Source organism: Chiloscyllium plagiosum, unplaced genomic scaffold (assembly GCF_037043375.1).
Source record: "Chiloscyllium plagiosum isolate Xiang-an unplaced genomic scaffold, Cpla_swu_hap1 HiC_scaffold_27, whole genome shotgun sequence".
Taxonomy (NCBI): Eukaryota; Metazoa; Chordata; class Chondrichthyes; order Orectolobiformes; family Hemiscylliidae; genus Chiloscyllium; species Chiloscyllium plagiosum.
In genome coordinates this window covers 12,973,453-13,037,575 of record NW_028270165.1, presented here as the reverse complement: position 1 = coordinate 13,037,575, position 64,123 = coordinate 12,973,453, and the positions used below count along the sequence as shown (strand labels likewise).

The 64,123-nt window shown below is 45.1% G+C and overlaps 2 protein-coding genes and 1 long non-coding RNA gene across 5 annotated transcripts; 1 reads left to right on the top strand and 2 right to left on the bottom strand.

The window, feature by feature from the left end:
• The first annotated feature begins 5,486 nt into the window (after positions 1 to 5,486).
• LOC148143153 (uncharacterized) lies at positions 5,487 to 52,204 on the top strand. The gene is given in 5 exon segments (XM_087974055.1): positions 5,487 to 5,794; positions 8,303 to 9,782; positions 45,166 to 45,170; positions 51,363 to 51,628; positions 51,630 to 52,204. Coding segments are annotated over 4 exon segments (1,722 nt in total). The 5' UTR covers positions 5,487 to 5,794; positions 8,303 to 8,677; the 3' UTR covers positions 51,976 to 52,204.
• On the bottom strand, positions 20,151 to 22,607 carry LOC148143155 (uncharacterized). Its single transcript, XM_087974064.1, has one exon. The coding sequence runs from the start codon at positions 22,605 to 22,607 to the stop codon at positions 21,432 to 21,434; it is 1,176 nt and encodes a 391-aa protein (XP_087830190.1). The 3' UTR covers positions 20,151 to 21,431.
• Positions 22,722 to 32,693, bottom strand: LOC148143154 (uncharacterized). 3 transcript variants are annotated; one of them, XR_015751132.1, is made up of 4 exons: positions 32,480 to 32,693; positions 30,497 to 30,690; positions 26,255 to 26,317; positions 22,722 to 22,990 (listed from the first exon to the last, which is right to left on the bottom strand). It is a non-coding gene; the product is annotated as an uncharacterized LOC148143154 (long non-coding RNA). The 3 variants fall into 3 exon arrangements; XR_015751131.1 differs by lacking the exon at positions 30,497 to 30,690; XR_015751130.1 differs by lacking the exon at positions 32,480 to 32,693 and having other exon boundaries at positions 30,497 to 32,027.
• Positions 52,205 to 64,123: the final 11,919 nt, after the last annotated feature.

The following is a 64,123-nucleotide window of genomic DNA, read 5'->3' as shown; positions in this document are numbered from 1 at the left end:
GCGGTAAATCATAGAAGCCCTACAGTGTGGAAGCTGGCTATTCAGCCCATCAAGTCCATTCTGACCCCTCCGAAGAGCATCCTGCTCATACACCCCTCGCGCCCCCACCCCTTAGGGAATCAAGAGTTTGAGATAACACAAGTAAGAAGAGCTGAGATGATGGATAGATCAGCCACGATCTTAATAAATGGTGAAGCAGGCTCAACAGGCCAAACGGCCTACTCCTACTTCTATTACTATGAAACAATAACCCTGCATTTCCCATTGGCTAACCCACCTAACCTGTACATCCCTGGGCACTATGGGCAATTTAGCATGGCCAATCCAAATCAAGGTTGGTAAGCAATGTAGTGATGTGGAAAATGGACGTCAGAGAAAAATAGAAAGGAACAAGGAGAATAAAAGTACCAGCAATTAATACTGGATTCAAAAGATTACAAACAATAAAACTAAAAGCTCAGTATCTGAATTTGTGCTTGTTATGAAAGGGTAGAGGTACTGTACCTTGAAGGGGTAGAGGTACTGTACCTTGAAGGGGTAGAGGTACTGTACCTTGAAGGGGTAGAGGTACTGTACCTTGAAGGGAGTTAAAAAGCTGAGCAGAACAAAGTGTTCGAAACAAGATGAGAATGTAATATTTGGTCAACACAAATAGAGCAACTGGGTTGCCATGAGGCACAAACAAATTCAAATTTGGCCAATCAGTTTAAATTTTGCCCCAAAGTCCAATCAAGTTTGAATTAAGTATTTTGATAATATTGATACCAATAAAATGATCCGATGTTTTGGACTATAAAACCCGGCATTTTTGTGAGTTTTAATACTCTGTGTTGGACATAAAGAGTAAAGTTGTTAATTCTTACTTTAAATATTTACCTCTGGGATAGTACTTTGCCTCTCACACTTTTACATATTACTGCGTGGGGTGAATCATTTCTGTGTTTCTGGTTTAATTTAGCAGAGGGGGTTACTCTGTGTCGTAATAGCGCTGCAATGTAACAAAAGTGAATGAATTGACTGCACACATTGAAGAGAATAATTATGATCTGGGACTCCTTACAGAGACATAGCTTCAGGATGACAAGGATTGGATCCTAAATATTGAGGGGAGATGTGGCATTCAAGTCGAATGAGAAGCTAGGTAAAGGTAGAGGGTTGACACTGCTAATCAAAGCACTGATCACAAGGTAGTCTGGTGTCAGCTCGGATTTCAGGTCCTGGTTTCTTTGTCCTCTATTGATCTCCCTGTTCCCACACAGTTGTTGTCCGTTCTCAGCTCTGCTTCATTTCTGCTGAAGCTTTAACCTCCTTTGACACCTTCCGGAACAATAAAAGTCAATCAAAGTCCAGCCCACAATCTCCCAGCCTGTCAACCATCCAGACACAGAGTATCATACCAGAAAATATAACAAAAAAGGCGAAAAGTTAGAATTAAATAGGTGCTTGTGTCTGTTCATTGGCAAGTAACCTCGAAATAGGGGTCTGCCAGGATTCTTATAGTGCCCTAATTGAAAAATTGTCTCTCCCTTACATCTAAGTATTAGTACCCAGCTACGACTTATAACAATATTTACATCAACAGAAATAAAGCATCTGTTATGCAATAGACATAGAGATATACAGTATGGAACTAGACTTTTACTCTCCCTCGTGCACACACCGAGGTCTATGGGGTGAATTTGTATTTGCAGATACCATCTATTTTACTCAAAAAATGCACAATCTGCAGGCAGATAATACATGGAATATTTTATAAATTCCACTTTGGAAACAGAACTAGTCTGACTCAAAAACTGGGATGCAGACAGACTCTGGCCTCACACGTTTAATGCATTGTCTGAGCTAAGTTGTAATCTTTTCTTATAAAACCTTGTTATCTTGAGTAGGTGTCTTATAAGAAGTTCTGGGGTTTACATATTAATGACACCAGCAACTCATTCTAAAGATGAAAGACTTTACAATCCAGGCTTCTTCAATATATCATCTCAGTGGCATGACTCTGTAATGTTTTGCTGTAGACTCAGTGTCTTATGATCTTAGACTCCACAACCACCTGATGAAGGAGCAGTGCTCTGAAAGCTAGTGCTTCCAAATAAACCTGTTGGACTGGCGTCATGTGATTTTTAGCTTTGCCCAGGTTAGGGTGGATTGGCTCTGCTAAATTACCCATGGTGCTCAGGGTTTTGCAGGTATGGGAGAATTGTTAGAAGCGATTTGATTCCATCTTCTCGTGACTGTCTGTGTGAACTTTGGTATGTTCTCCCCCTTCTGTCTGCGCAGGTTACCTCTGGGTGCTCCGGTTTCCTTCCACAGTCCAAGGATCTGCAGTTTTGGATGGATCGGCTGTGCTAAAGTGTCCAGGGATGTGCAGGTTAGAGTGGGTTAGCCATGGGGAACTGCAGGGCTGTAGGGTAAGTGAATGAGTCTGGGTGGGATGCTGTGTGGAAGGTCGGTGTGAATTTGATAGGTGAAATGGCGTGCAGGGATTACATAATTCTTCTCCTTTAGCCATATATGGATTGAGAAATGACCTGCTGTGGGAGGAGTAGGCTCCAGTTCATGGGACACTGCCCCAGTCCTGGGGAAGGTGGGAATTGTGCTGTCTCTCTCCCCACCCACTGCCCCCATCCATTCTCTCTCACCCCGCAACTCTCTGCCCCCCATTTTCTCTCTTTCCCCCTCATTCTCTTCCTCCACCCTTTGACCCCCGAGTCTTTCCTTTCCGCCCCCACCACCCTCTGTTCCCCCCAGTCTCTCAATGGCCCCCACACTCTGTCACCCTGTCCATTCTGTCTCTCTTCCAACTCCCACTGAACTTTCTCATGCCTCAAGCTCTCTTTGATCGCTGTATCAAGCTCTTAGAAGAGAGAGAGAGAGAGAGAGAATGGTTGATGATGAAACTGCCTGGGAGATGGGGGTGCACGAGAAATGGCTGATCTTTCAAATTGAGAATAGCTAAAATAATATATTCAGAAATAGCAGTAAAGTTTGAACGCATGTTCAATTTTATATTAAGACAAAGCTGCAGCCATCTTTCTCAAACTTGCTTTGAACTATGTGCAGTTGAGGACAGGCTGTTCGGGGTGAATGAGGCTTTTGCTCGAAATGTCAATTTTCCCGAAATGTCAATTTTCCTGCTCCTCGGATGTTGCCTGACCTGCTGTGCTTTTCCAGCACCACATTCTTGATCTAATCTCCAGCATCTGCAGTACTCACTTTCTCCTGTTAGGGGTGAATGGCCGAACCCTAGTCTTGAAAAATTGGTTCTATTAGAAGGTGTAGAGGTGTATTCTACCTTCAAGAGAGTTGAAAAGCGAGCAGAACCACCTGACGTAGCACCAAGCGTTCTGAACAAGGTAACAATTTAACATTTGGTCGAACAGCTCAGTAGCTGGGTTGCCTGGAGACAAAAACATACTCAATTTTGGCCAATCGATTTAAATCTTGCCCCAAAATACTGAATTCCAATCAAGTTTGAATTTAGTATTTTGAGAATATTGGTTAGCACTGCTGCCTCACACCACCAGGGTCGATTCCAGCCTTGGGTGACTGACTGTGTGGAGTTTGCACATTCTCCCCGTGTCTGCGTGGGTTTGCTCTGGGTGCTCCAGTTTCCTCCCACAGTCCAAAGATGTGCAGGTCAGGTGAAGTGACTATGCTATATTGCCCGTAGTGTTAGGTGCATTCGTCAGAGGGAAATGGATCTGGGTGGGTTACTGTTTGGAGTGTCAGTGTGGACTGGTTGGACCGAAGGGCCTGGTTCCGCACTGTAGGGAATTTAATCCAATCTAATATTAACACCAATGAAACGATTTGATGCTTTGGAGTACAAAATCAAAACAAAAAGTTGAACAGTTACAGGAGAACTGCCAAAAGACCAACAAATGTAGGCTGCTAGTGAGAACTCTAAGAGTACCTGTCCAGAGGAGTCTGCACAGAGAAAAAACATCGACACCGACCTGGAGAGCAAATCTACAGAGGAAGGTACAAAGAGAAGATTTAACAGCTGGCTGGTTTTGAAGTTTGAATCTTTCGGTAAATCTTAATCAGGGGTTTTTATTGGACTGGTATCGTATAGGGGAAGGTAGAAGATAGGTTAGAGACAGGAGTTGTAAATAGTTGTTAATTAATTATTCTCTGTTAGACTTTAATAAATAAAGTTGTTAATTTTTACTTTAAATACTGACCTTTGGGAATAGTTTCTTGGTTCTTGAATTTTCACAGATTACTGCATGGGTTAAACCTTCTCTATGTTGCTGGTTTAAATTAGGTGGGGGAGGTTGCACACAATGTTTTAAAATTTGAGGGCTTTCGTCCGAGATTTGAACTGGTTTAGACAGATTTGAATAGATTTGGCGGTACGAAAAATCCCAGCAGATTTAAACACTTGCAAGTTAGTGTCCTAGATCATTAAATAAAACTTGAAATAGTGACTTTTAGAAACAGTTCCTTCCCTCTTGAATTTTCACATTACCACATGGGGTAAATCTTTTTTGGGTTTAAATTAGTTGGCGGGGGGGGGGGGGGGTGCAGTCCGTGTCATAACAATTCTGACTATATAGAAACAGTAGTGGAGTGTGGAAACAAACTGTTTGTTCCGTGCCAATCGGATATCCTAAATTAATCTAGGCCCATTTGCCAGCTCCTGGCCCATATCCCTCCAAACCTTCCTGTTCATATACCCATCCAGATGCCATTTGAATATTGTAATTGTACCAGCCTCCACCACTTCCTCTGGGAGCTCATTCAATCCATGCACCACCCGCTGTGTAAAATAGTTGCCCTTTAGGTCCCTTTTAGTCCTTTCCCCCCTCACCCTCATATAAATCAATTGCTGCTTTTTCTGAACAGGCTCAGTGGCTGGCATTGCTGCCTTATAGCGCTGGGGACCCAGGTTTGATCCCAGTCTCGGGCAACTGTCTGAGTGGAGTTTGCACCTTCTCCCCATGTCTGCGTAGGATTCCTTTGGTGCTCCGGTTTCTCCCCACAATCCAAAGATGTGCAGGTTTGGAGAGGGCACTTGTGGGGAATTAACTTTCACACTTTTTTTCTACTCCTTAGGTCCCTTTTAAATCTTTCCCCTCTCACCCTCAACCTATGCCCTCCAGTTTGGGAGTCCCCTACCCTGAGGAAAAGATGAGTCGTCAAATAAAATGTGGAGCTGCAGGATAAATATAAAATGTCGCTCCAGCCTTTCTTGTCTCTGAGTGTCATTTGGGCACAAAACCTGTCGGTAACACCAGCAACGTCACAGAGCATCTTGCGCATGCTCCTCGGTGACAACACACTACGCATGTTCGCCGGTGTCAGCAAAACCTGCGCATGCTCCTGGTTGTCCGCGGAAATTGCGCGTGATCTTCTTTTGTTGGGCCAATAGGAAGCCCTGGAGGACCGGAAGGAGCGTGGTCCTCCTAATCAGAGACACCCCTATTGTGTGTGTCTCTCAATCTCAATTTATGGAGGGGAGAGATTCTGGAAAAGTTGGGCCAGGTCTGTGTCTCAGTTGGCAAACTCATGGAAAATGCAGTACCACGATGTGAAGTGATAGCATTCCCTGTGGGCGGGGAAGCAGAAAGGAGATGCATTGTTTAAATGGTGATATATTGGGATGTGGAGAAAGTGAGGACCGCAAATGTTGGAGATCAGAGTCAAAAAGTGTGGTGCTCGAAAAGCACAGCAGATGAGGCAGCATCCGAGGAGCAGGAGAGTCAGCGTTACAGGCACGATCTCTTCATCAGGAATGTGTATAAAGGGGCCTCAGCGTCCTTCCATACCAGTTAATGCCTGTTGTGAGGTAGGTGCAGCAAGCAATGAGCAAAGCAGGTGTTATCTTAGCAAGAGGAATTGAGATCAGAAGTGGGGATGTCTTCCTGCAGTTATGGGATCATTGAATATATTCAAGGCTGAGTTCATCTGATTTTGGAACAACAAAGAAGTGGATGTTTATGGGGGAAGGCAAGGAAATGGTTTTCAGACCATTGCAGAACAATTACCGAGTCAAACAGCACAGAAACAGTCCCTTCAGTCCAACTACTCCATGCTATGTTCTCAAACTAATCTAATCCCATCTGCCAGTGTTTGGCCTATATCCCTCAGTCACAAAGCTGGTCCTTTTTACTAATAGCTGGTCCTTTTACTAAAAGCTGGTCATTCTTCTCAAGGATGCTGTGTCCTTGGTTTTTTTTTTCAGAGGGGTGGTAAAATAACCTGGGCTCCGAAGTGACTGGTTTAGTACAGAGATGAAAAACAGTATTGGGAGGCATTTTTGGTTATATGTGAACAGATGAGACTTGAGGCCAAAGCTTTTATGTTTTAGAAGTGACCTGTACAATGAAAGGGGAGTGGTCAGTCCTGAAAGCTGAAGTCTCGTTTGGGTGAGTTAAGCAGTGGACTATGTGGAGAAAGGCTGCTAATACTGTCTCCTTCTGCCCTTCTAACTTCAACTGTAAGCCTCTGTTTCAGTTTTACTTTGTTTAAGCGGTTTGTTTTTTTTTTGGTACTGTTGTGTTCAAGCATTGCGAAGAGTGTTAAGAGTTTCTCCACAGCTTGTACTGTACTTAATAAAGTTTGGTTGTTCACAGAATTTGGCGTATTGCAGTGTAAGAAGCTCAAGCAAAAGAACTTAACAAAGGAACCTAAGGGATAAGTCTTTCATGCAGAAAGTGGCATGTTTAAGGAAAGAGCTGTCAGAGGAAGTGGTGGGTGCTGGTACAATTATGACATTAAAAGGCATCTGGATGGGTATACGATTAGGAAGGGTTTAGACGATATGGGCCAAATGCTGGCAAATTGGCCGAGATTATGTTAGGTTATCTCGTTGGCACGCATGAATTAGACCGAAGGGTCTGTTTCTGTGCTACATATCTCTATCAGTCTGGCTTGCCACTAACATTTGCCACATCTATATGTACAGTTTCTGTCTGGTGTCAGTGTCAATGCCTTGATATCTCATTCTTAACTGGACTGGCAGTGCTTGGAATATAATGCGGCAAAATGAGGGCAATTCACATAAAACATCCCCCTATGCACCGATAGTGGGAGAATGGGGATTCCAACCGGGGTTTACAGATGCCACTTTTAAACTCTGGAGATCCAGGGGTATCTCATGTTGAGGGGATCTATTTAAAGATGGGGTCCTGATGTCTTTTGAACAGCTGCGTCAGAAATTCGGATTACCTAATGGAGACCTCTTTCGATACTTCCAAATTCGAGATTATATACAGAAGAAGACCACGTTATCAGATAGTCTTTATAAATCAGATAGAGAATGTAGTGTCCTACGACCAGTGGGGGTATATTCCATCAGTACTATTTATCATTTACTACATGATAAAGTATCGGGAGATATGGATAATCTGCTTAAAACATGGGATCAGGATTTGGGACTAGAAATCTATAGAAACGTGGAATGATATTTGGGAAAATGCTAGAAGAATTACTATCTGTAACAGAACCCAGGCTATCCAGCTGAAGATACTTCATAGGGCCCATATAGCACCGGTTCGATTGGCAAAATTTAAGGCAGGAGCATCTCCAATATGTCCTAAATGCAAAATAGAAGTGGGCACTCATGTACATTGCCTATAGACCTGTCATAAGATCCGTAGATATTGGACTAAAGTAGCAAGTACCCTGACAGAAATTTTAGGAACGGAAATTAAAGTGGACCCTGTATCTCTCCTCTTGGGCTTTTCAAACCTTCCCTCCCTGGACACGTACGGGAAGAGACTATTTTCTATTCTTTCTTTCGTGCAAGGAAAAATATTTTGGTGAACTGGGCGGCTGAGGGCCACCCTGAACTTTCAAATTGGCACAGATTAATTATGGAATGTATTCCCCTTGACTTCCTTACAAATATGGTGCACCGAAAGACCGAATTATTTTATAAAATATGGCAGCCCTTCTTGAATTACATAAATACAGATATTTCGGCTATCCTAACAAAGGCTTTTATTGAATTGAGATTACAAACCTGGCTGGTCCGGGGCCCCTCGGGGGACGAATCCCGCACGAATACGGGTTTTATTATATCCCGAGCATGTAAGAGACTTAAATATACACTCTGGTTAGTTGTAGGTTAGATTAGTAGATAGTTGAGTTTTGTTTGATTTTTTTCTTTTTCGTTTTTTTCTGTTTTTTGTTAAATTTTGGCTATTGTATATTTGAGTTAATTGTATATCAATGTTTATATCTGAGAGTTTTGTTTATTTTTGTAAACTTGTTAAAATGTTAAATTTCTAATAAAAATATCTATAAAAAAAACTGGATTGGCAGTGATGACTTTTGTAATCTTTTCTTACAGACTATCTGAAGACAGAAATTTCAAGTTAACAGATAAAGGGCTTATGTCCAAAATGTTGATTCTCCTGCTTCTCTGATGCTGCTTGCTGTGCTGCGCTTTTCCAGCGATGCAGTTTTTGACTCTGACTCTCCAGCGTCTCCAGTCCTCACTTTCACATCAATGTCTGATAGTTACTCAATCCATCAGGACCGCAACAATTTTCAACTATGATTCTGTGAGAAGGAGCAAAGCGTTCTTTTTGGTTCCAGTTTGAGTACGGTTGAAAGACCCTACTGTTGCAGCACACTGAGTGTGGAGCCTGAAACAACTCTACTGCCTGGAAAGAAGAATTCATGGCAGGGTTGTACACGTGTGTGTGCAGCTGAAGCTTCGGCCATGGAGAAACCTGAGGAAACACGCCCTGTTGAGAAACCATGGAATTGTGGCGACTGCGGGAAGGGCTTCCATGTCCCACCTGTCCTGGCGGCTCATCAGTGCAATCACACTGGGAAGAGGCCGTTCTCCTGCCCCGAGCGGGCAAAGGGCTTTACTTGCTCCTGTGTCCTGCTGCCCCACCAGCATATACACACTGGTGAGAGGAAGTTTTACTGCTCCATGTGCGGGAAAGGATTCACTTGGGTGGACAACCTCCAGACCCACCAGCGAATCCATGCAGGGGAGAGGCTCTTCAGTTGCCACGAGTGCGGGAAAGCCTTCAGCAATTCCTCCAACCTGCTGACGCACCGGCGGGTCCACACGGGGGAGAAGCCATACAGCTGCCCCGAATGCGGGAAGGCCTTCAGCGATTCCTCCAACCTGCTGAGACACCGGCGGGTCCACACGGGGGTGAGGCCCTTCAGCTGCCCAGAGTGCGGGAAGGCCTTCAGTAATTCCTCCTCCCTGCTGGTCCATCAGCGGGTCCACACGGGGGAGAGGCCCTTCAGCTGCTCAGAATGCGGGAAGGCCTTCAGTCAATCCTCCAACCTGCTGGCCCATCAGCGGGTCCACAGGGGGGAGAGGCCCTTCAGCTGCCCAGAGTGTGGGAAGGCCTTCAGTAAGTCCTCCAACCTGCTGGCCCATCAGCAGGTCCACACAGGGGAGAGGCCCTTCAGCTGCCCAGAGTGTGGGAAGGGCTTCAGTAAATCCTCGGACCTGCTGAGACACCGGCAAATCCACACGGGAGAGAGGCCCTTTGCCTGCTCTGAGTGTGGTAAGGCCTTCAACAATTCCTCTGACCTGTTGTCCCACCAGCGGGTCCACACCAGGGAAAAGCCATTCAGCTGCCCTGAGTGTGGGAAGGGGTTTACCCGCTCCTCCAAACTGCTGTCCCACCAGCGGGTCCACACCAGGGAAAGACCATTCAGCTGCCCCGAGTGCGGGAAGGGGTTCACCCACTCCTCCAAACTGCTGGCCCATCAATGGGTCCACACCGGGGGGAGGCCGTTTGCCTGCCCCGACTGCGGGCGGAGGTTCACATTGTCCTGCAACTTGCAGAGGCACAGTGCATCCAACAATCAGATTCCACCAGTGACACTGCAGTGGGTCACCCCCAGGGGTGGCATGGTGACTCTGTGGTTAGTACCACTGCCTCACGATGCTGACCTGGGTTCAATTCCACCCTTGGGGAGACAGTCTGTGTGTAGCTTTCACATTGCACGCCCCACATCTGTATGGGTTACCTCTGAGTGCTCTGGTTTCCTTCCCCTGGTCTAAAGGTGTGCAGGTTAGGATGAATTGGCCCATCTAAATTGTCCCATAGTGTTCAGGGATGTGTAGGTGTGGTGCATTAGTTGGGGTAAATGTAGAGGAATAGGGATAGGGGAATGGCTGGGTTACTCTGCGGAGGGTCAGTGTGGACTTGTTGGGCGAAAGGACCTGTTTCCATACTGTAGGGAATCTAATCTTTAATAAAAAAATTCCTCCAAGCAATCTTGATAAAATATGCCGAGTTGGACAAAGTATCCCATCAAGTTTGAGACAAACCCAGAGTTGAAGAAGTCAGAAGTGACACGACACCATGTTACAGTGCAACAAGTTTATTTGAAATCACAAGCTTTAGGAGCATTGCTCTTTCATGAGTGCTGCTCCTTCATCACTTCATCTGGTGCCGTGTGACTTCTGACCTTGTCACCCCAATTCAACACCAGCACCTCCGCATCAGAGTTGACGAATGAGATTGGATTTTATTCGGCCTGATTGTGAGATGTTCCATTTGGAAACTCAAAACTGTCTGACCAACAAAGAGATGCAAATCATAGAGTCCGACAGCAGGAGACAGGCCCTTCGGCCCAACATGGTCCACACCGACCAAACTGTCCATCAACACTAAGCCCATTTCCCTGCAGTTGGCCCATTTCCTACCATACCTTTCCTATCCACGTATTTGCCCAAATGCCTTTTAAATGTTGTTAATGTACCCACCTCAACCACTTCCGCTGGCATCTCATTCCATATGTGTACCACCGTCTGCGTGAAAAGAAACGTTGCCCCTCACATTCCCTTTTATTCTTTTTCCTCTAACCTTAAACTGACGCCCTCTAGCCCTCACTTCCCCAACCCCGTGCATTCATCCTCTCACGATCTCTTCACTTCTCTCAGGGCCTCTCTCAGACTCTTAATGCTCCAAATAAAAATATCTTGGCTTGTCCAACCTCTCCCTTTTACACAGACCCTTGAATCCTGGTAACATCCTTGTATATGTCTTCAGCACGCTTCCAAGTTGAATAACATATTTGTTATAGACACTGCCCTGTCTACCTATTTTGTTGGAAATATAGGACCTAATCCAAACTGGATAATCTGGTTGATGGGGCAGGAAACCACTTCCTTTCTTGAGAGACAAGTCTCCTGGAGAGAACTGGCTGGCTGACTGATCTACTGACCCTCAGTGTCCCACTGCCCTCAGTTATCTGGAGGGGTGTCCACACATTTGCCTAAGGTGGTGCTTGAAACCTTTATCATCTTTGGGATGGATCCCCATTCATTCCGTGCTATGGAGTCATGCAGCCTGGAAACAGACCCTTCAGACCAACCAGTCCATGATCCCCAACTAAACTAGTGCCACCCATCTGCTCCTGGCCTGTATCCAGTATGTTAATACTTTTGTTCATTTGTTCACCGTGAGAGTTGGATAAATAAATTGCTGATTGTTGATTTTAGTGTTGGGGATTTATTCTTATCACTAGAGCAGGTTACACCACTTTTCATGCTAATTTTACAGATTATTGGGTGACACGCTCCTCTGGGTGTTTCTGTTTGAGATAGGTGTGGCTGTCAGCCTTTGCTTTATAAAAGTATTGACGTAATGTAGTGCTGAATGCAATGGAGTCAACATGAATCCCAGCCTCTCATAGTGGTTGTGGGTGAATCGTCTTAATTTGGCTCTTAACTCAGAAACTGCACACAATTAACTGCTGAAACAATGATTAACACTTTATTGTATGTAGCAACCAAAAATAAAACTCCTCAAGTTTTCATTGGAGAAAAGAAGATTTAGGGGTGACTTGATAGAGGTGTACAAGATGATTAGAGGTTTAGATAGGGTTGACCATGAGAACCTTTTTCCACGTATGGAGTCAGCTATTACAAGGGGGCATAGCTTTAAATTAAGGGGTGATCGGTGTAGGACAGATGTTAGGGGTAGATTCTTTACTCAGTGAATAGTGAGTTCATGAAATGCCCTGCCAGTAGCAGTGGTGGACTCTCCCTCTTTATGGGCATTTAAGCAGGCATTGGATAGGCATATGGAGGATAGTGGGTTAGTGTAGGTTAGGTGGGCTTGGATCGGCGCAACATCGAGGGCTAAAGGGCCTGTACTGCACTGTATTCTTCTATGTAACCAAGTTCAATCTCACTCACAACTTGGCTATCACCCAATTGATGACAGAATTTAACTGAGTTTCCCCCAACAGTATCTGTCTCTGGAAGTGTCCAGGGATTCAGTGTAACATTCTTCTTCCAAGTACTGCTGCTACATCATTCTGGAGTTGAATTCTGGTGGAGATTCCTCGCTTTCAAATCTGTGATGTGATGCTTCTTTAGATTCTAACACCACCTCCCCACACTTCTGGAGATCTCCGGTCTGTAGCTTACCTTCTTATCCTCGAGGTTTAGTGGTTAGTTTGATACAGCGTTTCCTGCAAAAAACTCCTTTACGTCAGGGCCTTCCTTCCACAGACAAACTTAATTGTCCATTTATCATGAGCTTATTAAACACTTCGCTCATCTGTCCCAGGAAACAGCTTGTTGTTTTGCGTCCTTCTTCCCAGGGATGGTTAACTCCCAGAAATTAGGCCATTCAGCCTATTGAGTCTGCTCTACTATTCAATCGTGGCTGATACGTTTCTCAACCCAATTCTCCCTGTAACCCTTGATACTTAAGAATGATTGAGTCTGCTCCAACATTCAATGGGCTGAATGGCCTAATTTCTGCCTCTGATGTAGCAGTTTCTCAGTGGCCCTTTTGTTTCTTGGTCCAGAAAGAGTTCCTGCTAACTCGGGGAGTTGGAAAGTTCTGCAGTTTACAGGACCACACCACATTCCCCTCTGCCTCCTCCTGAGATACTGGCAATTCCCAAGATCCCTTGGTATCCCTGAAAACAATCGAGGTGTCTGGAAATCTCTGCTGCTACTCTGGAACAGAAGGATTATGGGGAGAAAATTCAGAAGTCTGATGTGCAAAGGGACTATGGAGTTCTACTCCAGGATTCTCTCAAGGTAAACTTACAGGTTGAGTCAGTAGTTGGAGAGGCAAATGCAATGATGGCATTTATTTTGATCAGACTTGAATATAAATGCAGGGATGTACTTCTGAGGCTCTGTAAGGCTCCGGTCAGCCCACAATTAGAGTACTGTATGTAGATTTGGGCCCCATATCTCAGGAAGGATGTACTGGCCCTGGAACATGTTCAGAGGTGGTTCACAAGAATGGTCCAGGAATGAAAAATTTAACATATGAAGAACATTAGAGGACTCTAGGTTTATACTTCATGGAGTTCAGAAGGATGAGAGGGGATCTAATTGAAACCTACAAAATAATGAACGGTGTGGATGTTGAGAAGGTGTTTCCATTGGTAGGAGAGACTAGAACCTGAGGGCTCAGCCTTCGCGTCAAGGGAAGACCCTTTAGAACAGAGGGAAGAGAGGCTCCTTCAGCCAGAGTGTGGTGAGTCTATGGAATTCACTGCCACAAGGCTGTGGAGGCCAGGTTACTGAATATATTTAAGACGGGGATAGATAGGTTCGTGAGGATCAAGGGTTAAGGGAGAGAATGGGGTTGAGAAACTTATCAGCCATAATTGAATGGCGAAGCAGACTCAATAGGCTGAATGGCCTAATTTCTGCTGCTATGGTCTTATGATATGCTGATGAGTGGAGGGATGACAAGGAGAGAAAGACAGTTAAGGTGAAGCTCGATAGAGATGAAGGAAATATAAGAATTGTATGATAAATGGCAGAACACATAGGAGCACTGGCATACAGAGAGATCTTGGCATATAGATCCGTGGAAGTGGTAATGCAGGTGGGCACGGTGGTCAAAAAAGCACACAGCACACTTCCTTGAGTGTAAGAGTTACGTTACAGCTGTTTATTATGGCCACATTCAGAATATAGTGTGCAGTTCTGGTCACTGTGCTACTGGAAGGATGTGGGTGGTCTGGCAGAGGGTACAGACAAGGTTCACCAGGACATTGTCTAGTCTGGAGGGCTCTCGTTATGAGCAGAAGAGGCATAAACCTAGATTGTTTTCTTTGGAAAAACAGAGGCTGAGAGGAGACCTTGACAAAATGCTGAGATACACAGATTGGCTGGACAGGGGTGGCAGGGTAGCTCAGTGGTTCGCACTGATGCCTCACAGTGCCAGGGACCTGCGTTCGATTTTAGTCTCAGGCAACTATCTGTGTGGAGTTGGCACATTGTCCCTGCACCCCACCTCCCATATCTGTGTGGGTTTGCTCCAGGTGCTCCGGCTTCCTCCTACAATCCAAACGTGTATAGGTTAGGGTGGATTACTGAAGCTAAATTACCCATAGTGTCCAAGGAGAGGCAGGTTCAGTTGGATTGTCTGTATGTAAATTGCCCCAATTTTCTGGGATGTGTAAGTTCGGTGCATTAGTCAAGAGTAAATGTAGATCACAGGGGTAAGGGAACGGGTCTCTATATGTTAATCTTTGGAGGGCCGGTGTTGACTTGTTGGGCTGAATTGTCTGTTTCCACGCTGGAGGGATTCTATGATAGTCAGAGGCGTTTTTTCCCTCCAAAGTGGAAAGGTCAACTAAAAGAGGGCACAGGTTCAAGGTGAGAGGGGGACTGTTTGGGGGACAAGTGGTGGGGGTGGGGAATTTATACAGAGGGGTGGTGGGGTTCTGGAACGCACTGCCAGTGGAGGTAGTGGAAGCAGGCACCTTAACAATGTTTAAGGTGTATCTTGATAGACACATGAAGGGGAGGTGAACAGAGGAACAGAAACCACACATGGGCAATAAATTGCAGGTCTAAGTAAGGACTAAGAATTAGTACAGGCTTGAGGGGGTGTGTGTGCCTAAACCAAGTGAGAAGGGCCTGTGACTGTGCTGTATTGTATTGATACAGCTTTCCCCCACTATTTGAAAGTAGAGTGTTCCTTTCATAAGCCGAAATGGCCTAAAGCGAAGAAGCAGTTACCATGAATTAATTTATATTATGCCTTTCTTTGTAAAAGCGACAATCCTCTTCGGATTTCTTTCGGTTTGTGAGAACAGGTATTAATGTAGGTCTTTTGTAAAAGTGAAGTAGTGTAAAGTGAACTTTCGAAAAGTGGGGGATATCTTTATGCTGATGGAGGGGAGATGGGGGAGCAATGAAGAGGGGTAGATGGAGGCTCAGATGGAGAATAAACACTGAGACATCAATTGAGCAGCCCAGACTGGCTCTGTGCTGGAGACTCAATGGGACAGAGACAAATGTATCTATTTCAGGTATACCTGCAGTATGCTCCATCCAGGATAAAAAAAAAAATGTCCTTCATCTGCTTCAGCACACAGGGCAGATGAGCAGTTTCTCCCCAATGTGGACCAGGAGGTGATGTGACTGAATGAAGCCTTTCCTGTGCTGAATGTAGGTGAATGGCCGCTGTCCTGTGTATAAATGCTGATGAATATCGGGCAGGTGGGGAAGGAAAACCGTTCCTACACTCCCTGCATTTTCATGATTTCTCCATGGTGCAGGTGTCCTCTTATTTCTCCAGGTTCAACAATCAGTTGAAACTCGCTCACACTTACAGCATAGGTGTGGTGTTACTGGTGGACTGGTAATTGGAGGACTCTCATTCAGTCTGTAAAGCATGTTCCAGTCACTACTCTGGTGTGTGGGTATGTGAGACTCTGAGTTTCCAGTCACACTGACGTTTAAAACCTAAGCAGACAGACCTTCTCCCCTTTGTTTTCAAGGCTATCAATATCCAAGTCCTGGTGAATCAACCGACTGTCAGACTTCGATGTGATGTTTGGTCTGAGATTTCTGCCTCCAAATTCTTCTCTTGTAATATTCCTGTGGAAATAGAGTGCAAAGGTCATTGCTGTCAGTCCACAATAGAAAATCAGAACACACAATTCTAGTTTCTGTGGGATATTCTTTCCTCTCTTAATACCCAAGATCTTTGTGCTGATCTTTATGTAAATGTATACAGCAGGGTAATGTGGTGGATTGCATACTCCATGAAGAGTTCACTCAAGTTGCTGAATGGACATCTATCATGCGGTATTGACGTTCTTACTGAAGATATACAATATGCTTCAGTGCAATATTATGAGCCCAGAAACACTGAAAATCAGGCTTTGAGAGCCATAAACATTCCATCAAATATGTACCATATACCCCAGACTTATCTGTCTTATATTAACGCACGGTTGTCTTAGATTCCCAGAAGACTCGGATTTACGTGTGAGTTTCTGTAAAAGAAGCCGTCGTTTTGGACTCCTTCCATGCCATACTGACTATTACTGGAAATACAGCCATACCACACCAGGATTCATTGATCAATGACGTGAGGTTTATCTTTACCCTCTTATAATTTTCTGTTGCATAAATGTTTCGACGAATGTCAATGCTTTTCACCAGTCATACAGTCAGAGACATAAAGCACAGAAACAGATCCTTCAATCTAACTTGTCCATGCCGACCGGATATCCAAAATTAGTCTAGTTCCATTTGCCATCACTTGGTCCATATCCATCTAAACCCTTCCTTTTCATATACCCATCCAGATGCCTCCACCACTTCCTCTGGCAGCTCATTCCATACACGCATCACCCTCTGCAAAAAAAGGTTGACTGCAAGGTCCTTTCAAATTTTTCCCCCCTCGCCCTAAACCTATGCCCTCTAGTTCTGCACTCCCCATATCCCAGGGAAAAGACCTTGTCTATTCACCCCATCCACACTCCTCAATTTTCATAAGCCTCTTTAAAAAACATAAACTCAGCCTGCGATGCTCTCAGGAAAACAGCCCCAGCTTATTCAGCCTCTCCTTGTGGTTCAAACCCTCCTACCCTGGCAACAGCCTTGTGACTCTTCCTTGAATCCTTTCAAGTTTCACAACACCCTGCCTATAGAAGGGAGACCAGAATTGCACACGATATTCCAGAAGAAGCCGACTGAAACTGACTTTTGCAGAGTTTGCTCCCTGCTTGGATTCATACTCTCTGCCTCCCGTTGCTGCAAGTGAACAGTGCTTCCCCCCTTCTCTTTCCCTCCCAGGATAAGGAATGGAAAGGGGGAGACATTGCTTCATTCCCAGAAGAGCCCCCCTGTTGTCTGAATGCGCAAGTTGGACCATGAGCTTCTGAAGCTACTGCTGCTCCTCTCTTTCTCTGAATGAAGATTGAGCTTCACCCCAGACTGCAACTCCCTTTCTCTGTCCAAACATCTGTGAGCACAGCACATTTTTATTGAAATAAGGCATCTTTCCTGAATGTGACAATTGAAGGGGGTGTCTTCCCCCTGATATTCAAAGGGATGGTAAGTCAGAGAAGGACCACGCCTTGTGTTGTGTGGCATGTGTGACAGTTGCAACAGGATGTCCCAACTTCAATGCTCAATTCAAAGTTTGTGAGAAGATTTTTAGCTCGGGTGCTCATTGTTGTGGTTCTGTTCGCCGAGCTGGGAATTTTTGTTGCAGACGTTTCATTCCCTGTCGAGGTGACATCCTCAGTGCTAGGGATCCTCTTGTGAAGCGCTTCTGTGATGTTTCCTCCAGCATTCATAGTGGTTTGTCTCTGCCACTGCCGGTTGTCAGTTCCAACTGTCTGCTGCAGTGGCCGGTATATTGGGTCCAGGTCAATGTGTTTGTTGAGAGAATCTGTGGATGAGTGCCATGCCAGAGAACAGCCAGGGAATTCCTAGAGGCATGGCCTCTAGGCATTTTTCCAGCGCCACATTTTTCAACTCTGGATCTGGAACAAGGTGTGTGGTATGGGGGGGGGGGGGGGGGGGGGGAAATAAAGAAACTGGTGAAATTTACATTGATCCCATGTAGTTAGTGGGTCCCAAGGCAGAAGACGAGGTGTTCTTCCTACAAGTGTCAGGTAGCTAGAGCTTGAAGGGGGAGGCAGCAGAGTACTTGCGTGTCTTTGACAGATTGGGAGGGGAAGTTAAAGCGCTCAGAAACAAGGCAGTGGGGTCGTTTAGTTTAGGTGTCCCAAGGCTGTTCCCTGAAATGTTCTGCAAGTTGGTGTCCAGTCTCCCAATATGGCAGAGACCACATCGAGAGCAAGGGACGTATAAATAAATCTTATAAACAAATTGTACAAATCTTAGCCTGCCAGGGTTATTTTCTTCAATTAAGTCAAAGAAAATTTTAATTAAATTGGGTGACTACATGAAATGGTTTGTTGGTCAGACTCAAATGAGATAATGCCATTAATATCAGTGAACTGCTTTTTTTGTCAGAACCACAAGTTCTTGATTTATTTTCACAACTGACTGATATTCACATCTGCACATTCAATGTCAAACTCTGACATCAGAAATGACATGACACCATTAATTTTTTCTTACAATAATCCAACAAACAAATTAATAACACACAGTGAATACCAAGTCTCATTAATATGAAATTAAATTTGACCAAATAAAATGTAAAATCAAATGGGAGATAACAAATGGGGGAAGGGCAGAAGGCAAGAAATGCAGCATCATAGAAGGTGCTCCTCCAGGGAGTGTATTTTACCAACTACAACTGCTCAATATAAACAAACACTCTGACATGATCCTCCGGTTTTAATGTAAACCATAGCCCCATACAGTAGGTACCATTTAAATAAGTTAATAGATACAAGCCTTGAGCAAATCCAGCCTCCAGCCGGGCCCCCCGCTTCTTGGAGCTCGGACCTTCCTCCAGCTCCGGGGGGTTGTTGAGCTCCTGGGCTCCGGCCGCCGCCGAAGAAGCCGCGGGCGCCGGCTCTCTCTCCTCCACCGCCGACATTTTTAATTTGTTTTCTCGTTCACCCGGTAACCGTCACCTCCCCCTTCCCGGGCCCCGGGAATTATACACAAATAAACAATAAACCCCACCGGGGACTGTCTCCTTTTTTTCACAACTTTTGTTTGAAAAGGTCCGACTTTAATTTGAAATGTATTTTAAAGGTATTTTCTGAGGTAAACGATGCCTGTCTGCCCCTTCCCTCCGTCAGAAACCGCCCGCTGAGTCGATGAGAAAACCGCAGCCTCGCGCCGCCATCTTTGTTTTTCTTCTTCTTACCGTCTCCTCCTTCAGTGACGCTCGTCATCCGCGTCCCCTCCAATCAGAGCGCACCTTACTCCACCTGACCAATGGCAGCTGGCATTCCGTGTCGTGTTGGTCCAACCTTCTGTAATCTCTCTCTCCGATTACTCGGTAACGACCACAAGCTTTGGGATTGGTTGGGAATTTCACAACCACATCAGTGTATCCGCCCTTTTCATTCCCGTTCATTCATTCAACAGCAGATGACCCAATTTACTGCAACGGGCTCTGCGGCTATAGCGGTAGTGTCACATATTCAGGGGGAAGATGTGATTTTTAACGTTATCAACCAATTCAACTCTGGCACCTCCGCATCCATTCATTCAACCGAAGAGGGCTCAATTTAGTGTAATGGGCTCTGAGGGTATAATATTTGTATCCCATGTTGAGAAGGAACCACTGCCCATTCATTCAATAGAAGAAGGCCTATTTGCTGCAGAGGTTTTTTTTTATGGCGCAGTGGTAGTATCCCTATCTTCGAGCCCTGAAATCCCACAGCTATGAGGATGCGTAATAAATTTTTTAGTCATAAGTCACATGACACCAGGTTATAGTCCAGCAGGTTTGTTTGGAGGGGATCTTACAGAAATATATTAAATTATGAAAGAAATAAAAGTAGGATGTTGCATTGGTAGGTGAGACTAGGATAAAAGCGCATGGCCTCAAGATTAGAGGAAGCAGGTTTAAAACTGAACTGAGAAGAAACTTCTTCACCCAGTGGGTTGTTAATCTATGGAATTCCTTGCCCAGGGAAGTATTTGACATTACTTCAGCAATCACTAGAATCAGTAGATACGTTTTTGAAAATTAAAAGAATTAAGGATATGGTGAAAACGCAGATAAGTGCAGCATAGTCCACGAAAAGATTAGTCATGATCTTATTGAGTGGTGGAGCAGACGCGAAGGGCCGGAAGGCCGACTCTTGCTCCTAGTTCTTATGCTCTTATGTTGAAATCACAAGCTTTTGGAGTGTAGTCACTTCAGCAGATGAAGTCATGAAAAAACAAGCGTAGGAAAGAGAATTTAGATAAATGAAAGACAGAGCATCTCAACGGTCAATTACTTACTCCCATTCCTATTTCTGATTATCTTACTACACAGCAAGTTGTGTTTTCCAAACATTAATTTTATTTCCATTGTTTAAAATCAAATATTTAAGATGAACAGTTTGTTTTTCGTCACTTGGACACACTGTGAATATCATAAACCCTCTCATGAGATATCATAGGAACAATTCATAAACTAGATTTGTCACTGAGTCACTCAAGGAGATATAGAAAGGAGAAAAAATCCCAACATGTGCAGGATGCTAACGAAAAGTTAGCAACCTGAAATGGTAACAGGAGCAAGTGAACAGCCCCAATCAGGAAACTCATATTAGATTAGATTACTTACAGTGTGGAAACAGGCCCTTCGGCCCAACAAGTCCACACCGCCCCGCCGAAGCGCAACCCACCCGTATCCCTACATCTACCCCTTACCTAACACTACGGGCAATTTAGTATGGCCAATTCACCTGACCTGCACATCTTTGGACTGTGGGAGGAAACCGGAGCACCCGGAGGAAACCCATGCAGACACGGGGAGAACGTGCAAACTCCACACAGTCAGTCGCCTGAGGCGGGAATTGAACCCGGATCTCCACTGTGCCACCGTGCCAACCACTGTGCCACCGTGCCGCCCACTACAGTACCTTGTACTATTCTTCACTGAACACTGCAATTGCTTTCCTTTTCAGTTTAATGATCCATAATTGAATCTGACTCCAACACACTCTCTGGCAGACAGTTCCAGAGGTCAAAGTAATTTCAATCATTAACGAAGTTAGTTTTGGATCCATCCCAAAGACAATTCCGGTGGACGTTTGCTTCCAAACATTTACAGTAAGTTCTTGGTATGGACACATTTCCAACTTAGTAGGTTTATTCCAGTTTTATAACATATTGGGGTGGCACACTGCTTAACATTGCTACCTCACAGCATAAGGGACCCAGGTTCAATTCCAGCCTCAGGTAACTGTGTGGAGTTTGCATGTTTTCCCTGTCTGCACAGGTTTCCTTCCACTGTCTAAAGAGGGGCTTCGGTACATCCGTGTGGACCTCCTCCAATTAACTGAGGGCAATGGGGCACTGTGAGGATCAACAGATCAGACAGTCAGTCAGCAACTTCTCTCCGGGAGACTTGTCTCAAGAAAGGCAGCGGTTTCTTATCTCATCCATTCTCCTACCCTCCACAAACTCCACACAGACAGTCGCCCCAAGGGTGGAATTGATCCTTGGTTCCTGGTGCCATGAGGCAGTGCTAATCACTGAGTCACAGCCGTGAGGTTGCAGTCCAATGGAAAACAAATACAGTGCACCAACTCTCCCACTGCACCCACTGTCAGGAGAATCAGTCCTGGGGGGGACTCATGGCAATGTCAGCGGTGGAATCTGATTGTTGTGAGCGCTGGTGCCCCTGCTGGTGCTTCCGCAAGTTGCGGGAAAATGTAAACCTCTTCCCGCACTCAGGGCAGCTGAAGGGCCTCTCCCCGGTGTGGACTCGCTGGTGCTTCAGCAGGGCAGAGGAATCACTGAAGGCCTTCCTGCACTCGGGGCAGCTGAATGGCCTCTCCCCCGTGTGGACCCGCCGGTGGGTCAGCAGTGTGGAGGAGCGGGTAAAGCTCTTCCCGCACTCGGGGCAGGAGAACGGCTTCTCTCCAGTGTGGACGCGCTGGTGCCGAAGCAGGGCAGAGGAATTGCTGAAGGCCTTCCCGCACTCGGGACAACTGAATGGCCTCTCCCCTGTGTGGACCCGCCGGTGGGCCATGAGGTGAGAGGAAACAGCAAAACCCTTCCCGCACTCGGGGCAGGAGAACGGTCTCTCGCAGGTGTGGATCCGCTGGTGGGTCAGCAGGTTGGAGGGCTGGGTAAAGCACTTTCTGCACTGGAGGCAGGAGAAGGGCCTCTCCCCAGTGTGGACCCGCTGGTGCCTCAGCAGGTGGGAAGACCTGCTGAAGGCCATCCTGCACTCTGGGCAGCTAAATGGCTTCTCACCCGTGTGGACCCGCAGATGGGTCAGCAGAGCAGAAGAGCGGGTGAAGCCCTTCCTGCACTCAGGGCATGAGTACGGTCTTTTCCCCGTGTGGACCCACTGGTGCCTCAGCAGGGTAGAGGAATCACTGAAGGCCTTCCCGCACTCAGGGCAGCTGAATGGCCTCTCCCCTCTGTGGACCCGTTGGTGCTTCAGCAGGTCCGAGGATTTGCTGAAGGCCTTCCCACATTCAGAGCAAGGGAAGGGCCTCTCCCCAGCGTGGACGCGCTGGTGGGTCAGCAGGTGGGAGGAGTAGGTGAAGCCCTTCCCACACTCAGGGCAGGAGAATGGCTTCTCCCCAGTGTGGACTCGGCGGTGGTCCAGCAGGTGGGAGGAGCAAGTAAAGCCTTTCCCGCACTCGGGGCAGGAGAATGGCCTTTCCCCAGTGTGACTTCGCCGATGAATCTCCAGGACAGATGGGGCATGGAAGCCTCTCCCGCAGTCGCAACACTTCCATGGTTTCTCCACGGTGTGGGATTCCTCTGGTTTCACCATGGCCGCAACTACAGCCCCTGCCCACAGTAAATTCCTTTTTCCTGGCTGGATAACTGTTTCAGGCTTTACACACAGTGCGCTGTAACAGTAGAGACTCTCATCCAGTCCCACTAATGCTGAAAATGGACTGAAACAGGAACCAAAATGTTTTGCTCCTTCTCACAGAATCATAGTTCAAAATCGTTGAGGTCCCGATGGATTGAGTGACTGTCAGACATTGATGTGAAAGTGGGGACTGAAGACGCTGGAGAGGAGTTGAAAACTGCGGTGCTGGAACAGCACAGCAGGTCAGGCAGCATCCAAACAGCAGGAGAATCGACGATTCAGGCATAGGCCCTTCATCTGTTGATTTTTAAACTTCAGTCTTCACATCTTCAAATACTCTGGAAAAAGAGATTACAACAGTCATCACGGTCAGTCCAGGGTAGAAATTCAGAACAAGCTACTCCACTTTCTGCAGAACATTTTTTTCTTTTGCTGTTCCACAAAATTGAAAGCATCCCACTCTCTCTCTCTTCCTCTATTCTCACTCCCTCAAATTAATTCTCCTGAAGTTGCTGATTCAGGATCTTACAGGGACAGAAAAAGCAAAAACGTCAGGACTGACACCTTCGAATTTTGGATAACACCACGTGAAAATTAATATCTTTCAGGATATTGGGATATTGCTGAGAGTGAGCAAGTCTGATTTTGGGAAGCAAAACAAGTGTAAATTCAGGTTGAACCTGCAATACAGCTTCTTGATAAAAAAAAAAGACATGAATTGGTTATCGTCCCTGTGGTGGTGGTGGTATGTGGTGGGTGGAATGTGACATTAAGGCATTGACACAGACAACCCGAGAGAAACTAAACATACAGACATGGCAAATGTTAGTGGCAAGCCAGAGTCAGATCTACAGCACAGAAACAGCCCCTTCGGGCCAACCAGATATCCTAGCCTAATCTAGTCCCATTTACCAGCACTTGGCCCATATCCCTCTAAATCTTTCCTATTCATATACCTATCCAGATGCCTTTTAAATGTCATAGCTGTATCAACATCCACCACTTCCTCTGGCAGCTCATTCCTTACACACACCACCCTCTGCATGAAAAGGTTACTCCTTAGGACCCTTTTCAATCTTGCCCTCCTCCACCCTAAACCTTTTACCCTCTAGTTTTGGACTCTCTCACCCAGGGAAATGTCCTTGTCTATTTACCCTATCCATGCCTCTCATGATTTTATTGATGACTCTCAGTCACCCCTCAGCCTCTGATGCACGAGGAAAAACAGCCCAGCCCATTCAGCTCAAACCCTGGCAACATCCTTTTAAATGTGTTCTGAACCCTTTCAAGTTTCACAACATCATTCTGATAGGAGCGAGACCAGAATTGCACACAATATTCCAAAAGTGGAATATTGTACAGCCACAACACAACTTCCCAACTCTTATCCTCAGTCAGAGGATTGGGAAAGTTTTCAAAACCCACAAAAGACAGCCAGGAAAGAATGCAGGGACAAACCAAATTTGAGGGTTAGCTTGGAAGCATCAATGAGAAATCGGCGGACTGGGTTTATTGGGTATCCGTTCTTGAGTACGTATACATATTTCTCTTCTGCTCTTCGCAGTTCCTCTGTGCTGCAATGTGTGGTGGCTCGTTGAAATAATCTCCTGATGCAGCTTCGTTTGTGGGCGTTGGGATGATTGCTTCTGTAGTTAGGTATTTGGTCCGTGTGTATTGTTTCTTGTAGACGCTAGTGTGAAGTTCCCCATTGACTGTTCGCTCTACTGTGACATCCAGGAAATGGCACTTTGTTGTTGTTCTCCTCCTCTTCAAACTAGGAGCCCCCCGCCCGCCTCAGGCCCATAGTCTCACTACCCGGAACACCACCAATATACAGACTAGTCAAAGACCTCCAGTGAAGACTAAAACACCAAGTCGAAGATTCATGCCACTCCATTCACTCTACCCAAGAATTCCTGAACACCAAAGACACCAAGATAGAACAGGATGAAATTATGCTGTCCTTTGACATAACAGCCCCGTTCACATCCATTAACATCAACGTGGCCAAAGAAACACTGACTACACTACAAGAACCACCAAAGACACAAACACCAAACAGCACCAACTTCATCAGCAAAGATAACATTGTCAAGCTTGTGGACCCGTATCTTATTACCCACTTCACATTCAATAACAAGACCTCCAAACAAATCAACAGAACACCCATGAGACCACCAATATCAAGGTTCCTAGCAGAAGCAATCATGCAGAGACTCGAACAAACAGCCCTCCCAGTGCTCCAACCCAAATTTTGGGTCCGCCACAGTGATGACACCTTTGTCATCAGAAAATGAAACAAATTAGAAGAAACCTACAACACCATCAACAATATCCTTACTGGCATAAAATTCACAAAAGAGGAGAACAACAACAAAGTGCCATTCCTAGATGTCAGTAGAGCGAACAGTCAATAGGGAACTTCAGACTAACGTCTACAGGAAAACAACATACACAGACTCAAGTACCTAATGCAGAAGCAAATCATCCCAAACAAATCTGCATCAGGACACTATTTCAACGAGCCATACACACTGCACCACCCAGGAACTACGAAGAGCAGAAGATAAATACTTATACAGCATATTCAAGAAGAACGGTACCCAATAAACCCTGTCCGCTGATTTCTCAACAACAAACTCAAACAAGCAGACACATGCGCAGAAATCCTAGCCACATTACCTTACATCAAAGACATCTGTGAAATGATGTCCAGACAACTCAAACCTCTCCGCATCATGGTAGCCCACAAACCTACCAACACACTTAAGCAGCAGCTAATGAACCTGAAAAAACAAATGTTATTTACAAATTACCATGCAAGGAAGTATAGACATGGACTCTGCCCCCATAGTTCTCGGTGGCAAGAAATGCTGGGATGAGATAAGGAAGATTTTTTTCAGTCAGAAAGAGCTGACTCTGTGGAACTCATTGCCACTGAAATGAGGAAAGTAACTGAGTGCTTTTAAAACAGATAAAGGTCGGCTCTTGATTAGTAAGGAAATCAAGGAGGATGCAGGAGAATGGGGTTGAGAAACATTGGCCATGATCGAATGGTGGAGCAGACTCAACAAGTCGAATGGACTGATTCTGCTTCTGTATCTTATGGATCTGTAACCACAAACATCTGACTTAATTTTCACTACTTTTACTGTGTTCCTGTCGTATTTATGGCAAGCATGTGGCAATACGTTGTAGATTTCTCAAGCTAGATCTTCTAATTTCATATCAAATATTGATAATTGGAGCTAATATTAGAGAGAGTAAAGGTGCTTATTTCTTGGATAAATAAACCTGTCATGCATTTTAAGCTTAAACCTTGCATACTTGCGAAATTAGAGTTGCCATTTTGCCCGCTGTCATCAAATCTCCAATAATACTTCCCTTTTACTTGATAACCCATTTTGGGAAATAATGAACATAACTGAGGTTGTGTTTTATGCAAGCGCTTTAAGCTTTTGATATAATGATTTTAAGCCATCTACACAGAGTGTGATTGAATTTCTAAACTTAAGTAACAGCCTTAAAGTATTGTTATTTGTGTCACTCACATAACTGTAATTAATGTAAATATGGAATTAAACTTATTGAAAAGAACATACTTGCTGAATTAGAGTCAGCACTGTTTTCATTGCTTTGTCCATTATTCCCTTTCACCTCATTACCTATTTTAGAGAAAGAAAAATATTGCATATGTTGAACATTTACTTTTTTTGGCAATATTTTAAAATGAAGAAAGCAGTTCAGTCAACTTCAATCTTCATCCGGTCACTTTTTAGAAAAGGTTTTGAGCACAGTTATAAAATAATAATGCAAGGTTACCTAATTTGCAGCATTGCTGGAGACAGATTTAATAGTACAAGAAGTTATGATCTCCATTCAGTAATGTCTCGATTTGAACATAGTTTAAGTTAAGCTAAGGGTGTTGCAGGAATTGAAGTCATTGTGAAAATGTTACCAGGGAAAACATTGGATAAAAAAAAATTCTGGTTTGAGTTTCTTCTTTGGGTATAAACAGATACTGGATCCAAATGTCCTCCCAATCTTCTTAAAATATCCCACAAAATAAACACATAGCAACCTAAATAAATCAGGCCCAAAAGAAATTCAGAACCCACACTAATATATGGCAAGGAGGAAAGTTTTAGACTACAGGGCAATAAAGATGGGTTAGTCAGATGGGCAGAACAATGACAGATGGAGTTCAATCCTGAAAAGATTGAGATGGTACATTTCAGGAGGATCAACAGGCAAGGGAGTACATGATGAATCACAAGAACTTAGAATGTACTGAAGATCAGAAAAAGGCATATGTGTTCATAGATTCTTGAAGGCAACAGGACATGTGGATGAAATGGTTAAGGCGGCAGATGAAATACTTGCCCTCAATAGTTAAGGCATTGAACATGAGAGCCAGGAGATCATGATGGAACTGTACAAGACATTCGTTGGGCCACAGCTGGAGTACTGGATTCTGGTCGTCACATTATTAGAAGGATGTGATGGCACTAGAAAGGGTGCAGAAAGGAATACTAACCCAGGGTGGTGCATGTTGGTGGGTTTCAGCTATGGGAGTGATTAGATCAGCTGAGGGTATTTTCCTTAGAGCAGAGAAGGATGGGTGAGGACCTGTTTGTACAGATAAGACACTTAGGGTCTAGATAGGAAGAAACTTTTCCCCTTGGTGGACGGCTTCAGCAATTAGGGGGCATAGATTTAAGGAAAGAGATAGGACATTTTAATGGAATTTAAGGAACAATATCACCTAGAATGTGCTGGAGATGGATGAATTTACTTATGGGAAGAATTGGTTTGTTTGAAGGGATGGATATAATGAAATAAAACTAGTTCAGAAGATCATTATAATGTGCTAAGAAAAAGAACTGGAGGTAGACCTCCAATAGTGGAAACAATCACTGTCCCATCTGAGAAAAACAATTCTGCTAAACTTCTCAAACGAACCTGAACATGTGTCAGAACTTGTTTGTTTAAAATTAATTGAATCTATTTCAAGTATTTAGGAAAATGAGAATCATCTTTAATATTGGCCCTATTGGCTGCAACCAAAAGTGATAGGAAGCTTTTTCAGTTTCATTGAAATGGAGCTATCAGAGATATTGGCTCATGAGAAGAACAGAAGAGGGTTGTTTGAGCTTATTGAGCAGTTTGTAGACTCAAACAAGGATCCAGAAAACAATTTTCTATGGCACAGAAGCAAGGACAATTAACAAGGACTGATGTTGGTACTGTGTGTCCAAGTGTCTCAGTCTTCAAAGTTCTAGATAAGTTAAACTTCTGAAAAATTGAAGGTGTCAAAGGAAGATCAGTGGGGAATCAAGGGTTTTGGGGAAAAGGCAGGAAAATGGAATTGAGGGTTATCAGATCAGACATGATCTCACTGAATGGTGGAGCAGAATGGCCAATACTGCTATTTCTTGCGGTAAATCGATCTGGGTGTGGATAAATGCTTTTGTGTGATTTTTCTTTGTAGTCAGCAACATTTTGTATTTGGAAGAAATTGGCTTTTGTGTTGGATCTCAAATAACGCTTGAGGCTCCACTGAGGGTTGTTTAGCAACTGAGATTACATATCATCATCAAGTTAAATCAAAATAAGCAGCAAAATATATGGTAAAACTGTAGGTGTGACTGCTGAAGGCCAAATAAAACATTTTCAGTCGCAAAAATGTCTTTACTCCATAATGTTTCGTTTTACATGCAGTCAGCGACAACCAATCAAGGTGTCGCAGAGTAGTGTTAGGTCTCACCAAGACAGCTGACATGTCCGTACAATACTGTTGTAGCGCTCTTTAACCACAGGGTATATACCAGTGATTCATTTATTTTGCACTTTCCCCAACATCCCAAATTGGGTTGAGGTTTGTGACAGCATCCTGATGGGAAGCCCGATGTAACGTGCTCAGATACTGCTGCAGTAGTGGGATGTGTTAAATTCCCAATGATTTTCAGAAAAAAGAGTGAAAGGCAGTGGTTGCTTGTGTTGACACCACAGGTATTATTTATATTGGCTTTGAGATAGGGAACAACCATCACCTCCCAAATTGTGTTTTGTTTGCACAGCAACTTTGAGTATGAAAAGCATTCTATTTTTAGACGGCCTAAATGCATACATCGTTTCTTATCAGTGTACCTTAAAATCAACATTAAAAAGCACAAACAATTCATTTTCACTGTAAATTACATATTTTAAAAACAAATATTGCAAGACGTACAAACACATCAAGAAGTCAAAATTTGTGAAGAAAGCACATCTTTGACAGTTCAGACAGGGAAAAACTTTGTTCTTGTGGTGGTCACTGGAGACTTACTCGATCAAATATTAACTACCAGTGTATCTCACATAGATGCTGTATCAATCAAGATCTTATTGATCACTGTTGACAAAATTAAACCTATTGACCTGACTCTTTACAAAATAAGAACAGATTTTAGTACATAACATTTTCCCATAATACAGACATTTGCGGTAGTGCAGTTATGTGAAAAGAAACCTGCGTTGTTAATTTAGTTTGTTGCTCCAATTCATAAATGTTGTTTTTATATATTTTGAAAAATCAACCCTTCCACTCTTTCTAAAGGTACATGACACTTTAATTTTCTTTTCTTTGCCAATTTTCTTTCACAATAAAAGCATTCACTTTTTTGGCATTGGGTGGGGGAGCTCTGCCAGCTGCCAATTTCTTCCTGAAATTGTTTCACTTGACATGAGTCTTGCCAATAAATGACAGCAACAGCAGCAGCTAATACTGATGATAACATTTCAACAAAAGTATACCAAGGTGCTTCACATTATGTATCACCCAAGTTGGAGAAATGTGAGGATCTCCTTCTCGGCCTTTCCCCTCAGCTGAGGTGTGGTGACCCTCAAGATAAACCACCACCAGCCATCTCTAATGAGAGAGAACAGTCTAATCCTCTGGGAAGACTGTGATGAATGTGTTTAAAGTTGAAAGACTGTTGAAATATAAGTGGTTAGCACTGCTGCCTCACAGCACCAGGGACCCGGGTTCAATCCCATCCTGGGGCGACTGTCTGAGTGGAGTGTGCACAATCTCCCAGTGTCTGTGGTTTCCTCCGGATGCTCCGGTTTCCTCCCACAATCCAAAGATATGCAGGCTAAGTGAATTGGACATGCTAAAATTGCCCATAGTGGTACATACGTCAGGGGTAATTGTAGAGGAATGGGCTTGGCTGGCATACTCTCTACAGGGTCGGTATGGAGCTGTTGGGCCGAAGGGCATATTCCCACACATAGGGATTCTATGACTGTAACAAACATGACATCTGACAAACAGGAATAAAACTAGCCACCAGGATATATGAACATCAACTAGCCACAAAAACACATGATCCACTATCACTAGTATCTTTACATACAGACAAAGGAGGACACCATGTTGACTGGGACCACACATCCATCCTATGATAAGCTACCATCCAATAAGCCAACCAGAAACACACACAAGACTTCCTTGGAACATGTCATTCCAACTGGAAATCTATTGATTTGGACCCCATCTACCATGCTCTGAGAAAAAAGAACGGAAATTATATCACCCATCCTAAAACCAAAAGACATAAATAGAAAGCAGGACATAATACCAGCGCTTCACTCGACTCACTGATGTTGTTACCCAGTATGGTGATGAAACATCTGAAAATGACCTTCCAGTTCAGCGAACAAACTTACATCCAGAATGATAAAATTCTGGTTGACACAAAGGCTGCCACAAAGTTGGAATTCTCTCCCAGAAATGACAGTTGATGGTGCCCTCAACAAGATGGATGCTCGCGCTCCCCGCCCCAAGACAACATGCATCTTACCCTCACGAATATGGCGACCGGTTGCCCCCAGAGGTCCTTCCCCAAACAAAGTAAACACTGGGCCTGTAGAGCTTTTGTTCACGGCCTCAGGCCTCCCCTAGGAGTTTATAAACTCCCCAGTCTCTCTCCTCCTGCGGTTTCCAATCCTCTCCTGTCTCACTGTCTCCTCTCGGTAAAAACAATGACTGCAGATGCTGGAAACCAGAGTCTAGATTAGAATGGTGCTGGAAAAGCACAGCAGTTCAGGCTGCATCCGAGGAGCAGTAAAATCAACATTTCGGGCAAAAGCCCTTCATCAGGATTACAGGCAGAGATCCTGAAGGGTGGAGAGATAAATGAGAGTAGGGTGGGGGTGGGGAGAAAGTAACAGAGTACAATAGGTGAGTGGGGGTGGGAAGAAGGTGATAGGTATGGGGGGAGGGGGTGGTGGAGTGGATAGGTGGAAAAGAAGATAGGCAGGTAGGACAAGTCATGGGGACAGTGCTGAGCTGGAAGTTTGGAAGTGGGGTGAGGTGGAGGAAGGGGAAATGAGGAAATTGTTGAAGTCCACATTGATGCCCTGGGGTTGAAGTGTTCCAAGGCGGAAGATGAGGCGTTCTTCCTCCAGGCATCTGGTGGTGAAGGAGCAGTGGTAAAGGAGGCCCAGGACCTCCATGTCCTCGGCAGAGTGGGAGGGGGAGTTGAAATGTTGGGCCACGGGGCGGTGTGGTTGATTGGTGCAGGTGTCCCAGAGGTGTTCCCTAAAGCGCTCTGCTCGGAGGGGTCCAGTCTCCACATCTGGAGCAACGGATACAATGATATTGGTGAATGTGCAGGTAAAACTTTGACGGATGCGGAAGGCTCTTTTAGGGCCTTGGATGGAGGTGAGGGAGGAGGTATGGGCGCAGGTTTTGCAATTCCTGCAGTGGCAGGGGAAAGTGCCAGGATGGGAGGGTGGATCGTAGGGGGGCATGGACCTGACCAGGTAGTCAGAGGGAACGGTCTTTGAGGAAGGTGGAAAGGGATGGGGAGGGAAATATATCCTTGGTGGTGGGGTTTGTTTGGAGGTGGCAGAAATGTCGGAGGATGATTTGGTTTATGCGAAGGTTGGTAGGGTGGAAGGTGAGCACCAGGGGCGTTCTATCCTTGTTACGGTTGGAGGGGTGGGGTCTGAGGGCGGAGATGCGGGATGTGGACAAGATGCGTTGGAGGGCACTTTAACCATGTGGGATTGGAAATTGCAGTATCTTAAGGAGGAGGCCATCTGGTGTGTTCTGTGGTGGAACTGGTCCTCCTGGGAGCAGATACGGTGGAGGCAAAGGAATAGGAAATACGGGATGGCATTTTTGTAGGAGGTCGGGTGGGAAGAGGTGTAATCCAGGTAGCTGTGGGAGTCGGTGGGTTTATAAAACGCCGGTGTCGAGTCGGTCGTTATTAATGGAGATGGAGAGGTCCAGGAAGGGGAGTGAGGTGTCAGATGGTGCAGGTAAATTTAAGGTCAGGGTGGAATGTGTCAGTGAAGTTAGCTCAACCTCCTCGCGGGTGCACGAGATGGCGCCAATGCAGTCAGGAATGTAGCAGAGAAAGAGGTGGGGAGTGGTGCCGGTTTAGTTACGGAAAATGGACTATTCTACGTAGCTAACAAAGAGACAGGCATAGCTGGGGCTCATACGGGTGCCCATGGCTGTCCCTTTGGTCTGGAGGAAGTGGGAGGATTCGAAGGAGAAATTGTTAAAGGTGTGGACCAGTTGAGCCAGATGAATGAGAGTGTCGGTGGAAGAGTACTGTTGGGGACGTCGGGAGAGGCAGAAACTGAGGGCTTGGAGGCCCTGGTCATGGCGGATGGAGGTGTAGAGGGATTGGGTATCCATGGTGAAGATGAGGCGTTGGGGGCTGGGGAAACGGAAGTCTTGGAGGAGGTGGAGGGCGTGGGTGGTGTCTCGAACGTATGTGGGGAGTTCCTGGACTCGGGGGGAATAGGACAGTGTCGAGGGAGGTTCTCACTGTCCCCTCTCCCCGGGCGCTCAGGCCTGGCGACCTCTCCGGGATGTTTCCGAAACCTGTTTCTGTTCTGAAGGAGGATCACTGGACCCGTAACGTTTCCTCGGATTCTCTTGACACATGCAGCCAGGGCTGCTCAGTTTTCCCAGCGGGTCCTGTTCTTGTTCCTTAAGCCACCGGCGCCATTCCTCTCCCACACTCAGGAACACTGCCTTTGTCTCGCTACATGACCTACACTGCACATGCGCCAACTCACCAGGGGCTGGGTGACCAGACCGTGACGTCACCCCGCGTGTAGTGGGCGCGGTTCGACGAGGCATCCAACCAATCGGAGACAATGGGGGCGGGGCGAATGTGTTCCCTGTTCCCCTCGCCAGCCACCTGAAAGGTGGGTTTGTCTTTAAGTTTTAACGTTGTTTTAAACATTTTCAGTCTTTTCCGAAGTGTTATTCCAGACCTCGAAGGCTGAAACATTGGAAAACTTGCAAACATAAAACGAAGGGATACTAAAAAAAAAGAATAAAGATAAATTACGAAAGAAACCTAGCGCAAAATATCAAAAATAGCAAAAGCTTCTGTTGGCATGTGAAAGGGAACAGAGTCGCTATGGTCCCTTGGAAAATGAAACCGGTGAGTTAATAGGAGGAACACTGAAATGGCAGAGATGCTAAGTCAATCCTTTTCCTCAGTTTTCAAGCTGGAGGACAATAGTACCATTCCTATTGGAACGGGCAAGTCAGAGGTGATAGAAAGGATAGAACTTAAACAATCCACGTTGAGAGGGAAAAGGTACACAGCAAACTATTAGGATTGAGGGCAGACAAGTCCCCTGGGCCTGATGGCCTACATGGCAGGGTACTGGATAGACTTTAGTAAGGCGTTTGACAAGATTCCCCAAGGGAGACAGGTTCACAAGGTTAGATATCATGGAATACAGGGAGAACTAGCCATTTGGATACAGAACCAGCTCACACGTAGGAAGATAGAGGGTGGTGGTGGAGAGTTGCTTTTCAGACTGGAGGCCTGTGACCAGTAGTATACCACAAGGATGGGTGCTGGGTCCACTACTTTTCATCATTTATATAAATGCTGTGGATGTCAATATACGAGGTATAGTTACTAAGTTTGCAGATGACACCAAAATTAGAGGTGTCGTGGCCAGTGAAGATGCTTAGCTCAGAGGATAACAGGACCTTAATCAGATGGGCCAATGTGCTGAGAAGTGGCAGATGGAGTTTAATTTAGATACATATGAGGCACTGTATTTTGGAAAAGCATATCAGAGGAGGACTTATACACTTTGTTTGGAATGCTTTCCTTTATTGGTCAGAGTATCAAGTATTGAAGTTGGGAGGTGATGTTGCAGCTGTGCAGGGCACTGGTTCGACCACTTTTAGAATATTGTGTGCAGTTTTGGTCTCCTACCTGTCAGAAGTTTGTTGTGAAACTTGAAAGGGTTCAGAAAAGAGTTAGAAGGACATTGCCAGGGTTGGAGGATTTGAGCTATTGGGATAAGCTGAATAGGTTGGTGCTGTTTTCCCTGGAGCGTTGGAGGCTGAGAGGCGACCTTATAGAGATTTATAAAATCATGAGGGACATTGATAGGATAAACAGACAAGGTCTTTTTCTGAGTTGGGAGGAGTCTAGAACTTGATGGCATACATTTAGGGTGAGAGGGCAAATAAATAAAAGGGACTTAAGGGACAACCTTTTAACGCAAAGGCTGGTGTGGGTATGGAATTAGCTGCTTGAGGAAGTCATGAAGGCTGGTATAATTACAACATTTGAATGGAATCTAGATGGAAGGGTTTAGAGGGATATGGGCCGAGTGCTAGCAAATGGGACTAGACTGTTTAGGCTAACTTGTCAACATGGATGAGTTGGAGTGTTAAAGTAGGGAGTTGAGACAGCCCAGGGAATCCCTTGTGGAGTCAGACCTGTAGCCTCTCACGATTCGTCCCAGAGGTCGTACTCTTTGACAGTCTGGAATAAAATAAATTCTCTTACAGGCAGTTTAGTTTAATTTTAGTTCACCCCTTTATTTAGCAATAGCTCCACTGATACCGATAAGCTAAACTCGCTAGGGTCTAGAAACCTTGGAGAGTAGGGGACCAACTCTTCAAGTGTCCTGGCAGGTTACTCTGATGTACTGCTACAAAGTGGTTTCCTTTACACAAAAGTTTACAAAAACATTGCATGTTCTTAATTCGTAAGGAAGAAAAGTTAATTGACACGTCTCTGTATGTTTGACTAATCACTCCTACAGGCCCTAAGCCATTCATCAGGTGGGAAAAACATATCCAGCCGAGTTAGGTGCCTGCTAGCGAGATAAACTCCTATCATAAAGAGGTACTAGTCTGAGCTAATTGGAGAGTTCCTAACCTTGCACAGGTCACAAGTCAGATACAACTATTTTCCAAAACGGCTTCTGAGCAGGAGGGCAAACTTTTGACCATAAAATGGCTTCCTGACACATTGTGCCAGAATCTCTTCAATGTTAGGCCGAGAATAATTTCTAAGCTAGGAGCAGACTCCTGCTTTTTAGGCACCGAATCATACTGTACCCGAGGCTGAGATGTTACCAAAAGGTTGCATTTAAACTGATTCATTAGTCTTCGAATTAAACATGTTCTCTTTTCAGGGTTGTGATTCAAATAAGACATAAAATCTGATTAGTTGGAATTGACAGTGGGGCAGTCTGAAAGGTCTGTAGAGTGGTCTGCAAGAACAGCAAGTAAGTTAAAGCTTCGTCAACATTACCTTTTACAGAGTTCATATTTAATAACCGGTAATGGCTACTCAATACCATCATAAAGTCTCAAAAATGCAATTACGTTCAATCCAACGCAGGTAATTTTTTAATGGCTTCGGGAGCCCCAGCGCTATAATGGTTCCTCTCTCTTGTCCTTTTGAATTCTCAAGCCAGGGACTTTTAACAGCAAAGGTGTTTTTCCCTCTGTTTGCCTAGCTTGCAAAGGGTAATAAGAATCCATTATAATTCACAGGACCTGACTGCCAATTACAAGGCTTTTGACAGTACCAAGTTTCGTTTCGGGGTCAGAATCAAATGCTGTCATTAATTTCACAAGGGAACAGCCATGAATGTTATCACTCTTTGTCCTATTTGCACAGATTCACTGTTAAGGCAAATGTACTTAATTGCCTTAGGGCATCCTGTTATCACTTGGTTATCTTCTGCATACCTTGAGTTCTCCCCTTTTACCAAGCCTCCCTGCCTGTCTATTTTCTAGTGTGCAGCAAATGTGCTTTTATGGCTATAGACTTTCTTATTCCCTTCTTTTGTTATTTCATGACTACTACTTGGCTTATAACAATTAGTCCATTCAGTCAATTTGTTTTTTCAAATAAGTCAAGTGCCTCCTCTGCTAGGTCATCGTCCAGAGGTGCAGAGTCTGAAAGATACTGGATTTCAGCATGGAAGTTCGAGCATGGAGGTAGAGGGTTAGACAAGGGTCAATTAAGCAGACTCTTCTTTGGCTTAGGTGAAAAACAAATGTACAGTCCATTTCACGTATAAGCGGACGACAGTGTATATTCCTAGGATGAGACCAGGGACTATCAGTACAATCCACACGATCCATCCACACAGCGATCATAGCCAGCAAGTAAACTTCCATCCATATGAATCAGACGACAGTTGGGCAGGTATCTTCCCTGCATCTTGATCCGTTTTGTTGATCACATCTGTGTCGTCCGTCAGATCAGGACATGGTTTAGTAACAAGTTCATCTTTGAGAACACAATCATGGGGAGGATCAGGCAGTTCAAGCGGTTCTTCCTGTAGGAATGTAGGGGGGTTAGTGTTAGAGCAGCATTTAAAGGAGAGAAACGGATTCAGAAGTAATGAAATCTCACAGCGACTGAGACGAACCTTAACGAGGTGTTGAGTATATTTAGAAATCAGCAAGGATACTGCAGAATGTGAGGTACAGACTTCTACATTTTGATGTAAAGTTATATTAGAGGCAGCCACTTCCATAGTATGGATGGCAGAGAGAATCTGGATGCAGGAAGGCATACCGTGAGCAACAGGGTCAAGCTTAGTAGAAAAATAGGCAATAGGGCGCCAAGAGGAGCAATGTTGCTGGGTGAGAACAGCTGAAGCACAGGTATCAAGGCTGGCAACATAAAGATGAAAGTGGCAGTCATACAAACGTCGGCCTAGCATGGGTGCTGAAGAGAGGGTAGTTTTAAGCTCCGTAAAGACTTGTAGTTGTTATGGGGTGAGTTCATACCGTTAAGGCTCACTAATCGACGACGGGGAGATAATTTTTGATCAGAAGGGCACAATTAGGAATCCATTGTCGGCAATAATTGATGAGGTCGAGAAACTACCGTATCTGTTTAGGAGTGGTTGGAGGGGCAATACAAAGAATAGGATCAATACGTTCAGGTGTCAAGCACCGATCAAATTCAGAAATGAGAGTACCTAGGAACTTAACTTCTTTCTGATTAGTCTTAACTTTGCTTGGTGGTACAATATAGCCACATTGATGTGGATGTTCGAGAAAGGTAGTGGAGTCAGTGTGATTGGACACTTTGTCAGAGCTAGCGAGGAGGTCATCGATGTATTGAACTAGGGTAGTGTCTCCAGAAAATTCAAATAATTCAAGCTGGGCGTGAAGAATCTCTGAATAGGGTGTCGGCGACTGAATAAACCCTTGAGGTAGCCAAGTCCACATATATTGGTGGCCCTTAAAAGGAGGCAAAAATGTATTGGGCTATTGGATGCAAAGGAAGACAAAAGAATGCATGTTGGAGGTCAACGATAGTGAAGAGCTTGGCATCAACTGGATCTTGGCTGAGGATAGTAGCAGGAATAGCAACTGGAGGATTATGAGCCTCAATGATTTTATTTACTTCACGAAGGTCGTGAACGACATTCAGGATGTCCCGGTTTAGGGATCGGAAAGATAGGTGTATTGACAGAAGAATGGCATGGGACTAGAAGGCCTTGCGGTAGAAATGAATCAATGACAGGTTGAATGCCAGCTTCACCTTCTGGTTTCAGGGGGTATTGAGATATAGACAGGAGGACAGAATTAGGTTTGATCATAACAATGATGGGTGGGACCTTAGCAAGGCCCATTTGTGTTTTAGAGTCCACCCAGACTCCAGGATATACTACGTCCTGCGGGTGATGGTGGGCATAATGATGATGAAGGCTGCCGTGAAATGACTAAGGATGTGCATAAAATATTATTGATCCTTGAGTGAGCAGCTGAATTTCACGGCAAGTTTGATCAGCATGGTCAAAAAGAGTCTTAGCGTCAAAACCTACTTCTTGGGCTTTGTGTTTTGGGTTCAAATGAGTGGTGACACAGGGGAAAATGAGAGGGCCAGTTTTCCAGCTATGAAGTGGAACTGACACGAAAAGAACGCCACCAGCTGGTGACCTGATCTCACCAATCACCCAAGCGTGCCGAGTAGGGCCCAGTAAGGGATTATAGTGTGTTCAAGCCTGAGATCATAAGCTAAAGTAATGTGGGGGTGAGGGACGTTATGTAAAATAGGATCAAAAGCATAAGGATCCAAATCAAATGACCACCATCGAGGAGGCTTTGGTTTGGTATTGATGCATTGAACAAAATGAGGTGGATCCTGAATCAGGATACCATCATCATGACATTCAATAGTAATATTTAGAGGACAGAGGAGATCTCTAGCGAGTAGAGGGATACGTAATCCATTAGTAACAGCAAAGCAAAAAGGGAGCGTGACACAAGTTTTCCACACCACTGTCAGAGAGACAGCGTATGCATGTTTATTAGAGGAACTATCAAAACATTGCAGGATTTCATTATCGTCCAAGATTTGAAAATCAAAAGCATTAGCAAGATGGACGGGAAGTGATGAAACAGTGGCTCCTGTGTCAAACATAAATTCAATATCATGGCCATTATGGTTAAGAATTAGCATAGGTCCATCCTCTGGGCTAGCGGTAAGTATGGGAAAATTCAAAGCAGGAAGCTGCCCTATATCCGGGAGTCAGTTTTGAAAAGGGTTTTGTGCAGTAAAAGGGCAACCTGCTGAGATCACTGGGGAGGGAGACCAGGAGATTGTCTGTTGTTTTTACTGCGGTGATGAACCAGGGACTGCTATGGAAAGGGCAGTTCTTGGACCAATGTCCTGGTTCACTGCAATTGAAACAAAGGTGTAGTTGTTGGGGGACTCTCGGGGGTAGGGGAGGCAGGGAAGAGTCATGAGAGGGTGTATAGGGGCATCATGGACTGTTGGGGAAGGATACATAGGAGGACCGCAAGGTCCATTGGGATGTTGTGAATACACAGTACCATTTCTACTGTCGTGCCATACTGGACGTTAGTATGAGGGTTTCATTTGCTAGCTTGACTGACCTTGCAGACGAAAAGGTCTACTTTGAATCCTGGGTTTAAGTTTAGCCACTGTAGTTTGGGCAAGTTCTGTCTTACTCTTGGGATCCTTTCATTCTCAGAAGTAACAAACCTCTCGGCTGAATTGTGCAACCTCAGCATCTTGCCAGCGGATATTGTGGGTTTTAATAGCTTTCTGTACCTGATCAGGTAAGAGAGTCAAACATAGGGCATTAAATTGGGATGATCACCCTTGTAGGTAGTTAGCGTCACCAGAGGAAGCACCATAGCATTCCTTAAAACGGGTAAGGAACTCCTCAGCCTCTTCGCCTGAGCTAGGTTTACATGTTAAGACTTTACCCACATCAACGACACGATGCACTGCTTGGTGGAGACAGGTAATAATCCAATCTGATAGTTTCTGCCGGGTGCCGGACTACAGGCTGGATATGATTATTACCTTGTAAAATTTCTCAGAACTCGCCCATTTTTCAGGCAAAAGGCTGCATTCTGAGGTGAATTAGGTCTTGGGAGGCAGAATTATAAATGGTCTTAGTCCTGTTAATTACATGTATAAGGCTAACATCTGCTATTTTGTACGGTCAGTCAGGGAGGATCAGGCAGACCGATGTTGTATAATTATTCATGATTGGGGAACTGCAGGGATTGGGACTAGGACCCCAGATATTCACAGTATATGTCAGTGATTTAGATGAGAAACTAATTGGAATATATCACAAATTGCAGATGACACAAAGCTGGGTGGAAGGGTGAGCTGTGAGGAGGATGCAATGTTATTTGGACAGGCTGAGTGAGTGGGTAAATGTATGCCAGGTTCAGTTTAGTGTGGATAAATGTGAGGTTATCCACTTTGGTAGCAAAAATAGAAAAGCAGATTATTTCAATAACTGTAACCTGGGAGATGGGAATGTTCACCAAGAACTAATCCAAGATGGAGGCTGAGAAAATTTGTGGCTGTCAGAGCTGCTCTTTTTTAAAGATATTTTCAGTGTTGGAGGCTACTTCCTTGAATTCCAGGAGCAGCAATTACTGTTTTATATGCTGTTGCATTGTTTTGGAACTTTGGAGTAAAAAAAATCAAGTCAACAGCACTTTTAAAAGAGAGAAAGACAGCTAATGGCAGTGAGCACATGGTCTGAAAGAGAGAGATAGAGAGAAAATCCTACACTGCTAGCTGACACAGCAGTGAATCTATGTAGTTACTGCCTTTGTTGTTTGAAATCATGTATCTCTGAACATTGGAGTGAGGCTAGGAAAAATTAACAAACACAAAATTCACAACTGGTCTTGGTGGAATCTGTGTGGGAGAGCTCACAGCACAGAAACAGACAAGTGCATAGTTTTTAATGTGTAACCTTGCTGTAAGTCTGCGGTAGTGAATAGAGTGGGTTCTTTCTTGATTATTTGTTTTGAGATTTTAGAAGCTCACCAGCGGGTCCACAACAGGGAGCGGCCAATCACCTGCTCCGAATGCAGAAAGAAATTCATTGATTCTTCCAGTCTGCAGACGCACCAGCGGGTCCCACACCAGAGACAGCCTGCTCACCTGCTGTCAGTGTGGGAAGGGCTTTACCCCCTCCTCCCACCTGTGGAGGCCACTGCAGGGTGATTGAAGGAATGACAGCCGAGTGCCATTATCAACTGGACTATCAACCCAGCTTTGGGGACTCCTGGGTTCGAATCACACTGTGGCAGATGGCAGAATTCGAATTCAGTCAGAAATCTGGGGTTCAGAATCTAATGATGAAACCATATTCTGGGAAAAAAATATCCCATGAGATTCACTCATGTCAAAGTCTGTTTGTATCCCAATTTTGAGTCAGACTGGTTCTTTTTCCATCGTAGAATTTATAACATATTACATGGATAGACTGTCTGAAGATTGTGCGTTTTTTGAGCAAAATAGAATGTACTTGCAATTAAAATCCTGCAATTGCAAATTCACACCATAGACTGATGTGTGTGTCTGTGTATGTGCGTGCTTGGTAAAGTGTGTGAGTAATGGAGTATAAGCCTGTGAGAGGGTGTGTGCATGTGTGTGTGTGTCTGAGAGCGAGCATGAGTGTGAGAGTGAGAGAGAGAGAGTGTATAGTGTAGTGGGGTCACCTGTAATGTGACATGAACCCAATGTCCCAGTTGAGACCACCCTCATGGGGTTCTAAATTTGGCTATCAGCCTCTGCTCAGCTACCAGAAACGATTAAGCAGTTGCATAACACACATTGGAGAGGGCAGGGTGGGGCTTGTCTTTCGATTTGCGGAAGTCGGTACTGTGATCCAGGGCAAACACAGGCTGGTGGACCTTCGGATCAGAAAGATGCAGCTGGAAGCCGGGCTGCAGACACGTTGGGAGAAAAGGGGAAAGTTAACTGGACACTTTATTCTGGGAGATGGTCTTTCCTCTACGTACAAAGCCTTCTGACTGGGTCAGTGGACAGGGTCAGGAGGATGTCAGCAAAAGTCAGACAGAACGGGCGGCACGGTGGCACAGTGGCACAGTGGTTAGCACTGCGGTTAGCACTGCTGCCTCACAGCACCAGAGACCCGGGTTCAATTCCCACCTCAGGCGACTGACTGTGTGGAGTTTGCACATTCTCCACGTGTCTGTGTGGGTTTCCTCCGGTTTCTCCGGTTTCCTCCCACAGTCCAAAGATGTGCATGTCAGGTGAATTGGCCATGCTAAATTGCCCGTAGTGTTAGGTAAAGGGGTAAATGTAGGGGTATGGGTGGGTTACGCTTCGGCGGGTCGGTGTGGACTTGTTGGGCCGAAGGGCCTGTTTCCACACTGTAAGTAATCTAATCTAATAAAGGGGATCTGAGAGCGGTCCGTACGAGCGAGGAGCTAACTGGCTGTGTGGTGGGAGAAAGAACAATGTTGGGGAGGGGGCAGTGGTGGGCAGGGAGAGAATAGTGGCAGGGATTGTCACCATTCTCTGCATTTGGCAGCAGAAGACCAAATTGCATCAGTGTCTGCCTGGCGCCAGGATTTGGGAACCGGTGTGCTCAGGGCTGGAGAAATGGAAAAGGGAAGTTGCAGCGGGCATGGTCTAACAATGTCAGAGAGAGCCTCTGCTGAAGGCTCATGAGAAGTCAAAAGCTACAAAGACAAAGCAGAACTTCAAAGCTCTGGGTGGCACGGTGGCTCAGTGGTTCGCACCACTGCCTCACAGTACCACGGACTTGGGTTCAATTCCACTCTCATGTAGCTCTCTGTGTGGACTTTGGCATGTTCTCACCTTTGTGTCTGCGTGGGTGAACTCTGGGTGCTCCAGTTTCCTCCGACAGTCTAACCATCTGAAGTTTAGGGTGGATTGGCCATGCTGAAGTGTCCAGGGATCTGCAACCTAGGGTGGGTTAACTATGGGGAACTGCAGGGAAAGTGGGTGGGATGCTGTTGGGAAGGTCAGTCTGAATTTTATGGGCCGAATGGCCCATAGGGATTATATGAATCTACTGTCTTGTGTCTATTGAGAAACGACTGCCCCCAAGTCTGCTGTGGATGGAGTGGGTTCAAGTTCATGGAACACTGACACCATTCCTGGGTAAGGTGGAATTTGAGCTGTCACTTCCCCAACCCACTGTCCCCGTGCATTCTCTCTCTCTCCTTACAGTCTGCACTCACCAAATCTCTCTGTCCAGCCATTCTCTCTCTCCCCCCCATTCTCTGTCCCCAAGTCTTTCTCCTCCCCTCCACCCTCTGTCCCCTGTCCATTTTTTCTCTCTCTCTCCCTCTACCCTCTGCTCCCCTATCCATTCTCTTTCTCTCTCGTTCCCCCCACCCTCTGCACCCCTGTCCATTCTCTCTCCCTTCTACCTTCCCCCCATCCTTTCTCGTACCTCGAGCCCTCTTTGATTGCTGTATCAAGCCCTTCTCGGGAAATAGAGAGAATGGATGTGATGACTCAACCTGGAAGACAGGGGAGCACAAGAAATGGCTGATCGTTAAAATTGAGAACAGCTGAATTGATATATTCAGAAACATTGTTAATCTAAAAGCATAAAGCTGCAGACATGTTTCTGAAACTTGCATTGAATTCGGTGGGTAGAGTCATGCAGCACAGAAACAGACTCTGCAGTCCAGCTCACCCATGCTGACTGGATACCCTAAATTAATCTCGTGACCCATTTGCCAGTATTTGACCCCTATCTCTCTCATTGGTTCCAATACATATACCCAACCAGATGCCTTTTAAATGTTATAATGGTACCAGCTCCCATCACTTCCTCTGGCAGCCCATTGCACACACGTACCACCCTCTGTATGAAAAAAATACAAATCTATGCCTTCCTCACTCCCTCGTTTTATCTGTACTGATACCTTCGGGATCTCTGGACTTGGACAGCAAGGTTCTTTTGTTCCTCAGCACTCTGTAGGGACCTACTATTTATTGATTACTTTCTTCCATTATTACATTTCCCAGAATGCCTGGAGATTAAATTCCATCTCTCTGCCCCATTTTCCAGCTGATTGGTATCAAAGTGTAGCCGGAGACCATCCTCCTCACTATCAATACCACCACCTTTCCAGAGTTTACTCCTAAACAGAGGGGGGCAGCACTGTCTCCGGCTGAGCAGTGGGAATTGTGTGTGTGTTGTGGGGGCTTGGAAACTTTGCAAACTCCCTTTCCTTCATTTTTTATTTCCCCCAAATCCATGCGATTTGAGTTTTTATAACAGAAAACAGCACAGGGTTTAATTTTAACTTCCCACTGGCTGAAACTTTGTCCTCCCCTCTAAAGTCTGAGAGTAAAACACTTTCCTTCCCCTCCCCTCCCTCCATGTGTAACACAGAGTTGTGGGATTGGCACCTGTTGTTATTTTGTGATCTATTCCAAATGAAATTTTATCTCTGCGCAGGCACAAGTGAACATTCTGTTTCGTGCTTTCTGCGAGATCAGGCTAGCAGCTTTTAAATCCTTATGTTAAGCAGCAGAAGCAAACAGCAATTGTATTTTGAGAGTGGTAATCCTAGCCCTGGTAATCCCGTTGGGTCAACAGAGAGAGAGAGAGAGAGGATGTCACACCTAAAGTGCATACAGAAGAGTTGTTACACTTCTTCAGTCAGTTGAGTTGGTTCTGCCCACAGATGTGACTGGATGTTGCTTTTCATGGATCATAATTAAACTACAACGGAACACATTAAATTCAAGGAATTCAATTGAAAGCGCAGTTTGAGTGAATCAATGGAAAACTGCTTAAAGATGGGCTCCTGGTCTTTTACTTCACCAATTAGAAGTTGTTGGTTTGACAGCTCTCCTAATCATAGTATCCCTACAGTGTGGGAGCAGGCCACTGACCCTCCAAACAGCATCCCATCCAGACTCACAAAAATGTGCACCGCATGTGTGCAGAGAAGGGGATGCTGGGAGTGAGTGGGATGCTTTCACCACCACCATCTCCCTCCAAGACCCAAACATCCCCACAGCACCACCTATCCATTCCTCTAACACCACAGTGCCTCTGGCCTTACCCCCTGCCAACCACAGTGCCACTGTCCATTCTCCCTGCCACTCACAGCGCCCCCCATCCATTCTCCCCGCCACCCACAGCATCCTCTGACCATTCTTCCTGCCACCCACAGCACTCTGTCCATTCTCCCCCACCAACTACGGCACGACCTGCCCATTCTCCCCTGTGGCACCCACAGCACCCCCATCAATTCTCCCCCGCCATTCATGGCTCCCCCCTCTCCATTCCCCCGTTCCACCCACGGCACCCCTGTCCATTCCCTCATCACCCCCGGCACACCGTCCATTCTGTCTCTCTTTCTTTCTCTCACCCCCACCCTCTGCATCCCTGTCTAGTCCCTCTTCCCATCTTCTGACACCCTATGCATTTTCTCTCTCCCCCAAACCCTCTGCTCTCCATCCCTCTGTTCCCCCATATATTCTCTTTCTCCACCCACGTTCTGCCCTCTGTCCATTCTCCTGCAATCCAATGAGTCCCATCTATTCTCTCTCCCCTCACCCTCTGCACTCCACTATTTCTCTACCCCACAATGCTCTGTACCCCATTCTCCCTTGGCCCCCTCCACCATTCTCTGCTGCCCCATTCTCTCACTTTGCCCCCTACCCTTTGCCCTGCAGGTCTTTCTCTTCCCTCCCCCCCCACTAACCTCTGCCCCCCAATCTTTCTCTAACCCCACCCTCTGTTCCTGTCCATTTTCTGTTTCTCTACACACCACCCTCTGCCCTCTCATCCATTCTCTCTCTTTTCTCCCCATCCTTTCTCATGCCTCGAGCCCTCTTTGTTTACTGTATCAAGGCCTTTTCAGAAGAGAGAGAGAATAGATGGTGATGACTCAACTTGGAGTCAGGACGGGTGACAAATGGCTGATCTTTAAAATTGAGAATAGCTAAAATTATACATTCAGAAACATCATTAATGTCTGAAAGCATGTTCAATTTTTAAGAGTTGCTGAAATCTTCTGAAACTAGCATTGAAATAGGCGCAGTTAGGCCACAGCTCAGGACAAGCTGTAAGGGGTGAATGGCCTATTCTTAGTCTCATGAAATTGGTTTTGACTATGTCAAAATAGAGTTATAGATTTGTATAGCACAGAAACAAACTAAATTAATCTAGTGACCCATTTGCCAGCATTTGGCCCATTTCCCTCTGAATCCTTCCTATTCATAGCCCTATGAGAATTCATTTTAAATATTGTAACTGTACCAGCCTCCATCACTTCATTGCATACACATACCACCCTTTGTGCAAAAAGGTTGGCCCTTAAGATCCTCAGAAATCTTTCCCCTCTCATCCTCAACCTATGCCCTCCAGTTCTGGGCTCCCCTCCCCCCAAACATGCGGAAAAGACATACAAAAGTTGATCAGCCAGACAAAATGCAAAAGCAATAAAATGTCGAGCCACGGGGGAACAAAATTGTTGCTCTACCTTTGTTTTCCTATTTGCATTTGGACACTTAAAATCTGTCCGTAAAACTAGAACCCCACAAGAGTCTTTTGCCAATATTTGCTGGTGTCAGCAACGCAGTGCGCATGCTCATCGCTGCCAAAATGAAAGGCGCGCGACCTGTTTTTGATGGACCAATCGGAAGCCCTGGCGGACCAGTAGGAGATTGGTCTTCCTGCCAATAAGAGCCACTGCATTGTCTGAATGCGGAAGTTGGACCACGAGCTTCTGAAGCTGCTGCTGGTGCTCCTCTCTTTGGAATGTAGATTGAGCTTCACCCCAGACTCCAACCTCCTTTCTCCGCCCAACATCTGTGAGTATGGTAGTCTCTTTTCTCACCCACTTTTTCCATTTCACTTTTTCTCATTCTGGGGTTCGGTTGTTGACTTGCAGCAACTGAAAGGAAAAGGAGTGAATCCAGGCCGAGACATACACTGGAAAAGTTGGTCCAGATCTGTGTCTCAATTGGCAAAATACATCGGCAGGAGACTGCAAGAACACACTAAGCCAGGCAGCATAAGGAGGTGGACAAGGCGATGTTTTGGGTGTAAACGTTCTTCGTGGCGGAGTGGGCGGTGGGGGAAAGTGTAGGGGGAACTGTAGATGGGGCATTAAAATGGGTGGTGACTGGGAGGACCCGTCATTCTCTGCGGACCCGGCTGCGATGTTCGGCGAACCGTTTTTCAAGTTTACTCTTGGTCTCCCCGATGTAGAGAAGTCCACAGTTGACAAACACATGGCAAATACAGTACCACAATGTGAAGTTATAGCATTTGCAGTAAAACAAAAGCAGAAAGGAGGTGCATTATTTAAATGGTGATATATTGGGGTGTGGATAAAGTGAGAACTGGAGATCAGAGTCGAAAAATGTGGTGCTGGAAAAACAGCAGGTCAGACAGCAACGGAGGAGCAGGAGAGTCGCCGTTTTGGGCATGGGTCTTTCATCAGGAATGGACGTACAAAGGGGCCTCAGCGTCCTCCTACACCAATCAATGCCAGTTGTCAGACAGGAGCAACAAGCAATCAGCAAGGCAATGGTACATTAGCAAGAAAAATTGAGTTCAGAAGTTAACCAACCTCTGGACTTCTGGTACCTCTCCTGTGACTATTGATTTACAGATATCTCCGCAAGGGGTCCAGCAATCACTTCCCTAGATTCCCACAGAGTTCTAGAGGCACCTGATAAGGTCCCAGGTATTTATCCACCTTTGTGTTTCGAGACATCCAGCATCACCACCTCTTTAATATGGATATTTTTCAAGATGTCACCATCTATTTCCCTACAGTCTATATCTTCCATAACCTTTTCCACAGGAAATACTGATGCAAAATACTCATTTAGTATCTCCCCCATTTTCTGCGGTTCCACACACAATCCACCTTTCTGATCTTTGAGGTGCCCCATTCTCTCCCTAGTTACCCTCTTGTCCTTAATGTATTTGTAAAAACCCTTTTGATTCTCCTTCACCCGATTTTCCAAAGCTATCTCATGTCCCCTTTTTGACCTCCTGATTTCCCTCTTAAGTATACTTGTTTATACTTTGTACCTTTATACTCTTCTAAGAATTCACTCGATTTATCCTGTCTATACCTGACATATGCTTCCTTTTTTTTTAAAATCAAACCCTCAATTTCTCTAGTCATCCAGCATTCCCGACATCTATCAGACTTTCCTTTCACCCCAACAGGAATATACCATCTCTGGTCTCATTATCTAATTTCTGAAGGCTTCCCATTTTCAAGCCGTCCCTTTACCTGTGAACATCTGCTCCCAATTAGCTTTTGAAAGGTCTTGCCTAATACTGTCAGACTTAGGATTCCTCCAATTTAGAACTTCAACTTTTAGATCTGGTCTATCCTTTTCCATCACTATTTTAAAACTAATAGAATTATGGGCGCTGACCCAAAGTGCTCCCCCACTGACACCTCTGTCACCTGCCATGCCTTATTTCCCAAGAGTAAGTCAAGTTTTGCACCTTCTCTAGTAGGTACATCCACATACTGAATCAGAAATTTTCTTGTACACACTTAAATTCCTCTCCAACGAAATCTTTAAACCTATGGCAGTCCCGGTCAATGTTTGGACAGTTAAATCCCCTACCATAACCATATGAGGGGAAATAAGGGTCTAACACTGTGCACAATCCTCCAGGTCCAGCCTCAGCAATGCCATTTTTAGTTGCAGCAACATTTCGTTACCTTTTGTATTCTATTCCTTTCGCTATCAAAGCCAACATTGCATTCACTCACTTTCTGATCTACTGTACCTGCATGCTAGTTTTCTGTGACTCATTAATGAGGATACCCAGAACCCTCTGCACCAGAGCACCCCAAAGTCTCTCCCTGTTTAGACAGTAGGTCACCTTCCTTCTTTTTTTGACAAAAATGCATGACCTCACACTTATCCACCTTAAACTCCATCTGCCACATTTGGGCCCACTCTCCTAACCTATCTATATCCATTTGTAAGGTTCTTATTTCCTATTGCAATTTACTGTCCCACCTTTTTTTGTGTCATTCACAAATTTGGCAAAAGAACCTTTTATCCCTGTATCCAAGTCGCTAATGTGGATTGTAAATAGCTGGGGCCCAAGGGCCCAACCCTGTGGAACCCCACTAGTTACATCTTGCCATCCAAAAAAAAAGCCATAGATTCAGACTGTCTGTCTTCTGCCGATCAGCTAGTCACCTATTGAAGTTGATCCCATATGATCCCACCTGTGAATTAACTTTTTGTGTGGCAATTAAGCAAATGCCTTCTGAAAGACCACATGTATTACATCTACAGGGTCACCATTATCCACTTTGCTTGTTACATCTTTGAAGAACTTAGTCAAATCTGATTTGCCCTTCATAAAACCATGCTGACTCTGATGGATGGAGTTTTGACTTTCAGACGTTCTGATATTGCTTCCTTGATAATTGATTCTACCAGCAGGTGTTAAACTAACTGGTCTGCAATTTCCCACAGGTTGCCTCCCTCCCTTTTTGAATACAAGTGTTACATTAGCATTTTTCAAATCCACTGGAACCAGAAGACCATAAGATATAGGAGTAGAAATGAGGCCATTCAGCCCATCGAGTCTGCTCCACCATGGTTGACTGGTTTCTCAACCCCATTCTCCCACTTTCTCCCCATAACCTTTGATCACCTTGACAATCAACAACCTACCTATCTCAGTCTTAAATAAACTCAATGCATCTTTCTCACGTCTAGAGAACTTTGGAATATTATAACTAATGAATCCACCATCTCCACCGCACTTCCCTAATGTATTTTTAAGAAGCTATAAACCTATACTCCAAGGTCTCTTTGTTAAGCAATACTCCCAAAGACCTTATCATTATGTGTTGAAGTCCTGCTAAGATCAGCCTAAATTGGACAACTGCATGATGCATCTCGGGCCATAGTCTGGGGTGTGGATTACCAGGTGCTGGGGATTTGTAAACTTTTAATCCCATCAATTTCTCCAACACCATTTCCCTACGACTACTCAGTTCTGCTCTCAATGGACCATGTGTTCCCCAACATTTTGGGGACGTTATTTGTGCCCTCCTTTTGTGATTATATCAGCAACATATGTGGTTAATTGGTCTGCCATCTTTGTTCCACATGAGAACTTTGCCTGTTTCTAATTGTAATTGTTTTCACCAATCCTTTTTTCCCTCTTCACAAACCCCATTTTCCCCTTTTAATCAATCCTTTTGTTGAAACCTGAACTGCTCCCAGTCTTCAGACTAGCTGCTTTTTTTTTAGCTAATTTGTATGCCACTTCTTTGGATCCAGTCCTGCCCATAATATCCCTTGTTAGCGGTGACTGGGCCACCTTTTGTGTTTTATTTTTCAGACAGGATGGAACAACTATTGCAGTTGCACCAGGTGCTATCTAAATGTTTGTCATTTCTTTCAATAATGTGCCCTCGTTTGTTGCAGCCTTTTTGTGCCTGTAATTTCCTTGCTTTCGATTTAAGTCCCCAGTCTCAGTATCAACTCTGTTGCTCTCCATCATAATGGAAAGTTCTCACTCAGTTCTTCACTCTTCCGCAAGGGACCTCTCACAGCTACATTGCCAATTATTCCCTTCTCATGAAGGAATTAACATTTTGGAATTAAATTGCCATAAGCCAACAGAACCATTGCAATTATTGGGAGATTGTGTGCAATTCGGGTCTCCCTCCTATTGGAAAGATGTGAAGCTGGAAAGGGTTCAGAAAAGATTTACAATGATGTAGCCAGGGGGTTTGAGTGAAAGTGAGAGGCCAAACAGACTGGGGCTATTTCCCCTTGCGTGCCGGAGGCTGAGAAGTGACCTTATAGACGTTTATAAAATCATGAGAAGCATGGATAGGGTAAATAGACAAGGCCTTTTCCTTGGGATGGGAGAGTCCAGAGCTAGATGGTAACAGGTTCAGGGTGAGAGCTGTGGGATGGGGGTGCAGATTTAAAAGGGACCTCGGGCATCTTTTTCATTCAGAGGGTGGTGCTTGCAACGAATGAGCTCCCAGAGAAAGTGGTGGAGGCTGGTACAATTACAGCATTTAAAAGGCATCTGGATGGGTATATGAATTGGAAGGGTACAGAGGAATAGAAGCCAGGTGCCAGCAAACGGGGCGATATTAATTTGGGATATCTGGTCGGCATGGACAAGTTGGACTGAGAGTTTCTGTGCTGTATATCTCTGACTCTGGCTTTCCACTAGACATTTGCCATGTCTGTATGTTCAGTCTCTCTCTGGTGTCGGTGTCAATGCCCTAATATCTCATTCCACTCTCACTTCCCGGGATGTTAACCATTTCGTGTCTGTTTTTTTTCTCCAGAAGCTGTATTGCAAGTTCAACCTGAATTTACACTTGTTTTACTCCCCAAAATCAGACCTGCTCACTCTCAGCAATATCCCAATGTTGTTGTGAAAGATATTAACTTTCAGGTGGAGTTATCCAAAATTCAGTGATGTCAGTCCTGACGTTTTTGCTTTTCTGCCCCTGTAAGATGCTGAATCAGCCCCTTCAGGAGAATTAGTTAGAGCAGAGTGAGAACAGAAGGGGCGAGAGTGTGGGATGGTGCTTTCAAATTTATGAAATAACAAAAGAAAAGAATGTTCAACGGCAAGTAAAATTCCTTGTTCTGAATTTCTACCCTGGACTGACAGTGACAACTTTTCTAATCTCTTTTAACAGAGTATTTGAAGATCTGAAGACGGAAGTTTCAACATCAGCAGATGAAGGGCTTATGCTCGAAACAGACTTTGCTGCTCCTCAGATGCTGCCTGACCTGCTGTTTTGCCAGTGCCGCACTTTCCGACTCTGACTATCCAGTGTCTTCAATCCTCACTTTGATGTCAATGTCTGACAGTCATTCAATCCATTGAGACCGCAACAATTTTCAACTATGGATCTATGAGAAGGAGCAAAGCTTTTGGTTCCTGTTTGAGTGCGTTTTCAGTATCAGTGGGACTGGATGAGAGACCCTACTGTTGTAGCGCACCGAGTGTACAGCCTGAAACAGATATACAGGCCTGGAAAGTGGAATTCACAGCAGGAAGGGCCTGTACACAAATTTGTGTGCAGCTGAAGCTTTAGCCATGAAGAAACCCGAGGAGTCCCGCCCTGTGGAGAAACCGTGGAAGTGTGGCAACTGCAGAAAAGGCTTCTGTTTCCTGTCTGTGTTGGAGACTCATCGGCGCAGTCACACCGGGGAGAGGCCGTTCTCCTGCCCTGAACGTGAGAAGGGCTTCGTCAATTCCTCCAACCTACTGACCCACCAGCGGGTCCACACTGGGGAGAGGCCGTTCATCTGCTCAGAGTGCAGAAAGGGCTTTACCCAGGTCTCTGCCCTGCTGAGGCACCAGTGGGTCCACACGGGAGAGGCCCTTCAGTTGCCCCATGTGTCGGAAGGGCTTTATCTGGGCTTCCAACCTACAGACCCACCAGCGGGTCCACACAGGGGAGAGGCCCTTCCCCTGCACCAAGTGCGGGAAGGCCTTCAGCCATTACTCAGACAGGCTGAAACACAAGCGGATCCACACTGGGGAGAGGCCCTTCAGTTGCCCCGAGTGTGGGAAGGCCTTCAGTGATTCCTTCAACCTGCTGAGACACCGGTGGGTCCACACCAGGGAGAGGCCGTTCAACTGCTCTCACTGTGGGAAGGGCTTCACCCGCTCCTCCCACCTGCGGAGGCACCAGAGAGTTCATGTGCCATCGCAAGGGGATTGAAGGAGCGATGACAGAGTACCGTTATTGACTGGATTATCAACCCAGTTCTTGAGACTCCCGGGTTCGAATTCCGCTGAGTCAGATGGCGGAATTGGAATTTGGTCAGAAATCTGGGTTCAGAATCTAATGATGAAACTGTTTTCATGGGTGGGGGGAGCTGGAGAAAACCCCCATCTGATTCACTCATGTCCTTTTTAGGGAAGGAAACTGCCGTTGTGGGAAAGGATTCACTGTCAGGGCAGAAGAACGGCCTCTCCCCGGTGTGACTGCGCCGATGAGTCTCCAACACAGACGGAAAACAGAAGCCTTTCCCGCAGTTGCCACACTTCCACGGTTTCACCACAGGGCGGGATTCCTCGGGTTTCTTCGTGGCTGAAGCTTCAGCTGCACACAAAATAGTGTACAGGCCCTCCCTGCTGTGAATTCCTCTTTCCAGGCCTGTATATCTGTTTCAGACTCCACACTCAGTGCACTGCAACAGTAGGGTCTCTCATCCAGTTCCACTGATACTGAAAACCAGCTGCATCCTTTACCCGGTCTGGCCTTTGCGTGACTCCAGACCCATAGCAGTGTGGTTGACTCGACACTGCCACCCCCAGCAAATGAGTGGGGAGAAATGTACTTGGATAGAGGGTGTGGGTTGAAATTGCTGAGTGAGGCAATACAGGTTAAGGCTGTACCAAGGACAAATTACAAAGGGACAGCTTGGTGCTGACCAATAGTAAAGAAAGTGGGGGGTGGGAGGAGTGTGAGCACTTGGACCTTGAGCTGCTTAAAAGAAAAAGCTACATTCTCAACACCTTTTTGCTAGGGATCTGCAGTTATAACAAAGTTGGGTCGCAGTAAAGGTTACCTGAATTTACTGAAGGGCTCAGACTCTCATTGAATTGATTTATTATCACGTGCGCCGCGATACAGTGAAAAGCTTTGTCTTGTGAGCAGTACAGGCAGATCAGAGTTAAGTAGCAAAGATATGTAAATAATAAATAAACAGCTGCAAAAACAAAAACACAGGTCCAGGTGAATGTTAAGAGTTTGAGAGTCCATTCAGTATTCTAACGACAGTGTGGTAGGAACTGTTTCAAAACCAGCTGGTGCATGTGTTCAGGTTTCTGTACTATCCACCCCGATGGTAGAGGTTGAAGAAAAACATTGCCAGGCTGTGATGAGTCTTTGAGAATACTGGCAGCCTTTCCTTGACAGTGGGCCTGATAGATGGATTATATAGATGGAAGGATGACCTTTGTGATTGTCTGGGCTAAGTTCACCACTCTGTGTAATTGTCTCTGATTTTGAATGGCACAGTTGAGCTGCAAGAGGTTTTTGTTTTAAAGCTGCTCATTTCTTTCAGCCTCCTGCACTAAGTTTCCAATGTCATGTATCAGATAGAGCAGTGAATGACGAGCTAATATCGTTAGAAATTGTAAATTTTTCAGGAGTGCGGTTACTGAGTCATTTCGACAGCACCGGGAGGTATGGGCTGTCTCCACTAGAAATGATGTGGAGGAGCCAGTGTTGGACTGGGGTAGACAAAGTTAAAAACACAACACCAGTTATAGTCCAATAGGTTTATATGGAAGCACTGGCTTTCAGAGCGCTGGTTCTTCATCGGGTAGCTGTAGAGCAGGATCATAAGACACAATTTATAGCAAAAGATCAGTGTCATGCAACTGATGGGATATATTGAACAAACCTAGAATGATAGTAAGTCTTTCATCTTTTAGAATGGGTTGCAGGTTTCAGTTCATTCATATGTAAACCCCAGAACTACTTTTAAGTACCCATTCTCAAAATGACTGAAGGTTTTATAAAAATAGGTGACATCTCAGCTCATATAATGGATGAAAGGAGTGAGGTTCGAGTCTGTCTGTATCCCATTCTTGCTTGAATCAGACTGGTTCTATTTCCAAAATAGGAATTTATAAAATATTACATGGATTAACAGCCTGCAGATTGTGCACTTTTTGAGCAAAATTGAATGTATCTGTAAATTCACCCCATAGACGATTATCTGTTTGTGTGAGCGTGTGTTTGCGTATGTGCATGCTTGGTAAAGTGTGAGTGTGATTGGAGTATAAGTCTGTAAGAGGGTGAGTATTTTGGTTCGGGTGGGTGGTGCATGTGTGTGTGTGTCTGAGAGACAGCATGTTTATGACAGAGTTGTGGATAAAAGCGAGGGGTTGCATTTTGCTAAAACAAGGGCAGGACTGGTACAGGTAATGGTAGGGCACTGGGTCGTGTTGTAGAACAGAGAGACATGGTGGCTTTCAGGTACATTGTTCTTGAAAGGTGCATTGCTGGGACACAGGATGGTTAAGGCGGCATTTAGCAGCATTGCCTTCATTGTTCACACCGTTGAGATAGGAGTTGGGACATCATGTTGAGGATGTCCAGGATGTTGGTGAAGCCACTTTGAGTACTGAGTACAGTTCTGGTCGCCCTGTAATAGGAAGAATACTATTGGAGGGGGTTTGGAAAACATTTTCCAGGATGTTGCCAGGACTGGAGGGATTGAGTTATGAGGAGAGACTGGGACTTTTTTCAGTGGAGTGCAGGAGGTTGAGGGGTGACCTTATTGAGACTTAGAAAATCATGAGTGGTGTCGGTAAGACAAATAGCAAAAATAGCGACAAGCATGTACGGTTACATCAAGCTACAGGAGAACACAATTGTGGCTCTACTCTTTATTTTTCCCCTATTAGCATTTGACCACTTAAAATCTGTCAGTAACAGCAGCATCTGTAGAGCATATTGCACATGCTCCTCGGTGTCAGCAAGGTCTGTGCGGGTTAGCCGGTGTCAGCAAAAACTGCATACTCGTCGCTGTCCCCGGAAACGATTCGCGACCTTCATTGACCAATGGAGAGCATTTGGCGGACTGGAAGGAAACTTATCCTCCTGGCAATCAGAGCACCCCTACTGTCTGAATGTGGAAGGTGGACCATGTCCTTCTGAAGCTGCTGCTGTTCCTCTCTCTCTAAATGAAGATTGAGCTTCACCCCAGACTAACTTCCTTCCTTTGTCCAACATCTGTGAGTATGGCACTCTTTTCTCACCCTCTTTTTCCATTTATTTTTCATTCGGAGCTTCAGTTGTTGACTTGCAGCAACTGAAACGGAAGAGAGTGAATCGGGGTGGGGGAGGGGGGGGGGGGACAGGCTCTGGAAATGTTGGAGAAATGACTACTGCAGATGCTGAAGATCAGAATCGAGAGTGTGGTGTTGGAAAAGCACAACAGGTCAGGCAGCATCAAGGGAGGGTATGAAGGAATGGAGACTTTCAGCTTCTGTGGAATGAAAGAAAAAGAGTTCACTGTAAATTAGAATTGATCAGATAGGCCAATGGGAGATGGAGTTTAATTTAGAGAAATACATTTTGGTCAAGCAATCCAGGCAGGACTGACTGGGGAGTGTTGCAGAATAAAGAGACCTTGAAGTGCAGGTTCATACTTCATTGAAAATGTAGTGTCGGGTAGACAGAATAGTGAAGGCAGTGTTTGGTATACTTTCCATTATTGGTCGCAGTATGGAGTATGGGAGTTGGGAGGTCACGTTGTGTCTTGCAGGACATTGGTTAAGCCACATTTGGAATGCTGCATCCACCTCTTGTCTCGTTTCTATCGGAAAGGTGATGTGAAACTTTGAAAAGGATCAGAAAAGATTTACAAGGCTGTTGCCAGAGTTGGAGGGTTTCAGCTACAAGGAGAGGCTGAGTAAGTCAGGGATATTTTATCTGGAGGGTCAGAGGCTTATAGAGGTTTATAAAATTATGAAGAGCAAGGATAGGATAAATAGACAAGGTCGTTTCCCTGGAGTCAGTAGCGGAGGGGTGAGGGGGGGGGGGGGGGGGGGGGGACTAGAGACATAGGTTTTCAGTGAGAGGGGAAAGATATAAGAATTCTGAGGGGCAACTTTTCCATGCAGAGTGTGGTGCATTTAAGGAGTAAGCTGCCAGAGGAAGTGGTGGACACTCATACAATTGCAACATTTAAAAGGCATCTGGATGGGTTTATGAATAGGAAGGGTTTGGAGGGATATGGGTCAGGTGCTGGCAAGTGGGACGAGATTGGGTTAGGATATCTGCTCCGCATGGACAGGTTCGAGTGAAGGGTCTGTTTCTATGCTGTACATCTATGACTCTGTCTATTTGATTACAGATGCTGCTGCCCCTCTCTCTGAATGAAGATTGAGCTTCACCCCAGACTGCAACTTTCTTCCTCTGTCCAACATCTGTGAGTACAATTCTCTCTTTTCTCACCCACTTTTTCAATTTATTTTTCATTCTGGGGTTCAATTGTTGACTTGCAGCAACTGAATGGAAAGGGAGTGAATCCAGGGAGGGGACAGACTCTGGAACAGTTGGTCCAGGTCTGTGTCTTGATTGACAATATAGACAGTCAGGAGGCTGGAAGAACACAGCAAGCCAGGCAGCATCAGGGGGTGGAGAGGTCGACGTTTCAGGTGTAATCCTTCTTCCGGATGGGGGATGGGTGTAGAACAAGATGCAGATAAAGGGGTGCTGGGGTCAAGGTGTTGAAGTGGGGATTGGTGAACAGAGGGTACAACCTGATGATCGATGGGAGGAAGGAATCTGGTTGGTGGCAGGGAAGAGTGAATGGGAGGGGCAGAGGCTGTGAAGGGAGTTGGGGGATGGGAGGGGAGAAATTAGACAACTCCAGGTGGAAAATGAGGTGTTGTTCCTCCAATTTGGGGATTGGATCGTTGTGGCAATGCAGGAGGCCAAAGCTGGTCATGTCAGAAAGGGAGAGGGAAGAGGAATTAAAATGGGCGGTGACTGGGACATCTGGTCAGCCTCTGAAGACCCTCTTGCCCTTCCTTGTTTTAGCAAAATGCAACCCCTGGCTTTTATCCACACCTCTCTTATGCACATACTCTCTGACACACACACATCCCCAATACTCACCCTCACACAGGCTGATACTCCATAACACTCACTTCACCAAGCAAGCACACATGCAAAAACACACTCACGCACAAACTCACATGGAGACACCTGTGCTGCCCTGCATAGTTTGCAGAAATCTCTTCTCTTCAGAGAGTCCCCACAGTGTGGAAGCAGGTTACTCGACCAAATGAGTCCACCCGACCTTCCAGAAAGTAACTCCCCTATCCCCATTTCTCTGCATTCACCCCTAACTAATGCACCTAACCTGGACATCCCTGGGCACTATGGGTAATTTGAGCATGGCCAATCCACCCTAACCTGGACAAAGTTAAAAATCACACAACACCAAGCTATTTAGAAGCACTGGCTTTCGGCACAAAACTCTTTCATCAGGTGGTTGTGGAGAATAAGATCATAAGGGTCAGAATTTATGGAAAAACATTGCAGTGTCCTGCCACTGAAATGATATATTGAGCAAACCTGGATTGTTAAGTCTTTCATCTTTTCAAATGGGTTGCAGGCATCATTAATATGTAAATTTACAACTTCCTGTAAGGCACTTCTCAACATAACTTCAGGTTTTGTAACAAAAGATGACATCTCAGCTCAGACAAAGCATTAAATGTGTGAGGTCAGAGTCCAAACCTTGAATCAAACTGGTTCTATTTCCAAAGTCAAATTTAGAAATTTGCCTGCAGATTGTGCATTTTTAAGCAAAATAGGATGTATCTGCAAATAAAAATTCACCTCCATGGACTTGTGTGTACGCGCGCGTGAGAGAGAGAAAGTCTACTTCCGTGCTGTACGTGTCTATCTCTATTTGATAAGATGCTTCATTTCTGATGTAAATATTGTAAATCATAGCTGGGTACTAACAGTTAGATGTAAGGGTGAGAGGATCCTCAAGTTGGACACAATCAGAATCCTGGGAGAGTCCTATTTCTGGTTTGCTTCCTAATGAACAGACATTAAGCACTAGCACCTATTGGTTTCTCATGTCGTTTCATTTTTCTTGTTTGATTCCCTGCTATGACTACACTTTTGTGTCTGGTTGGTTGGGAAACTGGGAGATTGTGCATTGGGCTTTAATTGATTGACTGAATATTTTATTGTTCCAGAAGGTGTAAAAAGAGGGGGTGGGGGTCAAAGCTTCAGCAGAAATCCAGTAGAGCTGAGATCAGACTGACATCTTATTCAGTGGGAACAGGGAGATCAGAGGACAGAGAAATGAGGACCTGAAATCAGAGCGGACACCAGACTACCCTGTGGTCAGTCCTTCGATTAGCAGTGGCAACCCTCTACCTTTACCTAGCTTCCCATTTGACTACACCTCGATATTCAGGATCCAATCCTTGTCATCCTGAAGCCATGTTTCTGTGAGGCGTCTCCGATCATTATTATTCTCGTCAATGTGTGCAGACAATTCATTTACTTTTGTTACAGTGCAGCACACATGCAGACACACCACTTTTTGTTTCCATTTTTGTGATCTTCAGAATCCAGTTTTGATTGCTGGTATATTTACTCTCCTTGTCCCTTTCTATCATTCTCTGATGTTAATTTCCCACATCACTACATTGCTCACCAGCCTTGATTTGGATTGACCAGGCAAAATTGCTGATCATGTCCAGGGATGTGCAGGTTCGGTGGGTTAGCCATGGGAAATGCAGGGTTATTGTTTCATAGTAATAGAAGCAGGAATAGGCCATTTGGCCCATCCAGCCTGCTCCACCATTCATTAAAATAATGGTAAAACTATCTATCGTCTCAGCTCCTCCTCCCTGCATTATCCCAACTATCCTTAATTAACCTACCTGCAAAAACCTAACCAACTGTGTCTTCAATATACTTAATGAGACTGTCTCTACTGCTTCCTTGGGCAGAGAATTCCATAGATGGACTACTATCCATGAAAAATAGTTCCTCCTCATCTCTGTCCGAAATTCAGTCCTCCAAATTATGTGGCCTAGTCTCATCCACCAGCAGAAATGTCTGGATAGGGTAGGGTTTCATCCCTACAGTGCAGTGAATTCCCACTTTACACCAAAGTCCCATACATAACTGGATATTAATCTACCTACATAGAGGTGGATAGGCTGGGACTTTTCTCACTGGAGCACAGGAGGTTGAGGTAACCTTAGAGATTTATAAAATCATGAGGGAGGTAGATGAGGTGAATGGTGGGTGTCAATCCCCACGCGTGGGGATTTTAAGATTAGAGAGCAAACTTTGAAGGTGAGAGGAGAAAGATTTTAAAAAGACTTGAGGGGCAGCATTATTTTTTTAAAGAGTGGTTTGTATGTGGAATGAACATCCCGACACAGTGGTGGATGCAGGTACAGTAACAACATTTAAAAGACATTTGGATAAGTACATGAATAGGAAAGGTTCAGAGGGATATGGGCCAAACACAGGCAGGTATGACTAGTTCATTTGAGAACATAGTCAGCATGGATGAGTTGGACTGAAGGGTCTGTTTCTATGCTGTATGACTCTGTAACTGTTCTGTACTGGTCTTAAAAGCCATTTTCTCACCTTCCCCCATAAACATCCTCCTCTTTGTTGTTCAAAAATCAGATGAACCCAGCCTTGAATATATTCAATGATCCCCTAACTGCAGGCAGGCATCCCCACTTCTGAACTCATTTCCACTTGCTAATATACCACTTGCATTGCTCGCTGCACCTGACAACTGGCATTGACTGTTGTAGAAGGACGCTGAGGCCCCTTTGTACATCCACACGTCACTCCTGATGAAGGGCCCGTGCCTGAAGCGCAACTCTCCTGCTCATCGAATGTTGACTGAGCATTTCCAGCACCACACTTTGACTCTGATCTCCAGCATCTGCTGTCCTCACTTTCTCCATATCCCAATATGTCACCATTTAAACAATGCATCTCTTTTCTGCTTTTTTTTTTTAAACACAGCAAAGGCTCTAACTTCACATTGGGGTACTGTATTTGCCATGTGTTTGCCAATTGTGGTCTTCGGGAGACAGAGGGTAAACGTGGGGAACGGTTCGCCGAGCATCACAGCTGAGTCTGCAGAGGCCGACCGGACCTCCCAATCACCACCCATTTTAATTCCCCTTCCCACTCCCTTTCTGACATGACCATCTTAGGCCGCCTCCATTGCCACAACAAACGAAACTACAAATTGGAGGAACACCACAACATCTTCCACCTGGGCAGCCTACAACCTGGAGGACTCAACACTGAGTTCTCCAATTTCAAATAACCTCCTTCCCGACTCCTCGAATCCCTTCCCAGGTTCTTCCCCACCCCTCCCTGCCCCCAACCAGATTCCTTCCTCCCAGTGACCAACCAGTTTGTACCCGCTACTTGTCTCCACCTATCCCCAATTCACCACCCTGTTCCCAGCACACCCTTGTTCTGCAGCTCTCCCAACACCCACCCCCAGTCCTGAACAAGGGTGACACCCAAAGCAAGGAACATGCGCAATGCTTGTTGACACAGAGGAACGTATGCAATATGCTCAGTGGTGATGCTGGCATTATTGACAGATTGTGAAGTGTCCAAACGCCAATAGGAGGAAAAAAAAAAGGTAGAACCACAACTTTTTTCCCCATCTGGCTCGATATTTTGTGGCTTTTCCGTCTTGTCTGGCTGTTCAACTTTCTTATGTCTTTTCCCTAGTGTAGGGGGTGAAGGTCTGCACTAGAGGGCCTAGGTTCAGGGTGAGAGCAGAAAGATATAAAAAGTATTTAAGGGGCAACGTTTCCATGCAGCGGGTGGTGCGTGAATGGAATGAGCTGCCAGAGGAAGTGGTGGAGGCTGCTACAATTAAAGCACTTAAAAGGTCTCTGGATGGATATACGTATAGGAAGGGCTTAGAGGCATGAGCCAAGTGCTGGCAAGTGGGACCGGATTAATTTAGGATATCTGGTTGGAAGGACGGGTTGGACCGAAGGGTCTGTTTCCGAGCTGTCCATCTCTGCCATTCTAAATAATAAAATGTATACTTTGACAAATTACAAACTATATCCATGTTAATAAGGCTCAGTACACCACACACTTCACTAACCATTCTCAACAGGTCCTACCCCTTCAATGACTGAGGAACATTGTGGTGAAACGGTTAAAAATTATGTCCCAATACATGTGTGAATCTAACCGGAATGGAGGTGTTGCTTAGTCCCGTGTGAATCTTATTACACACCTCCCCGTGTGAATCTTCTTATCTGTATGTAACCAGAATGGAATGTGTTTTTTAGCCTTGCTCTGCTGTTCACATGAATGTTTATATCTGGAAAAGAGTATATCAGCTGGAAAAGTCTCCAGTTCGGTGAGTCTGCTCCGGGGTTACGTTTAACCGCCGAGCGTGGGTTGTTGGCAACCGCTCTACGAGAACTGACGGCTCCCAGTTCCGGTAACATGTAGAGTGAGTATAAGCCAGACCCGTTGTAAGTATGAGACCTGGTTGTGGCGACGCTGCGGGGAATAAAATGCTCATATTCTAGCAGACTCGCCTCTTGGTCGTTTGTTCTGTGTCAGACTACTCTCCTACGAACCTGACCTTTAGAGTTTTTTAAAACATTTGGCGCTGCGAGCAGGGTCAATCGCAATTGAGGAGAGATTTTGATACAGAACAATGTTTTGGAAAAAGACTAAGAAACCAGAAGAACAAACTGTGGAGGTCCCGACCGTCCCGGGATGGCATGGACCGTGGCATGACGTGGCAGTTTGTTTGAGAAATGGTGGGGGGCGACCGGAGGAACCCCAGGGTCGCTGCTGTCCACCCTTGAGAGGATCCCAGTCCTGCCGAAGAACCCCTTGCCTGGGGTACAGCGGAGGATGTGGGCATGTCCAAAAAGCTGAAGCGGAGTTAACAGAATTGAATGGGATTGAACTGAACTGAACTGAGTGGAACTGAAGTGAATCAAATTGAACGGAACAAAATGGAACTGAGCTAAATTGAATTGAAATGGACGGAACTGAATTGAACACAATTGAATTGAACTGAACAGACCTGAACTGAGCTGAATTGAACTACACTGAATTGACTGAACTGAAATTAACTGAAACGAATTGAACTGAATTAAGCATAATGTAACACATGTATTGGGCCAAGCAGTGGAATGTGGTGAAACGGTTAAAAATTATGTCCCAATACATGTGTGAATCTAACCGGAATGGAGGTGTTGCTTAGTCCCGTGTGAATCTTATTACACACCTCCCCGTGTGAATCTTCTTATCTGTATGTAACCAGAATGGAATGTGTTTTTTAGCCTTGCTCTGCTGTTCACATGAATGTTTATATCTGGAAAAGAGTATATCAGCTGGAAAAGTCTCCAGTTCGGTGAGTCTGCTCCGGGGTTACGTTTAACCGCCGAGCGTGGGTTGTTGGCAACCGCTCTACGAGAACTGACGGCTCCCAGTTCCGGTAACATGTAGAGTGAGTATAAGCCAGACCCGTTGTAAGTATGAGACCTGGTTGTGGCGACGCTGCGGGGAATAAAATGTTCATATTCTAGCATTAATTTAGATATGACTGCGTCATTTTGCATATTAAGATATCCCTTTGAATGTGCCTACATCCCTTTGAATGTAATTTTGTCCATTTCGATTTATTTGCAGAAATAGCCCGTTAAATGTCCATGTCCCTTTTAAAATGCAGATTTCCCGCTTCAGGTAGCAGCAGTTGTAGCGCGAGGTGGCTGTTGCTTGGTGATGGTTGTTTGTTCTGTGTCAGACTACTCTCCTACGAAACTGACCTTGAGAATTTTTTAAAACAAACATCCACCTCCAGAATGGTCACCGGCTCCTGCCTGCTGTACAGCCGGCCGGTGTGGCCGTGACACAGCAGCTGCGCCAGGAAGGCAGCGGTGCCCAGTGACGGGTGTCTGCCCCGGGCCGCACGGCGCCATTTTCCTAACGACCGCCCTCCCGCCGCTTCCCCGCTTTAGCGACTTCTCCTCCCAACCGCCTTCGCCCCGCGTGACGTCTGCACGGGGGGATGGGCGGGGCCGGGAAGCGTCACCATCACCAAGCAACAGCCACCTCGCGCGACAACTGCTGCTACCTGAAGCGGGAAATCTGCATTTTAAAAGGGACATGGACATTTAACGGGCTATTTCTGCAAATAAATCGAAATGGACAAAATTACATTCAAAGGGATGTAGGCACATTCAAAGGGATATCTTAATATGCAAAATGACGCAGTCATCTCTAAATTAATCTACATTTCGAAGAGACGTTGCCCTATTTATAAGTAGAAATGATGCTTTAAGAGACAGTCATAACTAAAGGGGTAAAGATACAATATCGAGGGACAAGATTGCGCTTCGAGGAACATAACACATTTAAAGGGCATAACTATATTTGAAGGGGCATTTTTATATTTAAAAAGACACATTGAAATCTCATAATTAAAAGTACATGGTAATATTTAGAAAGCGTGACTATGTTCGAAATAGTGCAGCCACTTTATAAGAAAAGGGATTTGGGCTGGGGCGCGGGGGAGAAGGGGCGGGGGGTAAGATTTAATTAAGAAAATAAGCAAGTTATTACGATTTGGAATGATCTTGAAGGGGTGATGGCAGCAGTAAGTGGCAAACGTTAATACAAAATTCTTGAAAAGAAAATGATTCCAGATATATGCGGATGCAGGAAAATAATTCAACAAAAGAGCCATTACAAATTTATGGAGCAAACAATATCTTTGAGAGATATAAATGGGAGCATCAATATTTAAGTAGGAATTCCAATTTTTGTTCTCCTCCCAAAAATCTGTCTTGTCAGGGTGCAGTGTAAGCCAGTACAATTTGTTATGCCACAGTAGGCCTTGCAACTCAACCTCACTGTGTCCTCACCCAATATTCATATGGGTGCTGAGCAGTCAAGTTTTCAAGGGAAAGAGGGGATGATGAAAAATACTGGCTCTGCCAGTGATGCTCACATTCCATGAACAAATAAGTGCTGCACACTACATGTGTCAGAATTAAATGATCAGAAAAATTCTGAACTCACGACAAACAGTTTGTGCACAATGCCGTTATTTCTACTTATTCTTATTATTTTGATTGCGATTTAGTCTGTACCAAATTAAGAGCAGCCTTGGTTTACATTTCATTGGCAATTCTACATGTTGACTTTCTGTTATCAATATCTCTTTGACATTCTTATATGTGTTTAAATTAATCTTCAGATTGTTCACAACTGAATGACATTACCAGACCGAAAATTCACAGCTTAAAAAATGTTTTGGCATTTGAAGAAGTTA

Excerpts from the sequence above, each read along its gene's own strand:
- LOC148143155 (XM_087974064.1), bottom strand. The coding sequence starts at position 22,607 with ATGGTGAAACCAGAGGAATCCCACACCGTGGAGAAACCATGGAAGTGT.